Raw genomic sequence first — 72,089 nt, 5'->3', positions numbered from 1 at the left:
TGTTTTCATTAGCAATGGTTGATTACAAAACTCCCAAAATTCGACCCCCTTCTCAGGTGAAGGGAGGTCATATTTATAGGAGAGAAATATTGGCTCAATGTACATGGTGGTCCCGGGGGGCATGGCCCAATATGGGCAGACTACGGATGGTATTTGTGCTGGGAGAGTGGTGGTCGGCTCCAGGACACACCAAAGGTCTGTAAGAGCACCTCAATTTTACTACCCGGTTGTACCTCCACCATCTGTTTAGTACGAATGTCAGAGGTTGGCTAGGAGGGACCACATCAGGTACCTTACTCATACGACCACTACTTCTCTGACGTGGAGATTAGGATCTGATACCTGTGGAATTCAGGCTCCTACCCCTGTATGTACTTCGTACCTATACGATCTCTTGGAGTTGTGTGTTGGTTTTTATCTACATAAGGCACCTTATTCCTATGGCCTTCAGGTATTAAAGCCCTTATGGGTCATCATGGAGGACATGGTCCCAAGAAGTATGGGACGCAATAACCTTGGGAGATGCCCGATGTGGGATGAAGGACCATGCACAAGGCTATGCCTCAGAAGATGTTGACGCGAGGCAGAAGCTCGAGGGCGAGGGCGTGGCTTGTGAGAGGCTGGCGCGAGACGGAGGCCTGTGGGCGAGGCCATGCATTGTCAGCGACACGCGCGAGATGGAGGCTTGTGGGCAAGTTCGTGCCTCGCAAGAGGTTGGCACGAGACGGAGGTTTGTAGGCTTGCAAGGTTTCGCGCATGAGATGGAGGCTCGTGGGTGAGGGCGTGCCTCCCGAGAGGCTGGCGCGAGACGGAGGCTTGTGGACGAGTCCATACCTTGCGGGGCCTTTAGTGCAAGGCGCAAGGTTGAGCTTGGTTGTTTCCATCCCGAGCCTATGTTTTGAGGGACACAAGGTGGGGCCTTGTGTAACTCAAATTTTTGCATCCACAGGTTTAGATTCCTTTGCATTAAATATAGGTAATCGTATCTTGAATAATAGTCAATGAAAGTGATGAAATATTCATAACCTCCTCTAGTTTGGACATTTAGTGGACCAAAAGCGTCCGTATGTACAAGTTGAAGTGGTTCTGCGGCTCTTGAACCTTTAGCAGAGAAAGGTCTTTTGGTCATCTTTCCTTCTAGGCAAGATTCACAGACTGGGAGAGAACAAATAGATAGTTCTCTTAAAGGACCATCCTTTGTTAGTTTGTTAATTCTGTCTAGACCAATCTGTCCCAATCTCAAATGCCACAGATATGCTTCACTATCTGAATCTGTCTTTTGTCTCTTAATAGATCTAGGATTTGCAGTTTTAAATAATTCAGAATTATAAACAAGCTTGACGTTGGACTCTAACTTGTAAAGTCCACCTTCAGACTTTGCAGAACAAATGTCAAAACCATATTTTGAAATAACAATCGAATTATTATTAAAAGAAACATTAAAACCTTGTTCATGCAATTTTGATAAGGAAATTAAATTTCTAGTTAATTCAGGAATAAAATAAACATTGTCCAACACAATAAATTTATTATTATCAAAATCTAGGCGAGCTTTTCCAACTTTAGCTGCCGAGATCTCCTGTCCACTTCCAACTCTCATTGTTACGTCTCCATGAGCTAGCTTCCTTGAAGTATTAAGAATTTGCGAAGAAAAACAAACATGGTTAGTGGCTTCGGAATTAACTATCCAAGATGAAAAACAACCTTCCACTAAACAAGATTCTAAAACAAGTAAATCAAATTTACCCTTCTTTTTGTCTTTCAGTTCGGCCTGGTACTTAGGACAATTCCTTTTCCAATGATCGTCAACTCCACAATGAAAGCATGCTCCTTTCAGTGCCTTCTTTTTGGAATTCTTTGAAGAACTATTCTTCTTGGAAGACTTATTGGTCTTCTCTGGTTTTTTGTCCTTTTTCTTGTCCTTTCCTTGGCCACCCTTCATCTTCTTTGAATTACCATTTGAAGTGGAAGGCTTGGTTTCAGCAACATTTTCCTCCTCAACCTTAGTGGAACTTTTGTTTAGAGACTCGAAAGTTTTCAACTCATTCAATAGTTCGATCATATTGTACTCCAACTTGTTCATAACATACATAACATAGTTGGTAGTGAATGTCGCAAAAGCTGGCGTGAGAGATTCAAGTATCATACTTAGTTGAGTTCTCTCATCAATGGTTACACCATGGATTTCTACATCATGCAATATGTTGATCATGTCTAGGACATGTTCTCTGACAGAAACATTTTTCTTCATTTTCATATTCATGATGCTTCTTGTAGCATCATGTTTGCACTTATCATATTGCTGGCCAAATATGCCTTGTAGAGATTCCCAAATCTCATAGGTTGTTTCAACAGTTCAAACTTCTTTCCGAGCACATCGCTCATACTAGCAAGCATATAACATTCAACCTTATTGTTAGATAAGATCCAATTGTTATACTTCTCTATAGCAGTTTTGGCAGCAGTAAGGGCAAGAACCTCAGGACATTCCTCATTAAGGACAAACATGTGGTTTTCACATATTAAAACAATGTTCATGTTTGATTTCCATTTCATGTAGTTATCACCAGTCAATTTCTCATTAGCAACCAAAGTAGTTACACGGTTTGGATTAGACATATTGCTAAAAATTAAATAAATAAAATATAATGAATTAATGGATATAATAAATATCAGTTTATATTTGGAATAGTAAATATGATGCGTGAATGCAACACATAAAATAACACAAAAAAATTAATTACTAGTCCACGATAGATTAATTTGAAAAATTAATGGACCGCCTTAGGGTAGGTCAGACTAATCACAAATTAACCTTGAGACAAGATCTCAACCCCATAAGTGAAAACTGAAAAAACTCTTTTTCTATTTTGACTTATTAATTACCGTTAGTTTGGTCAAGATTCATTAGTCACGCTCGAAAGCTTAGACACATCTTTGGAGTGTAACACATTATTTTTTGATCAATGACTTAACTCAAGAGTGTGCCTTAGGGTCAGTCAAACTTGAAATACATCACTAATCTTATTCTCATATGAGAAGTCAACCTTGTGATAAAATAAACATATTCAACAAATAATGGAGACCATGAGACTTATTGTCATAATTCCCTTAGGGAGGCCGCAAACGGAGGCGACACGAGGCCTTTCCTATGCCTCTCGGTGTTCAACCAATAATGGAGACCATGAGACTTATTGTCATAATTCCCTCTCCCACTACCTATTTAAAAATTGTGTTGTTCTCAAAATCAATATTTTTTCAATTAGGTTGTAAAATTAATTAAATTAATTTTACCAAATGATATTCTAATAAATACTAATCCAATTATGCAAAATAAATAATCGTGTCGTAGATTTTAATTTTCCTTTTTAAATAGAATACCATTTTATTGAATAAAACAATTTTATTAAATAAGAAAATAGTTCTTTTCACCATCTTAACTAATTAAGACTAAATTAATTATATGAGTTATCAAATAAAAAAATATATAATCAATCCTAAGCATGTTTCTAAAAAAAATGCATGCTTAATATGTACTATGTGGGTAATATGTATGACATGTTATTATGTATGAAAAAGTATTAAACAATTTAATCATGTTCAAGCAAATAAATAAATAAATGTGGGTTGGGTGCTTTGGGTATTTCTAGAAAATTACAACACTTGCAAAAAAGACACAAAAATAATTAAACTAACTAAGCCCTAATAAAGAGAAACTCCTTTGATCTTGGACCTTCTCTTCTAGTCTTTGGGCCATTACTATTTTAATTAACCATTATGAGTTAAATAACCTTTTAATTTTTTTACATAGATTTAAAATAATCAAACTTTGGGTTTTAATACCCAACAATTATTGAGGCCCAATTGGAATTTGGAATCACCACAATTAACTCAAAATTTATAATTAAAACACTTTTAATTTATATTGGGCTTAAACATGCCCAAATGGATAATTACACATCCATTAGGGTTTGCAAGACACAAACCCTAATGGGTGTGTCAATGGTGTTCGGCGGCTGGCAGGGGTGCGGCTGGAGGTGCGTTGGGGCGCTAGGCAGCAGGGGTGTATGCGCGGGGCAGCTGCAGACTTAGGCGCGCAGGGGCGCTGGACGCAGGCGTGGGTGTAGGGCGCTTGGCAGGGGCTCAGGCCCGGGTGCTGGGCGCACAGGGGTGTTCACGGCTGCAGGGGCAGTGGCACGGGCCTTGGGGTTTGTGCTCGAGGCTCGGACCATTATATAATTTTTCCAGAATTTAAAAAAACAAATTACAAAATTCATATGCCCCAAAATGTCTTACAATTTTTTATATCTAGAAAAAATTTAACTTTTCCTAACCCAAAAACACCATGAATACCAACCCTTAAGAACATAAACGATTCACACACAAACATCCATCCATTCATATATTACACATAATATAAAAAATACATATGACACCCACACAGTAATTAACATATGCAGGGATTAAATATGTCTTTGGTACCAATTGTTAGGAACGGTTCCTAGTGCACAACAGAAGTTTGCGGTAATGGTATACAACAAAAATTTTCATATAAACCACTTTATATGAGGATCCTTTAATATGCAGTATGTTAATCAATATATAATATGAATATGAAAAATAATACAAAATGAATTACCTCTTGTAGCCTATCAAGAATCCTTGAATCTTTTCGTATATGTTTTGATCTTCTTATCCTTGCTGGGGTACTCACACCTAGATCTTCCAAGACGCTCTCTACACCTCAAGATGTGGGCGGGCACATAGAGAACAATGATCAATTTTGTGAATCAAAAGTATTCTCAACACATGAGATTTTGATTATAGGTTAGAGAGAAAAGGTTTTTGTTTGGTGAAAAAGATGATAGTTTCTCTTCTCTGTAAAAACTTGTTATCACGTGTTGTTTCTATCATATAGAATATATAGACATTATCACCATAATAATAATAATAATAAAAAGAAAAATCAATCATCTTTTTATAATAATCATAATGATAAAAAACAAAGTCTAGCATTCCATTTTAAAATGTTTTAATAATTAATTAAAAATAAAATAAAAAAACCAACTTCTGATAACATCAGAAGTGCCACACGCATAGAGCAGTCCAAGCCCTATGTGTGTGGCCTATCCCTAAAAAATGAGATTTTTATTTTTTCATGTGTTTTTATTTTAATTAATTAATAATTAGATATCTAAATATGGTATCATCTTTTTAAGGAAAAGATAACAACTTAAATTTCAAAATTCAAAATTTGAATTTCCATTATCATCTTATTATTAATTAAATAAATATAATAATCAAAACCAAATTTTGACTATACATATTTATTTATTCACACTTAAATAAAATAATTGATTAAAATCAATTTATTCTATTTCTACACAATTTTGAAAATTGCACAAATGCAATAATAAACAGTGCAACTTCAATTATCACATAATTGCACATTTATCCCGAAGAATAAATATTCTCTCAAATAGCTCATTCAGAGTTTAACCCTTGCATCAACTCTTACCTTGATAAGTGTTGATAGAGCCGGCCGGGGACCTATAGACCAATAGTTCCAAGCTCCAATAAATAAAAGATTATTAACGAAAACTCTTTGACTCAATAATCATATTTATTAATCTAATGATTATTGCATTATAAATATGAGACTGAACTCTTGAGAATTAAAGACATATAATTATTGAGTGTTTTATTGTAACCATAAAGTGTCCATTGATATAATCATTACATTCAAAATAATCCTCTATTGATGATTCATAATTAAGTGGGAATAAAATTATCATTTTACCCTTTTAATTATATCTTGATTCATAATGTACCATTGACTTTACTAGTGAATTTTAATTCATAATCTAATTATGAATTTGACGTCAATAACCTTTTCAGTTCCAAAAGCCAACCCAATAGGAAATCATCATTCAATCTATGAGAAGGTATAGATTCCATATCTGTTAAGCTATGTCCCCAGCCATATACATCATTGAGTCCCCAAAACAATAGTTCTTATAGCCTGATCATTCTAACAAACTATAACGCATGAATCAAATGATCAAGGGACATATATTGGAGTTCATAGTAACTTCAGGATTAAGATCAATTTGTATATGATCATCAGTTGATGTGTTTTATAATACTACAAAACAATATTTAAACAAGTATTATTAAATCACATCTTACCTAGTTCTACATACTCTCAGCATGTAAAGTACACCCACTAAAGTGTCCTACTACACTAGTAACTTGGATCTAGGTCACATGTATTCATAATACTAGTTGACCGTACTAGCAGTAATTAATCTAAAGATTTCATAACTTTATTTTATTGCGAACTATTTAAGTTCATTATCTCAATCTCGATCCTCTCATACCAATATGAGATTGAGACCACATAGATAAACTTAGGAATTTTATTATATTTACTTAACATTATTAGCAATAATATAGTACATAAGCTACATATATACAATAATTCAATTTATTTATTTATTTCATTATAACCATTGTATACTACAATTGCTTTAAGGGCACAATTCCCAACACTTACCTCCTTGATCACTTGGGAGGTATATAGGGTATACATTATTTGTAACGCCCGGGGTAACAAAGACCGTAACACCGTGTATTTAAAATAGTGCAAGACTTGCTAATCAGGTCGTTTGAACATAAACATGTTTCTAAAGTCAATTGACAGGTTAGGGTTAAAAGATTTTGATCATAAAATGGTTGAATTTCATTAAAATAAGAGTTTCATACACGGGATTCCAAAAAAAATAATGTTTACAAGGCGGTTACAACCCTCAAAAGTAAATACAACTACAGCCAGCCTAAATGGAAAAATACAATTTTGGCTCTATTCCATGTAAATCCCTTGGCCGTGGCGATTGAGCAACTATCGATGTACACACCGCCCCTAAAGCTCTCCAACTCATGGATGGTCCACCTTTCCCTTGCCTTTACCTACACCACGTAGCACCCGTGAGCCAAGGCTCAGCAAGAAAACTAAATTTAACAAGCTTAGATGTCAATAGAGTGTGCATAGTAAATGTAGATCAACCAATTCAATCAATAATAGAGTACAAGCAATAAGATAGGCAACAATAAATAGTTTAATCCAAACATGCAATTCAATCTTAATACAATTAGTTAGGTGTCGATGCCCTTAGGTCAAGCCTTTTTTGTTATTTTGTTAATCCCAGTTCTCTTAGGTCGAGCTGCGTTCAATACACTTAACATGAGCCCCGACTCCCTTAGGTCGGACTTTCACATAAAATATAGCAGATATATAAGTTGCGAAACACACAATCGAAATCTACACGAGCTAACCACCCTATCTAGATATTTCCAATCACAAATACATTTATAATCTCACATATGTTCATTTATAGGGGATCTCAGCCCCATTCACAACTTTGGTGCAATTTTCTTACCTCGGATCCCAAGCTGAAGATGTATAGCGGTCTCAAGCATGATCCTTAATTTTGAGCCTTAATGGTAACCCTAGTCACAAGCGAAGAAGGATAACTATTAAAATCCAACCCAGTTAAATGCTTTGGAATAAAATACTAGCCTCCAGGACCTCGAATTCTACTAAACCAGGTAGTAGAATCCGTCATGAGCACTTAGGTTTAAGTTCCTGAGCCTGAAAACTTATTTTGGCTAAGCCTGCCTAGGCAGGCCGCGACTTGGCCATAAGGGTCACAGCGCGCCCCCAAGTTAGAGGTGCTAGCCCCAAATCTCAGGGTTAGGCGGGTCACAACTTGCCCTTTAGGGTTGCGGCACGCCTGCGAAACAGCAAGCCCCCCCAGGGCTTCTAGGGTCACGCAGGCTGCAGCGCCCAAGAACTGGGTCGCGGGGTGCCCTCGTGAACCCAGAAATCCTTAGGCTTTTCCTTCATTTTCTCCAAACTTAATTCATCAAAATCTAACCCAACATGCACCAGATCAAGAGAGCAACACAACCTCCTAAAATTCTAACCAAAATCATCCTAAGAACCCAAAATTCATCAAAACCCCTTTGAAACTTAAAAGCTTAAAAAAATACTTATACTAATAACAGAATTCCACCAAACAATCAAAGTTTAAACCTTACCCTGATGATGTATTCAATCCATGAGCTGATTCCCAAACACAACAAGCCTTATTTCTTCACTTCCTTATCCTAGGATCCTAAAAAACTCCACAAATCCAATCACCCAAAGAGTGAGAGAGAGAGAGAGCTGAGAAATGTTCAACTGAGTTCTGGTTATTTCCTAAAATCTAATCTTACTATATCCTTTAACCAAAAGACCAAAATTCCCGTAATGATAACTCAGCCCGTTGTTGCCTATAAGGGCAACGCGGTCATTTGCCCCGTTTCCCGCTAATTCCTTGAGTTATCCTACAAATTCCCAATTAATCCTGATATGCCCAACTAACTACCAAATACTTACTCGCTACTCGATAAATCCCAAAATTATGTTAAATTTCCCAAAATACCCTACATATATATCCACATAATAATGTGGTTTCAATCATTTAACGCATATAACAATGTTTATGCCTTCAACGAGCAAAAGTTACTAATATGCCCTTATAAACAAAAATGGGCCCACATGCATATTTAATACTCATAGACATTCATATAAATATATTAATATTATCATATGAATCATGCATGCCACGTAGCCACACATTTAATCAACTAATCATACACACATCCAATTATACCCTCCTAACACGCTAATCAAGGCACTAAACCCTGTTAGCATTTTTGGGACGTTACATTATCACTCATAAGCAAAAGAGTAAAAAGCACAATTGACTAGTACTTATACTTTTTTTTAAAAATTATAAATTTTTGTACTTTGCTTGTTCACACTAGTAGGAAAGTTTGAAAACTTATAGATCAATTAATTGTTATATCTAGTCAAAATTAATGAGAAGCATATTACATGTGATGCATGTAAAATATTACAAAAATATCTAAGATTAAAAGCTGCTCGATTAGCCAATGTTTCTACACCACAAACCTTATTATTCGGATGTTCAAATAGAAATAGAGAAAAATAAACATCCAGCATTAGTGGTCGACCGTACCCTCCTCGACCTGCTCCAACACCTGGTCTCCATCAGAATTGAGAAAGATCTCTGGCTCAGGGGTCTCAGGAGTAGTAGCCTTAATAGCTTCTTCAGCCTTGCAAGCAACACACTTGGCAATATCTTTTTCGAGGTGGAGAGTGTTGGAAAAAGATGAAATAATTTTGAGTTAATAAAAAAAGAGAAGAATGGATTTAGTGAGAAAAAAAGTTATACAGATAACACCCAACCTGCGGCTGAGAGGGTAGTGCATGATCTTACGCACATCGATGTTGAAGAGGATAGGACACCAACAAAATCAAAGTCCCCAAAACCAAAATTACTAGCCAAACAGGTACTTATTGTGAGAAATCCATTCAAGTTTTCTCTAGTTTGGGGAGAAAGGTGGTGGGCTCTTTTCACCTAGATGTGCCAGTCCTACTTGAGGTGATGAAGCTTGTGAAATGGATGTTCAGCCCATACTTGGAGTGGAGGTACGGAATCTTGTATTTGACTGTTGTACCATTTCAATTGATAAAATCAATTTAAATAATATCTAGTGGTGTATTAATAATTTGCTTTTATATTTTCTGTCTCGTTCATCTCAGCTACACTCTGGTGAAGTTTGGCAAGATGGAATTGTTCAAAAGCTCCATGTGGACCTTGATTCCTGAAAGAGACATTTCTGGTGATGTAAGTTGTTACTACATGTCGATTTTATATTTCTGACATCATTACTTTGATTATTAACATTTACATTGTGGTTTATTGATTTTAGATCATTACTTGCTTTTCCCGGGTGTTGACACACGAGGAAAGGCAGCGACAAGAGGATCCTCAAACAGCTACCATTTGGTATATGCCCACTCAAATATCAGTAATTCACCTAAAGACCATAACTGCTAATTCAACCCACATTTTATGTTTACTATTTCGTGTTGTATGGGAAAATTTGACAACGTCGTAAATATAATAGGAGTTATACTTGGGGAAAGGGAGGCTAGTGGAAGATTACGTCGTAAGCCAACAATGAGTTGATTTCCACTTTGGGCACCTTTCCTTCTGTGAACTAGTTTGTATTAAGTCTAACCCTTTAATAAAATTTATTTGTTAAAGTAACAATATTCCCGCTGCTTAAATGATGATGTTGACGGTGGAATCTAGTCAACGAAATTAGATCGGAACACTCAAAGATAAGTATGGTGATGTTTAGATAAGAAATTAGAATGAACTTATAGAAGGATAAACACATATCAACAATGGAGTAAAAAATGTATCTCTTATGACTTCATGTCGAATCATTGTGAGGCCCTTGGTGCGAGGCCAAGGGATGCTTGGCGTAGACCCATGTCACGGGGCCCTTGGTGCGAGGCCAAGGGGTGCTTGGTGCGTTGGCACGAGACGAGGTGCTTGTGGACGAGGCGCGTGGCGAGGCATGCGAGGGCGTGAGGCCCATCGTGGTTCGAGACCCTCAGGTGTGCGAGGTGCAAGGCGCCCTGGTGGAGCTGGTTTGAGGTGTGCAGGACACGAGACACCTTGGTGGTGCGAGGCGTGAGGCGCCCTGGTGGAGCTGGTCCGAAGTGTGTGCGAGGCACCTGATGGTGCAGGTGCGTGAGGTGCCTGGTTGTTGGGGCACGTGAGGTGCGCGAGGCGCCTAGTGGCGCTGGCGTGCGAGGTGCCTGGTTGAGGAGGCGCGCGAGTCGAGGTGCATGGGCGGCTGGAGCACCCATGCGAGGTCCTCTTGGCCAAGACATTGGTGTGCGCGTGAGGCTCTCCTAGCCGAGACACCAGTGCACGTGTGAGGCCCTCCTGGCCGAGACACCAGCATGTGTGCGAGGCCACCAGCGTGCGTGTGAGGCCCTCCTGGCCGAGGCATCCGTGCGCGGGGCTCCTTGGTCGCATGTGAGGCAGGATGGTCCCATTGAGCATGCGGGTCTCGCCAGGCGTAATGGTGCGTGGTTCCTTGGCATAAGGTAACTTAGTCTCCAGAAAGGCAGAGACTTACGGGGTTTTAAGAGTTTTGGCCAGAACGTGGTCTCATGAGACCTATGGGAACGAGCCCAATGACATGACTAAGTGACTGTTATCCCTGTGCTCCAACCAGGGACTAAAGATTTTTTTCTTTGGTGGATTTTTGGCATCCACAGATGATAATCTAATTAACACCTCATTGTCATCTAATTTTTATGTATTCTTAAGTGCTTGTACTCGTGTTGGTCACTGAGATTTTCAATCATTGGTTCTTAGTCGTGGTGAATATAATCAATAGGTGAGCTGATATTTGGGACCTCCTTATTGTTTCTAGAAGAAAAACTGTTAACATGAAAGCCACAAAAGAGATGGTGAGAATAGGCCCCAACACCCTTCTCTTTGTAATCCTTTTAAATGTTTTTTTTGTTAATTTCTCATGACTACTAAAATTTTCCACTTCAGCTAAGCACACTTGATCGCCTTTTCAAGTCCTAGATAAAGCAACATAAACAAAAAAACTTCCAATTCTCTAACTTAAAAGTTTCAATAAAGAGCGGTACACCCCAGCAGGACAATGGGTACGATTGTGGAGTATATGTCATGAAGTTTATGGAGTCCTTCTTCAAACGGGAGGAATCTATTTCTCCGGTATGTAGTTATTAAAATTTATTATTTGTCTATCTGTGTGTTAACTTTGAAATTAATCATTTTAATCAATGGGTCCATCCAGTTTGCTCCAATGGATGAGCGGTTGAAGATAGCATGTCAGCTTGTAACACAGATCGAAACGAGGTGAGGGCGACTGTTTTCGCCGACAAAGAAAAATACTACATGCAACAAAGTCCTCTATCCATAGGTAGCCCTGTCAAGACCCCTTCCAACCCTAGATTTTCAACGAAGAAGCTAAAGTCAAAGAACACCATTCCCACACGTCCAGTACAAACAAGGAATAGTGGTAGACTAAAGAGAATTAAGTGTGAGGAGTAGTTAATCAAACCGTCTATGTTTTTTTATATTAGCCATGCCCACTTTTCTTCTTCCCGGATGTATTATATCAAGTTAGAAGGGTGGAGGAATTGTAAAGGAGAACTAGTTTAAGTTTTTGAATAGGCATTTTTATTTATTATGTCCACATACATTTCTCTACAATCGGCATTGTGGATCATAAACTCTAAATTTGGCTAGTACAAAGTATATACGTTTGTATACTTATTGAATGTGTAATAGTTAGTACTAAATTAATTTTTCTAACAAAATTATATTTTCAAATTAATATTCAAACTTACTATATATCCAATAATGTTTTTCTAGTCAAACTCTTATCTATGGATTTAAATTTAGTAGGAGAAGCCACCACAATTGTGACCCTAAACTAGACCATTCGATTGGTCTTTTGTAAAAAAATAATAAATAAATAAAGTAGATCATTTGATTAGAACAAGTAATGAAAATAAATAAATTATCTTCGAAAGTGGAGAAGAAGTTATTTCACCTTTCATTTTACTTTTGCATAAACTAGATGGATCTAGACGTCAGTCGAATTTACTAGCAGATTGTATTTTTCTGTTGAATTGACATTTAAATTTAAAAATATAATTTTTCTTTTATCCAAACCACACACAAATTCTTAGGGGGTAATTTTTTTGACAATGAGAAATTTTATTTTCCAATTTGATATAAATTTAAGGAGAGATTTCAAACATTATTCTGAAAATTATTTGTTCATACATGATTTCAGTATTTCACTAGATGGAACATGTGTGCCTTCATTTTTCCTTCGTTGCTGTAAGGGCCTTCCAAGTCAACATTAGGGGCATCATCATGATCGTGTTCAGCATGTCCTTTGGCACGAGTCTCACTATTTGTCGTCGCATCATCACCTTCATATGGTCCAAGAATATTGTCACGCATTTTGTCTTCCCTATCCGACCGCTCCCCAATAGATTGTCGCACCAATAAAACTAGATTGTCAATCTTATCCATTGCCTCTTTTTGGCAATTATGCATATCCCTCTGTCCACTTAATATGGTGGCAACTTGAGCCTTTAAGTCCAATTGTGTTGCCCTTACCTCAGCCAAGTCTTTCCCCATTTCCTCTAAGCCATTAAAGTGTGTTCGAGATTCCTGGTTTTGTTCTGTGAAATCATCCTCCATCATTTCATCATCCCAGCAATGTTGTAGCGCCTTGGATTTGTACTTAGTTAGATAGTATTAGCTTACGCTGTAGTATTTTAGTTTTCGTGGTTATTGGTTCAAGCCGAGATTTAGTTGGAAACTCATAAAGATAGTTATGAATTATATAAGTTTAGTCTATAGTTTAGAAAAATTAATTTTAACATAAGGTTTGATCAATATAGCTAGTCCTAGAAATTATATTTGGAATAACCTAAGGTTTAAATAGAATAATTAAGAATGTGACACTTGTCACATGGATGTTTATTACAGATTTAAGGATTTTAGATAAATAAATTAATCAAGGATAAACCTAGGAAGTGTAGAACCTTCCCTCAGCTGTTAGGATCACATTTTACTCAGTCAAAGTGGTTTAAACAAATTATAGTGTGCTAAAAGTGTTCAAAAACGTGTCTGATATATCAGCGTATGCCGATATATCACAGCTATGGGGGTCGATATATCGCCTATGATTGATACGAAAAATACGTCGATTTCACACGAACGAAACCATGAAAGCTCGGGATTATGGAGCAGGTGATATATCGCCTATAAGGGGCGATATATTGGCTCCCTTATGCATTTTTTAATTTCCGTGGAATCCGAAGCTAGAAACAACCCTCAACATCTATGACTTGTTCCTGAACATTTTTGATCGAGTTCTGTGCATCTGTTTAGTGAAAAATATTATTTTTAATCTTTTATATATTCATTGAAATGGGAGTTAGTTGCACTCCTTTAACTCTATAAATAGGACCCTTCACTCAGTCATTTTCATCATCTTTCAAGCACTTTTCAGAGCCTTCAAGCTGCTATTTTTGTTCTGGAGAGAAACACTAGGGTTTTGGGGATTAAAGTTTTCAAATCTAAAGTTTTTCTAAACACTTGAGAAGTAAGCTTTTGAGTGATTCCGGTGTTTGAGGTATAGAATGAAGCCCTAAGCTGTCTAAGGTACTTTTAATCTTCAGGTTTAGTCCATTTCCATTCTTCTTATTCTTTCCTTTTATTTCAAAACCTAACTCGTTATAATTACTTTGTGTAGCGTCTCAGAATTTTACTTAGCTAGATAGTAGTAGTAGTAGCTTAGTATTTTAGTTTTCGTGGTTATTGGTTCAAGCCGGGATTTAGTCGGAAACTTATAAAGATAGTTATGGATTTTATAAGTTTAGCCTATAGTTTAGAAATATTAATTTTAACATAAGGTTTAATTAATATAGTTGGCCCTAGAAATGATATTTATTATAACCTAAGGTTTAGATAGAATAATTAAGAGCGTGACACTTGTCACATGTATGTTTATTAAGGATTTTAGATGAATAAATTAATTAAGGATAATCTAGGAAGTCTAGAACCTTTCCTTAGCTGTGAGGATCACATTTTACTCAGTCAAAGTGGTTTAAACAAATTCAAGAGCATTGAAAGTGTTCAAAAATGTGTTTGATATGTATCAGCGTATGCCGATATAATGCAGCTATATGGGCTGATATATCGCCTATGATTGATACAGAAAACATGTTGACTTCTCACGAATGAAACTACAAAGGCTCGAGAATATGGGGGGGGGGGGGGGGGCGATAATCTACTAATCACTAACAGTTAAAAAGAACACTCAACATTAGTGTCATACCAATGGGAAGTGACTCATTAATTAGGTGTTAAATACCTCTCATTTATCAACAGCTAATGTGAGACTAATAAATATGAGATAAGATAAATGATGGTAGAATTTTCCATATTGATTTTTTTTGTATACTCGTATTGATATTTTTAGAATAGCTCGGTATACATAACAGGGTGTTAGCATTGGTTAAGGAAACTTTTCCCCTTTACATGTCTTATCGTTACTGAATTATTACCCGATACATATTATATGTAATTGACATAAAAGTCCTCTTTAAATATTAATAATTAATACAAATTTAATTATAGCTGAACTCCAAAACAACTAATACACCACATTAATTGAACATTGTCATTTTACTAAGGAACAACATTGAATTAAGCTATCCCATTTTTATTAATAAATAATATAAATATTTATTTTCGCTACGTATCCACATATTTTTCTATTTTTTTCTTCTTTTTCATGTTCTTAAAAATACATATAATTTATTAAAATTGTAAATATTAAGATATATAAAAATTCAACAAAAAAATATATAGAAAATCTTATTAAAAAAACGTTTTATTCTAAGTAACAAAACATTATTGTTAATACATTATAAAGAAAAGATCAAATTTAATTTATTGCCGTTGTCGAATTTATTACCTCACGATGAAATCGGCTAGCATCCTGTAAAACGTCGTAGAGTAATACTTTGTAAAACATCTCCATGCTCATAAAATTATAGAAGAAAACCTATTTTTATATTAAAATTCCAGTGGGGCCTTCTTAAAACATGCAAGTTGAGCCCAATAGTTTAAAATAAAATAAAAGTTCTCATGCAACGTTTTTAAAAATAAATATAGTTCAAGTCCCACTGATAAGTTCTGAAACAAAAATAAAACATATCATCATTCTTTAAAATTGGTGTTTAAGCTGATCGTTTACTCTCCCATAAGATACCCCCATGCTGTAATGCCCTAGATAACCAAGATCGTTACACTGTGCATTTGAAATATTGCAAGACTTGCTAATCAAGTAATATGAATAAAAATATGCTCTTAAAGTCATAATCAGGTTAGGGTTAAAAGATTGATCATAAATGATTATTTTTCATTAATATAGATGTTTGGTACATGGGAACCCAAAAAAAAGGGTTTAAAAGACAATTTACAAACTCCCCAAAAGTTATATACAATCAGTGGCCACTCTAATGGAAAAATACAAGTTTTACGCTTCTATCCCTGTACTTTCCCTCGGCCGTGGTGGATGAGCAGCTGACAATGTACACCTTGCCCCCAGAGCTCTCCAACTCATGGTTGGTCCATCTTACCCTTGCCTTTACCTGCACCACGTAGCACCCATGAGCCAAGGCCCAGCAAGAAAACCTCAGCAATAATACATAATCAATGATAATAATCAATTAATTCACAAGACAGTTAACCAGATATTCAACAAGCCATAGCATCAAGCTAACAACATTAAACATTTATATTCAACAATTCATCTCAATCACACATGCAATACTAAGGGTCGATGCCCATATGTCGTACCCTTTGTTTAATCCACTGACTCCGGCTCGCTTTGGTCGAGTCTAGTGTTTATCTAGCTGACCCTAGCTCATAGTGGCTGAGTCGCGTCCTGGGCGCAAATTATCAGCCCCCGACTCTCTTAGCTCTTTCATTTTCATATGCCAAATCATTCATTTAGACATACAATAAACATGTTCAAGTATTGGGAAACTCAGTCTCGTTACAACCACTCAAGGGTGTAGTTTTCTTACCTTTAATTCCGAACGGAGAAAATGAGACGATCCTTAGACCCGAGCCTTGGAGATAAACCTAGTCACAGTGGCCAATGGGTAATGATCAACTTCCCATCAAAATAAATACTTATGAGACAAAAAACTAGCCTCAGGGACCTTAATTCCTACTAAACCGGGTAGTAAAAATTGTCCCGAGCGCCTAGGTTCGAACCCCAGAGCCTTACCAATCTTAGAAACCATTCTAAGGCTAAAATCCCTAGGCGGTTTGCGACTTGGCTTAGTGGGTCGCGACTTGCTCCCAAGACAGAGACCGAGAACCCAAGCTATAGGGGAGGCGGGTCGCGACTTGGCTTAGTATCTCGTAGCGCACCCCCAAGTCAGAGGCCAACCTAGGCCCTTCTAGGCACACGCGGCGTGGTGCCCCAGAGCTGGGTCACGATGCGCTCTCTTCGAACCCAGAAATTCTGGGTTGTTCTCATGTTTCTCCCAGCCAATTTTTCAAAACTTCACCTTAACAAACCTTCCCAATCAGACCAAACCCAACATAAAATTCCTAACAATTATACTTGAATCAATACCCCAACTCATTAGCAATTCAAACTCTCACTAGCACCAAAATTCAACTCAAAACCAACTAACAAAACCTGACCTTAAGCAAGCTTAATCCTCAACATAGTTTCAGCATAATTCAGAGATTCTAACTAGAATCCTTACCTTAAGTTGCCACCAAATTTCTTCACAATTTCTCTGAGTATTACCAACTTGATCACCCAAATTTCCTTATGTTTTCCCTTAGCTTCAAGCCCTAAATTCCAGAGGTTGGTTCCCCAAAGTTTCTTAGCTAAAACTCAGCAAAACACCTAGCTTGACATCTCTTCAATCTTCAAGCTTCACTAGGTTTCACAAGGGAGAGTGAAAGAGAGAAATCGTGAGAGAGAGATGAGTGAAAGAGCTTAACCTTCCTTTAGTTTCATATTACCTCTACTTCCCAAGTTTCTAAGTGTATCCCTTAGTTTCTAAGCAAAAGACCTTGTTACCCTCCTAAACTTACTAATCTTCCAAGGGTACTTAAAGGGTAAGATAGTAATTTTCCCCCAGTTCCTGCTAATTCCTCAAATGTTCCTACCATTAACCAATTAATCCCATTGTAATAAAGTAATCACCAAATACTTATTCAGTATCCATAATTCCAAAAATATCCATTAATTTCCTTCCGAATACCCCCAGGCTCCCCCGAGCCGAGTATTAAACCCCGCTGTGACTATTTCGCAAATCCGCCCACTAGGACCGTCTCGAGCCATATGCTGCAAATATATCCACATAATAATGTGGTCTCCACAATTTATCACATATAATCACATTTATGCCCTCATTGGGTCAAAATTACAAATATGCCCTTATAAGCTAAAAAGGGCTCACATGCATATCTAATACTCACAAGCATGCATGTTACATAGTCATATAATCATATTAATCATGCATGCCACATAATCATGCATTAAACCATTAAATCACACATATACCAATTATGCCCTCCCGGCACGCTATCAAGGCTCTTATGCCTTATTAGTTATTTTGGGTCGTTACAACTATCCCCTCCTACTTAAAATTTCGTCCTCGAAATTTACGTGAATAACTCGGGATACTGATCCCGCATCATTGACTCAAGCTCCTAGGTTGCTTCCTTGACCCTACTATTCCACCATAACACTTTGATTGGAGGAATCGTCTTGTTCCATAGAACCTTGTCTTTCCTATCTAAGACCTGAACTGGTCGTTCTTCATAAGAAAATTTTGTCTGCAATTCCAAGTCCTCATACTTCAACACATGAGTTGTATCTGAGACATACTTCCAAAGCATAGAAATGTGGAATACGTCATGATCTCCTAAGAATGACACTAGCAGTGCCAATCTATAGGCCACCTGCTCGATCCTCTCCAGGATCTCAAAAGGTCCAATAAATCTAGGACTCAACTTGCCCTTTTTCCCTAACCTTCTCACCCCTCGTAGTGGTGAGACTCGCAGAAACACATGGTCCCCCACCTGGAACTCCACGTTCCTACACTTAGGATAAGTGTAGCTTTTCTGTCAGCTCTACGAAGCGAGCATTCGAACTCGAATCTTCTCGATAGCCTCATTAGTCTTCTGAACCATGTCCGTTCCCAAATACTTCCTATCACCCATCTCATCCCAATGAATGGGTGATCTACACCTCCTCCCATAGAACATCTCGTATGGAGCTACTCCAATCATTGATTGATAAGTGTTGTTGTACGAAAACTCAATCAACGGGAGATACTTAATCCAAGACCCCTCAAAGTCTAATACATACGCCCTGAGCATGTCCTCCAATACCTGAATCGTCCTCTCAGACTGTCCATCAGTCTGAGGAGGAAAGGTTGTACTGAGCTTCAACTGAGTCCCCATAGCCTTCTGCAATCCACCCAAAGACTTAGAGGTAAAGATAGGATCCCAGTCTGATACTATAGACATGGGAACCCCATGGAGATGTACAATCTCCCTCACGTACAGCTCCACATACTGATCCACAGTATAGGTTGCCTTCAGTGGCAGAAAGTGAGTTAACTTGGTGTATCTTTCTACTATCCCCCACACCGAGTCATGCAGCCCCATTTTCCTAGGTAAACCTCCCACAAAATCCATCATAATGTCCTCCCATTTCCATTTGGGAATACCCATAGGATGTAGCAACCCCACAGGCCGCTGATGCTCAGCCTTCACCTGTTGATAGGTCAAACGCCTGACCACATACTCCACCACATCCTTCTTCATCCCAAGCCACCAATACAACGTCTGTAAATCCTGATACATCTTCATGGTGCCTGGATGGAGTGAGTACGGCGTAGTATGTGATTCATCTAATATCTCACATCTAATCCCCATATCAGTCGGAACACAGATCTGATCCTTTTATAGTAGCAAACCAATCTCATAAATGGAATAGTCCTTAGCCACTCCCGCTAAGACATCCCATCTAACTTTCTGCAACTATGCATCAACAATCTGGCCCTCTTTAATCCACTCTAACAGGGTCGACTGTAAGGTAATATTGCCCAACTGACCCACAACTAGTTCCATCCTCGCTCTGGACATCTCCTCTACCGATTCTCTCGACATCCGAGTAGAGATAAATAACTATCCCGAGCCCCTCTGGCTCAGTGCATCCGCCACTACATTGGCTTTCTCTAGGTGGTAAAGAATGTCACATAATAGTCCTTTACCAACTACAGCCAACGCCTCTGCCTCATGTTTAGGTCCTTCTGGGTGAAGAAATACTTCAAACTCTTGTGATCAGTGTATATCTCGCACTTCTTTCCATACAAGTAATGTCGCCACACCTTTAGTGCGTATACCACCGCTGCTAATTCCAGATGATGGGTAGGGTACCGCTGCTCATATTCCTTCAGTTGCCGTGATGCATAAGCTATAACCTTCTCATTCTGCATTAACACACGTCCCAAAACCAACCTCGATGCGTCACATTATACCACAAAATTCCCTCCATCTGAATGGAGACTCAACACTGGTGTTGTAATAAGCCATCGTTTCAATTCCTGGAAGCTACTCTCACAGTTGACTGACTAGACGAACTTCAGATTCTTCTATGTCAATTCTGTCATCAGTGCAGCAATCTCCGAGAACCATTACACAAACCGTCTGTAATAACATGCTAACCCAAGGAAGCTCCTAACCTCAGAGGCATTCCTTGGTCTCGACCAATCTCTCACTGCCTCCACCTTAGATGGATCCACCTTAATCCCATCCTCACCAACAATATGTCCAAGGAATGTCACTTCTGGTAGCCAAAACTCACACTTCTTAAACTGGCATATAACCGGTGCTCTCTCAATCTCTGTAAGACCATTCGAAGATGTTGCTCGTGTTTTTCCTCTGAACTAGAGTACACTAGGATGTCGTTGATGAAGACAATCACAAACTGATCCAAGAAGTCCTTGAATACCTTGTTCATTAGGTCCATGAATTTTGCTGGGGCATTGGTCAAACCAAACAACATGACCAGAAACTCATTATGCCCATGCCTCGTTCGGAAGGCCATCTTCGGTATATCCTCATCCTTGATCCTCAACTAGTGATAATCAGATCAAAGATCAATCTTCGAGAACACTGTCTTTCCCTACAGCTGATCAAATAGGTCATCGATCCTTGGTAAGGGGTATTTATTCTTGATGGTCAACTTGTTCAACTCCCTGTAGTCTATACACATCCTCAAAGTCTAGTCCTTCTTCTTCACAAACAAAACTAAAGCACCCCATGGCGAGTAGCTAGGCCTGATAAACCACAAATCAATAAGTTCTTGCAACTGTATCTTCAATTCTTTCAGTTCCGCCTGAGCCATCCTATATGGTGCCCTTGGCACTGGCTCTATCCTCGATGCTAACTCGAGACGAACTAAATCTCCTTGTGCGGTGACGACCCTGGTAAATCCTCAGGGAACACATCCAAGAACTCACGAACTAATCTGGTCTCTCCCGGCCCTGCTGGCAAAACTCTAGTAGTATCCACCACACTAGCTAGAAAACCTATACAACCTCTCTGTAATAGGTCTCTAGCTCTTAATGCTGATATCATGGGTATGCAGGGTCCATGTACCGCACCCATGAAAACAAAGGGATCCTTTCCCTCAGGCTCTAAAGTCACCATCTTCTTCCTGCAATCAATGGTAGCCCCATATCTGACCAACCAATCCATCCCTAGAATCATGTCAAAATCCTCCATACCTAACTCAATCAAGTCTACTGACAGCACCCTACCATCAACCATCACTGGCAGTGCTCTAATCCATCTCCTAGACACCACCAGTTCCCCTATAAACAGTATAGTCCCAAACCCCCCAGTATAATACTCACTAGGTTTACACAATCTATCAATCACCTTACTAGAAACAAATGAATGTGTAGCACCAGAGTCAATCAATATAGTAAAAGGAGAGCCAGTGCTAGAATGCTGACCTGTCACCACCGAGGGACTAGCCTCTGCCTCTGCCTGCGTCAAGGTGAACACTCGAGTTGGAGTCAAGCTGTCCACCTTCCTTGCTTCCTCTTTCTTCACTGTTGGGCAGTCCTTCTTGAGTTGTCCCACCACCCCGCACACATAACAAGACTTTGTCTAACATTTGCTTGGATGGCATCTTCTGCACCTCGTGCACTACGGGTTACTTCTCCATATCTCATGGCCTTCCTGGCGGCCACCCTGAGCACCCCGACCCCTCCTATCAGGACCAACAGTGGTCGAAGTGTTAGGGGCCTTCCTCTTCAGATCACTGGGGCCTCCGCCCCTACTAGACCATAAATATTGAGGCACCGCCCTGCGAACCTCTCATCTTGCAGCGTTCTCTCTCCAAATCTAATTCTCTGCCTCCTCAGCGGTAAGAGCCTTCTCAACAGCCTTGGGGTAAGTCGTTCCCCCAGGTACTGTTGTAATTCTCACATCCCGGGCTATCATAGCGTTAAGCCCTCTAATAAATCTGTCATGTCTGGATTCATCAATAGGCACTAGATCTGGTGCAAAATTTGCAAGTCTATCAAACTTCAGGGCATACTCTGTCACTGCCATATTGTCCTGCACTAACCCCACGAACTCATTCACCTTCGTTGCCCTGACAGCAACGTTATAGTATTTCTGGCTTAACAAGACTCTGAACCCATTCCAACTTAGAGTAGAAACATCTCTGGTCTGTGATGCCACCTCCCACCAAATACGGGCATTCTCTCTCAACATATAGGTGGCACAGGCCACCCTGTCATTACCTTCCACCCTCATGAAATCTAAGATAGAAATAATCATACTCGTCTGCTGCTCAGCTTTCAGTGGATCTGTTCCTCCCTCAAAGGTTGGAGGATGCTGTCTCCTGAACCGCTCATACAAGGGCTCCCACCTGTTCCCAATCTCAGGTGCCTGAACAATTGGTGCCACAACAGGTGTCATAATAGGTGCAGCACTCTCTGACAGAGCCTGCTGTTTTAGAAGACGAATTTGCTCTTCCTGGCTATGTAGCTGGGCTTGCATGTCCGTAAGTATCTGCTGCCAGTTCTCAAGGACTGGTGGAGGGTTCTGGCCCGGGTCATCATCTCCAGCCTCAGAACTTGTGCTGGCTAGTTGTATTGATCTCCTTGGACGCATAGCTATCCAAGTTTATTTGCAATCAACAACTCGGCGATCAGACAATGATGTTAGGGTAACAATCTTTCCATGATCCACCGTTGGAACCCAACCTACCACAAGCAATCAAGATGCAAATAATCATTCAAACATTCACTCACACGCAACTGCAATGCTAATAAGAACGCCTCATTATCATCACACAATAGTCAAGGGCCAGGCCCTATCAGTATCTCATGCTCAATATTAATCATGTAGTAAAGCATTAATATTTCATTGAAGCACTTAAGCATATAATCACATGTATACAATTACCAAACCCTGAATCGAGCTTGTCTTTAGCAGCGAGTGTACATGTCCAGCCAGTCTTCACGAACCCTTAAATGTAGACCACTTTGATACCAAGTTGTAACGCCCTGGATAACCAAGACTGTTACACTGTGGATTTGAAATAGTGCAAGACTTTCTAATCAAGTCATATGAATAAAAATGTGTTCTTAAAGTCATAATCAGATTAGGGTTAAAAGATTGATCATAAATGATTATTTTTCATTAATATAGATGTTTGGTACATGGGAACCCAAAAAAAGGGTTTAAAAGACAATTTATAAACTCCCCAAAAGTTATATACAATCAGTGGCCACTCTAATGGAAAAATACAAGTTTTATGCTTCTATCCCTGTACTTTCCCTCAGCCATTGTGGACGAGCAGCTGACAATGTACACCTTTCCCCCAGAGCTCTCCAACTCATGGTTGGTCTAGCTTACCCTTGCCTTTACCTGCACCACGTAGCACCCATGAGCCAAGGCCCAGCAAGAAAACCACAGCAATAATACATAATCAATTAATTCATAAAACAGTTAACCAGATATTCAGAAAGCCATAGCATCAAGCTAACAACAGTAAATATTTATATTCAACAATTCATCTCAATCAACATGCAATACTAAGGGTCGGCGCCCTTAGGCCACATCCTCTATTTAATCTACTGACTCCGGCTCGCTTAGGTTGAGTTCAATGTTTTTCTAGCTCACTTCGGCTCACAGTGGCCGAGCCGCGTCCTGTGCGCAAATTATTATCCCCCGACTCTCTTAGGTCGTTCATTTTCATATGCCAAATCATTCATTTAGCCATACAATAAACATGTTCAAGTATTGGGAAACTCATTCCCATTATAACCACTCAAGGGTGTAGTTTTCTTACCTTTAATTCTGAACAAAGAAAATTAAATGGTTCCAAGCACGATCCTTAGTCCCGAGCCTTGGAAATAAACCTAGTCAGAGTGGCCAATGGGTAATCATCAACTTCCCATCCAAATAAATACTTATGAGACAAAAAATAGCCACCAGGACCTCAATTCCTACTAAATCGGGTAGTAGAAATTGTCCCAAGCGCCTAGATTTGAACCCTCGAGCCTTACCAATCCTAAAAACCATTCTAAGGCAAAAATCCCTAGGCGGGTCACGACCTGGCTTAGTGGGTCGCGACTTTCCCCTAAGAGAGAGACCAAGAAACCAAGCTATAGGGGAGGCTGGTCGCGACTTGGCTTAGTGGATCGTGGCGCGCCCCCAAGTTAGAGGCCAACCTACGCCATTCTGGGCACACACGCCTCAGCGCCCCAGAGCTGGGTCGCGGCACGCCCTCTTTGAACCCAGAAATTCTAGGTTTTTCCCATGTTTCTCCCAGCCAATTTTCCAGACCTTCACCTTAACAAACCTTCCCAATTAGACCAAACCCAACATAAAATTCCTATCAATTATACTTGAATCAATACCCCAACTCAGTAGCAATTCACACTCTCACTAGCACCCAAATTCAACTCAAAACTAACTAACAAAACCTGACCTTAAGCAAGCTTAATCCTCAACATAGTTTCAACATAATTCAGAGATTCTAACCAGAATCCTTACCTTATGTGGCCCCCAAATTTCTTCACAATTTCTCTGAGTATTCCCAGCTTGATCACCCAAATTTCCTTCTCTTTTTCCCTTAGCTTCAAGCCCTCAATTCCAGAGTTTGGTTCCCCAAAGTTTCTTAGCTAAAACTCAGCAAAACAACCAGCTTGACATCTCCTCAATCTTCAAGCTTCACTAGGTTTCACAAGGGAGAGTGAAAGAGAGAAATCGTGAGTGAGAGATGAGTGAAAGAGCTTAACCTTCCTTCAAATTCATATTACCTCTACTTCCCAAGTTTCTGAGTATATCCCTTAGTTTCTAAGCAAAAGACCTTGTTACCCTCCTAAACTTACTAATCTTCCAAGGGTACTTAAAGGGTAAGATAGTCATTTTCCCCCAGCTCCCGCTAATTCCTCAAATATTTCTACCATTAACCAATTAATCCCATTGTAACAAATTAATCACCAAATACTTATTTAGTATCCATAATTCCCAAAATATCCCTTAAATTTCCTTCCGAATACCCCGAGGCTCCCCCGAGCCGAGTATTAAACCCCGCTGTGACTATTTCGCCAATCCGCCCACTAGGACCGTCTCGAGACATATGCTGCAAATATATCCACATAATAATGTGGTCTCAATAATTTACAATATATAATCACATTTATGTCGTCAACGAGACAAAAATACAAATATGCCCTTATAAGCTATAACGGGCCCACGTGCATATCTAATACTCACAAACATGCATGTCACATAGTCATATAATCATATTAATCATGCATGCCACATAATCATGCATTAAACCATTAAATCACACGTATACCAATTATGCCCTCCCGGCACGTTAATCAATGCCCTTAAGCCTTGTTAGATATTTTGGGTTGTTACACGTGCCGTTAGAACTCCCCACATCACCATGCATGCCAAAGAGAAATCCTATTTATTACCTGAAAGGGGAAAGTAAGGGGGTGAGCTAAAAGCCCAGTAAGGAAGTACAAACAACAAACAAAAAAAAAACACAACAAAACATAATCATATTATAAGACTCCTACAACATCATATACATACATTGTCATACATCGTACTTAACATCATCATCATACATCATACATAAACGTTATCATCATACATCATACATCATTATCATGCATAGGTTTTGTGGCTAGTGTGGTGGACACTACCAAGATTTTTCCAGTAGGGCCGGGAGAGACCAGGTTGGTGTGTGAGTTTTTGGATGTATTTGCTGAGGATCTTCCAGGATTGCCGCCACACAGGGAGATTCAGTTTGTTATTGAGTTAGCACCGGGGATAGAACTAGTATCAAGAGCACCATATAGGATGGCACCAGCAGAGTTGAAGGAATTGAAGATACAGCTACAGGAACTTCTGGATTTGGGATTCATCAGGACTAGCTACTCTCCATGGGGCGCTCCAGTTCTGTTTGTGAAGAAGAAGGATGGAACTCTGAGGATGTGTATAGACTACATGGAATTGAACAAGTTGACCATCAAGAATAAGTACCCTCTACCAAGGATCGATGACTTATTTGATCAATTGTAGGGAAAGACAGTGTTCTCAAAGATTGATCTTCGATCTGGTTATCACCAGCTAAGGCGGATGAGGACATATCGAAGACGACCTTCCGAATGAGGTATGGGCACTATGAGTTTTTGGTCATGTCTTTTGGTGTGACCAATGCCCCGGCAGCTTTCATGGATCTAATGAACAGGGTGTTCAAAGATTTCTTGGATCAGTTCTTCATTTTCTTCATCGATGACATCTTGGTGTACTCTAGTTTAGAGGCAGAGCACGAAAAACATCTTCGACAGGTCTTGCAGAAGTAAGGGAGCATCAGCTATATGCCAAGTTTAAGAAGTGTGAATTTTGGTTACCAGAGGTGACTTTTCTTAGGCATATAGTTGGAGCAGAAGGGATTAAGGTGGATCCGTCCAAGGTGGAGGTAGTGATAGATTGGCCGAGGCCAAGGAACGCCTCAGATGTTCGGAGTTTCCTCGGGTTAGCAGGTTATTACAGGCAGTTTGTAGAAGGATTCTCGAAGATTGCTACACCGATGATAGAATTGACACGAAAGAATCAGAAGTTTGCTTGGTCAGAGAAGTGTGAGAAGAGTTTCCAAGAATTGAAGCGACGACTTATTACTGCACCTGTGCTGAGTCTTCCTTCGGAGAAAGGAAAGTTTGTGGTATACTGTGATGCATCAAGGATGGGTTTAGGCTGTGTGCTGATGCAGAATGAGAAAGTTATAGCTTATGCATCGTGACAGTTGAAGGAATATGAGCAGCGATATCCTACCCATGATCTGGAATTGGTGGCAGTGGTATTCGCACTGAAGGTGTGGCGACATTACCTGAACGGGGAGAAATGCGAGATATACACTGACCACAAGAGTCTGAAGTATTTCTTCACCCAAAAAGATTTGAACATGAGGTAGAGGCGTTGGTTGGAGTTGGTAAAGGACTATGATTGTGACATTCTTTACCACTCGAGTTACATCGTTATATCCTTAGTGACCCCTTTATCGTGTTGCGTTCAACACGCTAACAACCATTTGGTTTTCATACAACATACAAAATACATGCATTCCAGTCATATCAATACAAAGGAAATAATCAATTCATCAAATTTATCATATAATTTTCAAAATAGGATTTCATACGCCATATCACATGGTACATCATCATACGTAACATTTAACCTCAAACAAACCCATCTTATTGTTTATGACATAAGTAAATAGAATTCTATCTAACTTCCTTACCGCAGGTCCGAGCAAAGCAAAAATTGAACAAACTTCACAATGAGCCTATAACCATAATCAAATAGCATTCTTTAGGATTACATAAGATTTTCTTGTGCCCAACTCACATATCCCATGTGTGCATGAGTCATGTACACATGGTGCAATTTACACATAATTTCCAAACATGCACATTTTTCACATAAAATCACAAAAGAATAATGTCAATTCTACCTATTATCCATGCATGGTTTTTAAGTAAAAATTATATGGTTGAATAATAGACATATTTTTTAACGTAAAAGTTCATTTGCATGCGACATACATACGTGGGAGCGTTGTTAAAAAGTGACGTTAAAAACGATAATTTCTGCATGCTTATTTCTAACATTTTCAAAATAAAGATTTAGTAACATCATTTCCTCACCATTATTTATTTCCTTTAAATTCCTAAGTTGATTAAATCTCTTAAGACATTATTTTTATTTCATAAAAATAATTTATCTAGCCATAAAAACAAATTATAATTCCACTTTTTATTTTAAAATTGCTAAAAAAAATAACAAAAGCTTGAAATTATCTAAAAGTACTTATAAATATCATGTTTCCTTTAGAAAATAACAATTTATTTAAATTAATACAAGATTTGATGTGAGAAAAATATAAAATAATTTTAAAGGTGAGAAAAATATATTTTTTCTTGTATTATTTAAGGCTTAATTTATGTAGTGTAAACTCATATGTGATAACCAAAATAATTATTTTTAATTTTTTAAACTAAACTTTCAGCCACCATTTATTTTGTTTAAAATCACAACTAAATCTAAACTCAATATTTTTCTTAATTAAAATAAAGAAAACCATACTTATTAACATGTGAACATTCAAGGTTACATTTAAAATATCATTTTAATTTATATATAGTTTAGGGTATTAATTTATTTCAATACACACACAAACTTCTTTTCATTTAAAAGACATTTCATAATTTTTACCAAAACTTCCAGCAACAAATTAAACCCTAAAAAATAACCATCTTAGAATTAAAACTCATATTTTCTTTATAAAATATATAAAAAAAAACGGTAGGTATTTATTTGAGTAAAAATATTCATTTTAATTTAAATTAAAATACCCTTTTAATTTCAAAAAATCATCACAGCACTTGCAAAAATATTTATGCATGCAAATCATTATTTCATCAAATTTCTCATCATTTAAACACAAAAATTAGCAAGCATATTAAGTCATGAAATTCATCCTTTTACATCATGCTTCATAAAACTCATACAATAATCATACATGTTTAATCAACACAATTTAAACACAAACCCTAGCATGTTTCTACACATCTTTTAAGCATTTAATATTACCTTTAGCATGCAATAATTAATCAAACTACCTTAAACATACTCACAAGGCAAAAACATCCATAGTACTATTTTCAAAATATATCACCAAATTTTTGTGCCCTTCTTCAGAAAATAAATCATTAGGTCTACACAAGAACATACAACAAGATTCCTCATTTAAACCCATCATGCTGTCAAAAATATCATAATCATCTCTCAAATCCAAAGCTGGTTTCAAAGCTCAAGAGAAAACAAGAACCCCAGAACATGAATCGAACATAGCAACATAAAAAAAATGATAAGAATTCCCTACATTATGCTTGGTCGAAACCCCCATGAACATGAACATAAAATACCAAAATCATCATAAATCATATTCAAGTATCCCAATGACCACCTAAATCAACACATAGCAAAATTCTAATAGGAACCAAAACATCAACAATCCATTAGATATAAACACAAAACCAAAACATAGCTAGTGATCAACTACCTCCTTTGATAGAGTTCAAAAACTCAATTCGGCCGCCACCCTTGATCACTTCCCTAGGGATTTCGAACATCACAAGAACAAGAAAGAAAAACCACAAATTATTTCTTATATTTTCAAGAAGAAGAAGATTCATGACTAAGGATTTAAAAACACCAAAACATAAGCACATACTGTAAAACGCCCTACTCTAGTACTTTGTAAAACATTCACATTTTCAATGGTTTATAAAAGAAAGCCACTTATTATAAAGGTTTCAGTGGGGTCTTGCTTAAAACATGCAAGTTGTGCCCAATAGTTTTAAAAGAAAATATCAGTTTTTATGCAAAGTTCAAAAACAACCAATAATTCAAGTCCCACTGATAAGTTTAAAAAGTCTCATAAAACATAACATTATTAAAAATGGCGTTTTTAATTGATCGTTTTCCGTCCATAGAATTCCCCCACGCCATACACACAACGACAATAGAACTCCCCACATCACCATGCGTGCCATAGAGAAACCTATTTGCTACCTAGAAGGGAAAGTAAGGGGAGTAAGCTAAAAGCCCAGTAAGGAAGTACAAACAACAAGCAAGTAAGATACAACAAATTACAAACACTATCATTCATCTTTATACATCATAGCATCATCATAAAATTGGCATCAATATCAGAAACATAAACATATTCACGTGAAGATAATGCGACCATCATATCATAAACATCATAACAAAATCATAAGCAATTCCTTGTGAACATGGCCCGCTAACTTGTCCATGCCACCCTTTGAGGTAAACAAGAGTCTCTGGTCCTTGAATAACCTCGGCGCGTTCGCCCATGGAGTTACGTCTTCATATCCTTAGTAACTCGGGTTACGTCTTCTTATCCTTAGCAACCCATTTCGATGTGTCGCGTTCATCACGCTAACATCCATTCATATCATACAACGTTCATACAAGCCAACATATCATCACATTATGGCATTCATAATTCATAACATTTCATTCACACAACAGTCTTACCATTCATAATATAACAATCATAAATTCCATCTAACTTCCTTACCTCAGGTCCAAGCTAAGTAAAACAACAACTTCTCAACGAGCCTATACCATAATCAAAACGACATTCCTTAGCTTAACATAATTACTATTTTTCCCTCTCATATAACTCATGTGTGCATGGGCCATGCACACATGGTAGGAGTTACACACAACATACAAATATGCTTAATTACACATAAGGTCATAAAAGAATAATGCTCATTCTACCTATATTGCATGCATGATCTTTCTATAAAAACTACATGGTTGCATAATAGCATAATTTTGGACGTAAACGTGAATTTGCATGTAACATGCATACGTGGGAACATTGCGCAAATGCAGCGTTTTAAAACGATAATTCTATGTGTCTTACTTCTATCGTTTTAAAAAAAATAGACTTGTAACATACTTTGTTTACTATTCATTATCTTCTTAAAAATTACTAGGTTGATTAAATCTCTCAAGACATTATTTTTATTTCAAAAAAAAATTATTTAGCCATTTAAAATATATGTGATAAATCCATTTATTATATTCAAATTACAAAGAAATATCAAGGCTAGAAATTTATTTAAAATACCTATGATTATCATGTTTCCTTAGAAAATATTAATTTAATTTAATTAATTGTGTTACATAATTGATGTGAGAAAAATATATATTTTAAGTGTAGGAAAAATAAATTTTTGCTTGAATTACTTTAAGACTTAACTCTATGTAACATAAATCCATATGTAACAATTAAATGATTATTTTAAACTTATTAAGCTAAACTTTCAACCTCCATTTAAATTCTTTAAAAATCACAAATAAATTAAGGTCAATATTTTTCATAATCAAAATAAAGAAAATTTTTTACTATTAAAATAAACACCCATACTATATTAAAAATACCATTTTTAATATTACCATAGTTTAGGGTTTTAATTTATTTAAAAAACTAATCAAATTCCTCTTATTAAAACACACTACACATTTTTTTACAAAAATTCCAGCAATCATATTTATCATTAAAAATCACCATTTTCATTTTTTTAAAACTCATATTTCATCAAAATATAAAAAAATACATGGGTAATTATTTGTGCAAAAACATCATTTTAAGTGTGAATTAAAACACAATTTTATTTTCACAAATACCACATATCTTTAGAGCCATTCTTATGCATACATTTCCTTATTTCATCAATCTTTTAACCATTTAATCATAAAATCAGCAAGCATAGATCACCATGAATTTTATCTTTTACCTCATGCCTCATAAAAATTCATACAAAATCATTCATGTTTAATTAACACAATAAATCACAAATCCTAACATGCTCTTAGTATACAAATAATTCAAAGGAAATAACTAACACATATTCATTTACAACCTTACAAAACCTTATTCTATTTCTAATGAGTTCATACATGCAACCCAACAAAATAATAATACAACATGCATGAATAACATAACACAAATCTTTATATATGCCTTTATATTAAACCTATCACGTTCCTATTATTTTTCATGCATACCATAACTTATTTATACATAATCTCATATACACCCTATCATGTTTCTAGATTCACAATTGATTTTAAAACATACAAGAAAAACAATCATGCTTGAACATCACCCCTAGGCCGAAACACCTAGGATACCCAACAAGAATTTACACAACATCCTCATCTATAAACACATGAAACCTAGCATGTTTCTAACATGTATGAAACATAAGAAAATCAAACAACCCAATATGCCCAAACCCCAGGCCGAAACATACATATATAAAATCATAAAATATCATCAACACCATATTTCAATAATCATCTCATTACACACATTATGAACATACAACAATAAAAATCAAACCAACACCATAACCCCCACGCCTAGATCAATCTCCCATGCATCAACATATGGAAAATATCCACAAATCCAAGAACTCAAGAGAACACCATAGCATTAGGGGTAGAAATTCAATACCTCTCTTGATTGTAAAATCAAGAACACAACTTGATCAACACCCAAGTGATAATCACTCTTGAATACCGTAGGGTTTTTTTTTAAACCCATGAAGAAGAAGAACATAGAAAAAGACTTAAGATAATGAAGAAGATAAACCTAAATCTTAAAACAACAAGGAATCATAAGAAAAACCATACCTAAGACCTCCTCCTTCTTCTTCCTTTCTTCTCCTCCTTCTCTCTCTTTCACGCCTCTCTCTCTCTCTCTCCTTCTCTCTCTAATTTCGGCAGCCACAAGCAAAAGAATGCCAAGGCTTCCATACCCTCCTATTTATAGCCTCTAGTGACCTAACCTTAAGACAAGGACTCAAGTGTGAAAAGCCAAATTCCGATCCCATAAATTAAGCTAAATCCCATCATTTCCTCTCCTTACACCTCACCTAAACCCTTATCCTAATGTGAACCAAATCAAAAATAAACCTTGTCTTCTTTTCCTACAAGATGACAACTTATATTTATTTTCTTTTTCTATTTTCTTTTCTTTTCATAATAAAAGGAAAAATGTTCAAGACTCACATTAGGCCTAGATTCATATTACCCTTTCCTTTTCTATAATGGGAAAAATAAATAAAAGAAAATAAAACACATTCACACACACACACACATTTCGGCACACACTCAAAAATAAGCAAAGTAGCCTATTTTAATCACATAAATTATCACACTTAATAAAATGTAACACTAATAGTAAAACAAACAAGTTACACAATTATTCATATATTAAAATAAATAATCAAACAAACAATTAACAAATTTAAATTCAAAAATATTATACCAAACAATTCTAGCAATTTTTTTAGATTAACAAACAACTAAATAAAGCAACCAAACAATTAAATAAATTAAACAAACATTTAAATAAAATAAATCACTACACTTAACTAAAATAAAACACAAAATTTTAATAACTAAAAAAAAAATTAGTGCACTACACATACCTAGGGGTTTTCAAAACACTACCCTTCTTCCTCTTATCTTCTCCTTCTTTCTCTTCTCTCTCTCTCTCTCTAGAATTTGTGCCTCTCCTCTCTCTCTCTCTCTCTCTCTCTCTCTCTCTCCTTCTCTTGAATTCGGCATCCCAAGAAAAAATAGCTCCTCTATTTTCTTTATTCCCCCTTTATCTAACCTAAGGCATTTACTAGTCCAAATAGAAAAAGGGTAAGTTTCCTATTTGTCCATATTTTCATTTATTTTTATTCCTATTTGATTTTTCTCTTGATGGTAGGAAAATAAAAAGTGCATAAAGGATGGTAACTCTTTTCCTATTTTAACTAATAGTCATCCACTCATATTGTGCTAAGACCAAACCAAATAGGAAAGGGAAATCCCCCCATTCCCATTATAGTCCACAGGCCACCTTCTATTTCCCTTTCCTTTATTTTTGTTTCTAATTAAATAAAATAAATCTAATAAAAGGAAACAATAAAATGTGTAGAAAATTCTATACAAGTGCATCATGCAACCATACACGTGGACACAAATAATTACTAGGGTACATCACTACCTACCATGCACCTTGGTGCATTCAACAAAAACGCATATATTCACAAAAATAAATTAAATAATAAACAAAACAATTAACAATTAAATAAACCCAAAATTTCTACCAAACAATTCTAACAAATAAAATAAAAATTCACAACACTTAACAATTAAATAAAACAAAGCACAAAATTAATAATATAAAAAAAATTTGGTGCGCTACACATCTCTTGTGGTCGCAACTTTTGGACGACTAACAGTCAACTCTAACAATCTTTTTGTTGTGCCATTCATGATCTTCGAAGACAGCTGTTGGTAATCAGTTCATCAATTAGGTTCGAAAAACCTAATGATTAGCGAACTTGTCCGAAACTACTATGTTGGGTTGTTTTGCAATGATAGACACTAATGGTAGCCTTTTCACAAATAAAAATCAAGAAAAGTGATCTTCATTAATTCCATTATTACAATTGCAACAACACTTGTGGCAGTAAGATTATTGTCATTGTTGACCTTCGAACTCCACTATTTCCAATGAGTCATTAAGTAGGTCTTAAACACCCCCACCATTGAAGGTTGTGTAAATTAGTATTTTATGGTAAGATCATTAATTATAGCTGTTTCGATGTAAGTACGTCATTTTCTACTTGTAGTTATATTTCTTCCATGGATCGGTATAAATAATAGGGTTTTGTCATTGGCACCTCTCATTTTGGTCATTAATTAAATATTACGAAATATTTAATATTGGTAAATTTATGTACTTACTTTTCTTTTAAAATGAACCCTTAGTACAAAGTTAATTGTGGGACAACTCCAGAAGAACTAATATATAACTTTAATACTTTTTAGAGCAATTATTAAGTAATCAAATATAATTTTTTCTACTTTTTATGTAGGAGATTGTAATTTTGATAATGTTTATTTTTAAATTTTCTTCTTCTTAATTAAAAATTATAATTGCTTATTTATTTGAAAACATACATTGTATTAAAATGAGAGTCCCACATATTTTATAATTTTACGTCGATAATTAATTATGAAATGTGAAACAAATTAGATAATAATATTATCTAGTAATGAGTAATTTTCTACCAAATTTGATTGACATGTTTCATTCTTATTAATAATTAATATGAATATATATTTTTCAACTTTGGGACATATTTTTTTTCTTGTGTCTCCAATGACAGAGCTAGACATTATTTTCAATAAGGGCTTCGTAATTGATTTTTTTTAATAATTGGTTTTATATTATTCTATTATATTTTATAATGTGTAAATATATTTATATATGTTTTTTATGTTAATAAAATTTAGAAATTAGTTAACAAAATAAAATAAAACATTAGAAACTTTAACATACATTAAAAGTTACAATGAAACAAACCAAACATCGAAATGCATTAATTGAACACCCGAAGGACGAATATACTAACTTGGAGAATTAATATAATTTCATTAATCTTTTCAAGTGTGTGTTATGTTTTCGATTTAATTGACCAAAGTTTTTTCTCTAGTAATATAATGTTTATGTTACCACATGTAATATGATATTTTAATTTATCGAGTTTTCATAATCTATAGTATTATTGTCATGTAATTAATGAATAGTTTTGATTTTATTAAAATAATTAATTGTTTATAAAAATTATGATGATTTTAGTAAAATTATATAATAATTAAAAGAATATTAAATATTATTAAAAAACTAATATAAAAACAAATAATATTTTTTGGTGATATGGTTGGAGGTGGAAACTTAATATTACTTTTGCCTTGTTTTTATTTTTTTGGATAAACTTTTTCCTTTAAATCTACATAATTTTAACAAAAATTAAAAATGTAGGGCTCGAATATGTGAGTTGGTACAGGAGTCAAACTGATAATTACCACTACACCAACTATAATTAATTTTAAAGTAAACAAAAAAATATATTTATTGAATTTCACTTTAGGCTAGAGCCTACATACATCACCATGTGGCTCCTCCCTATTTGTATCAGGTACTAAAAAATAAAAAATAAATTATTAATATGGAAAATATTACCTAATTCACAAATAAAATTAATATTTTACTTTTACACTTTTATGTTTCGTTTTATAACACTTAATAAAATAGTTTTGTCACTTAACAACAAGTTATGTACCCTTTATTTAGTTGACTACAATGGTTGGGTTACCTCTGGACATCCTCTTTTTTATATCACTTAAACTATTTTAGACACTTCAGAACATATATTGTTTGTTATTTTTTATTAACACTTTTTTAAATAAGGCAAAGTTTGTATGACATGTGTATCATAGAACTCAGTTGAATTGTCGTATAAGAATATTTCATATTTTGTCTTGTAGCTATCACACTTCCCAATTTGGTAATTACCAATTGGGTAATAATATTTTAAAACTTCACCACAGTCATTTGGTGAACGAAAAAGCATTGCATCTTTATATTTATGACAACTTTTTTTTAAATTATTAAAATAAATTAAAATCATTTTGATTGAATCTTTTATTTTTTTCAAAATAGGATATAAGAAGTAACAATAATTACCTAAACACAACTCCAGTATAAAGTTTCAACTTTTGAGAATAACCAAGTACTAGAGAAAACTCTGAATTGCGCAATATGAACTGCCACAACGGAAAGGAAATCGTGGGAGAGTCTAGCGCAGCTTCCACTGATGGAACCGATCAGCAAAGTGGTAGGGACGAGCATATTCATCCGATGGTGAGTACTCGTTGTGATGCTTACATAAGATTGTATGGAAATATAGTTGTTTAGTCCACTCTTCGGGAGCAGATTGAGCATGTTTCCAGACAAATAATGGCGAAATATGCAGCGGCAGAGAAGGAGATGGCAGATCTGAAGACTACTATATCGAAACAAGAGTTAAAACATCAGAGACTTGGGTGTAGCGTCAACACTCTGAACAACGTCCTAGGAAAGTGATGGCAAAGGGGAGATATATATCATACTATGATTATGTTCTTCACGAGCATTTTTAGATTTTATTTTCTGAGGTTTGTAGACTTTTGGTATTTTAAGTTTGAACTTTTATTATTATGTATGTAATCTCTTATGGTGACACTCTCTATCATTTTAAGTATTTTGTTTTTCGATTTTAGGTAATAATTCGAGTGCCAAATATATATATATATTACTTTACATGCATAACTAATCATCTCAAAATCTAAAAGACATTATTTCAGAATAATGTTGTAGTATCTCCAAACTATATCCTCCGAAGACAACCTTACACTACGTTTAATTTTTGTGGGTGCATGAGGTTTATGTTATTATTAAATGTGCATGACTTGACAAGACCATGGCAAGTTGTTGAGAATATGGTAAGGAATTTTCCTATAAATACACATGTTGAATTCATTTTCAAGCACAATCATCCATCTATACATTCAACCATTCACATCCAAATTTTGGTAGTTTTGTCCTAACATCATCTATGGCCGCCAACACCCAATGCAACGAGAACTGCCTCGATGTTCCCCATTGCCATGGGTACATTGATGATGGAAGATGAGCTTGTGGTGCCGCCGAAGAAGTAGAGTTTGCATTTGACCAACTTCAATTGAAGCATTGAGAAATTGAAGTTGTTGTTAAACAATTTAACGACCATTTCAATGAGATTAAATGGCATTTTGGCTGGTTAAAAGGTCGTGCAAATCATCTAGAGAAGATGATCGATGATATGGGGCAAGATGTTGTCACCCTAAACCAATTGATAAGCCAACTTTAGTGGCTGATCTTGTAATTTCAAATAATGTTTGTTTTTTGTGGTATGAAAAATGAGCTCTATATTTAAAAATGTATTTCAATTGTTTTTGTTTGTTTTGAATATTATTGTGATTTGTTAATCAATGTTTTTTCTAATAGAATCTTTGTTCTCTATTTTTTGTTTGTTATGTTGTAGTAATATGAAATTATTGGCCTAGATTAATAATCAATGTGTGTTGTTCAAAATAATTAAATAAGTTATTAAAAACAATTAAGAAAACAACATGATTTCGGTAAGCTTACCTGTCAAATATAGAAGAACATCTGTTATTCAATAATTTTATTTTTGGCACCTCCCTAAATCACTATTTTACTATCATATTAAGTCTTATAGCTCTACAAATTGAAGTTTTAGTATAATATTAATGCAAATGTTCCCTACGCAAAGGTTAAATTGACATCTATGTTTTATTAAATTTCCTCCTAATTAATATTATGTTTTATGGTTTTCGAATGTTGTAAACAAAATTTATTTAATGTTAAATTGATTTACTAAAATTTGTAATTTTTTAACATATTATAAATGTGGACAAAGTTTTTGTGCTAGTTTTTCACTCATTTCTAACTTTATTCCCAACGACATTGCCAACAAAAAAATGAATATAATTCTTTTATGCATTGCACAAAATTGACTCATGGGTAATAGTTTTTTAGCTTGTTATTATGTGGATGATTTTGACAATTCACAACTCACATGGGTAAGTAGTAGAATCTTACCTACTCGGCATGGTGAGAACGATACCATTGTACAAGTTAAATAGTATAGAATCATCGTGATATTGATGAGATAGAAGAGGACAAAGACCACTTACCTAATCAGCATGGTGAGAATGACACCATTGTACATGTTAAATAGTATAGAATCTTACTAATATTGATGATAGAAGAGGACAAACACTTCTATCCTACTCAGCATCAAGACAAAGAGAGGATATCACAATAATAGTAGAAAATATGGGGAATGATATGTTGGGAAACTTATACAGGATCTTTATTTATTTTCATGTATATCTAATATTAAACAAATTAATACGAGATAGCCTAAAACATGTTTATAAAATTGAATTTAAAGAGAAACAATGAATAAAATACTTACAGTATACGAGCAGAATGAAAGAGTCATTCATTCAGTTTCTCTAATTCTTGTATCCTCTATGTCGCAGAGTATTATCAAGAAACTGAACCGTTCTTCTAATTTCTTCACAATCTTCCAATGTAACCTTAGAATTACCTAGACTAGTGTGGGAAATTCTCAACAGATGAAATAGATATAGAGAGAAGAAGAGAAAATAACAAAGAGGCTTAGAAAAAAGGACTTGTGTTTAGAGAGAATCTAAAACTATCAAAAAATCTGACTTGTGACTTATCAAACTTATGTTTTGACTTCTCTCTAAGCACTCTTTTTATAGACTCAATTAGGCCATTTAATTTAATTAAAAAATTAATAAAATAATAGCCATTTTAAAGCCCTAGGTCGAAATTATCATGGGCTTTAGGCCCGTGAAATTTCCCATTTGATTATAAGCCCATTGGACTTAAAAACAAGACCTATATTATTTTCTATTGATTTAATTAATTATTTGTTATATTATTTTATAATATAATGTAAAATTATATTATATTATAATATAATGTTTTAAATTAAATAAATGTGACAAAGTGTGTCACATATTGTAACATATAATAGAGAGTTACAATATTTAGATATATGAGATATATCCAAATAATGTAACATATTTGGTGTTACAAATTTGTAACTTCCAAATATTACCCTTTATTGTGTAAAATTGTTGTTACACAATATTGAGATGAATTTCATAAAGCCATATGTGATATGGCTGTTAGAGATATGATTTTAACCCCAATAATGTGTTTTGGGAGTTACAAAATCATTTGGGAGGGTTTGGAACCGTTTTGAAAAACAGCACAATTTTTTGTGCTGATATTGGTCAGTGGCCGCGGCCACCAACATTCAGTGGCCGCGGCCCGTGGGACAGAGACCAGTGGCCGCAGCCACCAATGTCTCTGGCCGCGGCCACTCTCACCATGCTGATTAGGTAAGTGGTCTTTGTCCTCTTCTATCTCATCAATATCACGATGATTCTATACTATTTAACTTGTACAATGGTGTCGTTCTCACCATGCCGAGTAGGTAAGATTCTACTACTTACCCATGTGAGTTGTGAATTGTCAAAATCATCCACATAATAACAAGCTAAAAAACTATTACCCGTGAGTCAATTTTGTGCAATGCATAAAAGAATTATATTCATTTTTTTGTTGGCAATGTCGTTGGGAATAAAGTTAGAAATGAGTGAAAAACTAGCACAAAAACTTTGTCCACATTTATAATATGTTAAAAAATTACAAATTTTAGTAAATCAATTTAACATTAAATAAATTTTGTTTACAACATTCGAAAACCATAAAACATAATATTAATTAGGAGGAAATTTAATAAAACATAGATGTCAATTTAACCTTTGCGTAGGGAACATTTGCATTAATATTATACTAAAACTTCAATTTGTAGAGCTATAAGACTTAATATGATAGTGAAATAGTGATTTAGGGAGGTGCCAAAAATAAAATTACTGAATAACAGATGTTCTTCTATATTTGACAGGTAAGCTTACCGAAATCATGTTGTTTTCGTAATTGTTTTTAATAACTTATTTAATTATTTTGAACAACACACATTAATTATTAATCTAGGCCAATAATTTCATATTACTACAACATAACAAACAAAAAATAGAGAACAAAGATTCTATTAGAAAAAACATTGATTAACAAATCACAATAATATTCAAAACAAACAAAAATAATTGAAATACATTTTTAAATATAGAGCTCATTTTTCATACCACAAAAAACAAACATTATTTGAAATTACAAGATCAGCCACTAAAGTTGGCTTATCAATTGGTTTAGGGTGACAACATCTTGCCCCATATCATCGATCATCTTCTCTAGATGATTTGCACGACCTTTTAACCAGCCAAAATGCCATTTCATCTCATTGAAATGGTCGTTAAGTTGTTTAACAACAACTTCAATTTCTCAATGCTTCAATTGAAGTTGGTCAAATGCAAACTCTACTTCTTCGGCGGCACCACAAACTCATCTTCCATCATCAACGTACCCATGGCAATGGGGAACATCAAGGCAGTTCTCATTGCATTGGGTGTTGGTGGACATAGATGATGTCAGGCCAAAAAACTGACCAATTTTCAGTTTTTTCAATATTTGTTGAACCGCTCAAAAAACCCAAATAACTCCCAAATCTCTTTTTAATTCCATATTAATCCAATTAAACATTGGTAACAGCCATGGGGGTTGGTGGAATTTGAAATTCAAAGGGTGTCTCTAAACTCTATAAATAGGAGCCTATAGCTCACTTGAAAGACACAACTTTTCTATCCACTAGAGCACTTGGCTAGAAACACCTTGAGGCTTGATAATTCCATAAAGCTTTTCCAATATCTGAGAGAGATCCCTTAGTGCTTGAGTTAGGGGGAAATAAGCTTTTGGACAATGGTTTTAAACCTTGTTCAAGTTGGTGATCCCCAATCCTCTTCACTTAGGTTGTGTAAGTGAGAGTTTGATTGTGTTTCTGTTCTTCTTTTTATTCTATTGTTTTTCTTCTTATTCTCTTGTTCTATTTACTTGTAAAGTTTGTCTAAGAGTTGTAATCTTTTTATTTGGTCTAAACACTTTATTTTACTTGTAATCTTTTTCTTAGAGTTGTATTCTCACTATTCTCTTCTTCATCATCATCTTCTTCCTTTCTTTAGTTTATTTGTATTTTCAGTTATAGAGTTGTAACCTTATTTAATCAATCTATATTTACTTGTAATATTATTGCATAGAGTTGTAATATTATAATCATTTCCATTGAGGCAAAACAATATTTTCCTAACATTATTTATAATTCGAACCTTGATTTAAACTTATTTATTAATTTATATACTAATTTATCTTAATTAATAAATCTGCCATAATTTCTCTTTTCTTCTCAAAATTACACAACTCTGTGAAACTATTAAAATTGACCTGGTCAACTTTGATAATTCTAATTGATAATTAAATGAATTAATTGAGACTATCTAGATGATTTTATCCAAGGTACAATGGGGACCATGGGCCTATGAAATCAAGCTCCAATAGGTTATCATAAATCTAACAAATAAATTTACTAACTTATTAATTCCTCGTGACTCCACAATAGACTCGGAATTGCACTCTTGAGTTCATAGAACGCTCTATAAGCAATATACATACGTTATTAATTATCCATTGTTACAACCATAATTTCACTCAATCCTATATAGACGGTCTACAATGAGATGGGACTAAAATACTGTTTTACCCCTCATTGTATTTTATCCTTAAAAAACTTAGTTCCTTGTAAATGATATTTCAGTAAACTAATATTAATTACTGAAATGAGATCTCTATCATTTAGCACCTTGAACCAAACTAAAAGGAAACCATCGTTTCACTTCTTCATCAGAAGCTATAGATGTTCATATCTATGATTAACACTCCCACTCAATTATACTACCGAGTTCCCAAGATGTAAGTATGGGCTAGTTCGTAGGGTAAGCTGGTAACGAACAAGTCAAAGAACTCAAATAATACAATCAGTTAGAACACTAACCACTCAGAATTGAGATTGAATTGACCTATGGTCAACTATATGATATGACTATAATAGATAATAACGGTATGTTTACTTATCCTATCTACTGTCAATATCGGTCAAGTCCCATGTAACATATACAGCCGATCTTATCTACTTTGCTAATGTTCTGGAAAGAACATAACACTGCAATGTGTAAGTAGATCATATCGTAGATTGGAAAGTCAGTGTAAATCTTGTGCACTGACTAATCTTAGGACTAACTTATTTTTAACATATAATCATATTTATATTCCACTGTGATTATGTCACTATAAATAAGATTAGCTATATGCTCGGGATTTAATAAAAGTTTATATTAAACAAATAATCATGAAAATAAAACAAGTGAGCAAAGTGATTGACCAAGTAAAAAAATGATTTCTATTCTTTTATTGATAATAAATGAGATTACAGAGAATTTGGGTTTTAATTAGGGCATAAAACACCAACAAACTCCCACTTTCACTAATTGAAACTAATGCCTTAATTCTACTAATCCCATCTCCTTGATATGCTTATCAAATGTAGCTTCTAGTAGTGTCATTGTAAACGGATCCGCAAGATTGTCTTCAGTTGTAATCTTCATAACCTTCACATCTCCCCTGCCCAAATATTCTCGAATAATGTGATACTTCCTTTCTATATGCTTACTCCTCTTGTGACTTCGAGGTTCTTTCGAGTTGGCTATCGCTCCTGTATTGTCACAAAACAACACAAGTGGTTTATCCATTTCTAGAATAACACCAATATCCTAATAGAACTTCTTTAGCCAGACTATTTCCTTAGCTGCTTCTGACACGACTATGTACTCAGCCTCCATGGTGGAATCTGAGATTGCAAACTGCTTTACGCTTCTCCAAATCACAGCTCCACCCCCAAGAGTAAACACCATTCCAGAAGTAGACTTCCTGTCATCGACATCAGTCTAAAAATCTGAAAAGGTGTAGCCTACAGGGTTCAGAACACCACCCTTGTAGACTAACATATAATCCCTAGTCCGTCTCAAATACTTCAGGATATGCTTAACTACTATCCAATGTTCCAGTCCTGGGTTTGACTGATACCTGCTCACTACTCCCACTACATAGCATATATCTAGTCTAGTACACAACATGGCATACATCAGACTTCCAACTGCAGATGCGTAAGGAACTTTTCTCATTGAATCTTCCTCTTCAAGAGTCTGGGGAGACTGCTTCTTTGAAAGATGAATTCCATGGCCGGATGGTAGACACCCTTTCTTGGAATTTGTCATTGAGAAACATTCAAGCACTTTATCTATGTAAGCTGCTTGAGACAGAGCTAAGAGTCTGGTCTTTCTATCCTTGATGATCTGGATACCTAGAACATAACTTGCTTCATCCAAATCCTTCATCTGGAATTGAGTGCTCAGCCAATTCTTCACATCTGATAATTTCTTAACATTGTTTCCAATGAGTAAGATATCATCTACATAAAGAACCAGGAATACAACTATTTGATTTGCCTTCAGTTGGTAAACACAAGGCTCATCAATATTTTCTTCAAAGCCATAGGTCTTGATTATTTCATCAAACCTAAGATTCCAGGAACGAGAAACTTTCTTAAGTCCATAGATGGACCTATTCAACTTGCAAACTTTTCCTTCTTGTCCAGATACTTTAAATCCTTCTGGCTGATCCATATCAATAACTTCATCAAGCTTTCCATTAAGAAAAGTTGTCTTGACGTCCATTTGCCAGATCTCATAGTCGAGAGCGGCTGCTATGGATAGGAGGATGTGAATGGATTTGAGCATGGCTACCGAACTAAAAGTTTCCTCATAGTCCACACCTTCTCTTTGGGTATAACCCTTTGCCACTAATCGAGCTTTATAAGTCTCAATATTTCCATCAACACCTCGTTTCTTCTTGTAGATCCACTTGTACCCAATGGCCCTAAAGTCACTAGGTGCTTCCACAAGATCCCAGACGGAATTTGAGTACATGGACTCCATTTCCTGTTCCATGGCTTTGAGCCATAGTTCCTTTTTAGGGCTAGCCAATGCATGTTTGAAAGACAATGGATCATCATCACTAGTGTCACCAACAACCATATTGGTTTCACCATCCAAACCATAGCAAACTGGGTTCCTAGAAACCCTCCCACTACAATGAGGCTCCGTGACTATTTGCTCAGGAACAATGGTACTTTCTTCATTTAAATCGACTTGCGTCAGTTAGACGTGAAGAGTGGGAATTTCATCATCAACTCGCATTGATGACGATGGAACATTGGTTGGAGTCAATTATTTATACATCTCCTCTAAAACTACTTTGCTGGGAGGTTTAAAGTTCTGGACATAGTCATTTTTCAGAAAAGTAGGATTTGTAGAAGTAAACACTTTCTTTTCTGAATGACTATAGAAAAGTCCACCCCGAGTACCTTTAGGATAGCCAACAAACATGCAAACTTCAGTTCGCGGTTCTAGCTTTCCCTCCTTTTTCCTCAGGACGTGAGTGGGACACCCCCAGATTCTATAATGGCATAAACTAGGTTCACAACCATTCCAGCATTCTAAAGGTGTTTTGGGGATTGATTTTGATGGCATGACATTGAGAATGTCGTTCGCGGTTTCAATTGCATGTCCCCAGAACGAAGTTGGTAGAGTTGAGTTACTAAGCATGCATCTAACCATTTCCAATAAAGTTCTGTTCCGGCATTCCCCTACACCATTTTGTTGAGGAGTACCTGGGGCAGTAAGTTGTGATAAAATACCAAGTTCAGTTAAATGATCTTGGAACTGCATATCCAAATATTCTCCACCCCTATCAGATCGCAAGATCTTTAACATTTTACCTAATTGGTTCTAAGCCATTACTAGGAATTCCTGAAACTTTGAAAATGTTTCTGATTTCCTATGCATTAGGTAAAGACATGAGTATCTAGAGTAATTTTCAATGTAAGTGACGAAATACTCAAAACCACCCCTGGCTTGTACATTCAAAGGTCCACAAACATCTGAATGCACAAGACCAAGTGGTTCTTTGGCCCTATAACCCTTTGCAGAGAATGGACGCTTGGTCAGTTTGCCTTCTAGACAAGATTCACAGACAGGTAATTCACCTAAGGTGAGTTCCCTCAAAGGTCCGTCCTTTGTAAGTCTTTGAATCCTATCATAGCCAATGTGACCTAGTCTCAAGTGCCATAAATACGTCATATTATCATTCTCAGTATTTTGACGTTTATTGGTCCTAGGTTTAGCTACTTTGAATAAATCATTGTTAAGAGCGAGGGGTTCGTTAGGTCGCAGAATATAAAGCCCGTTTTCCAAACATGCAATACACAATTGTGATCCATTGAAGGAAATAGATATATTAGAACTTGTGAAAGTCATAACAAATTGTTCTAATTGCAACATGGAAACTGAAATTAAATTTCTACTAAAATCCGGAATAAAAAATACATCTTTTAAAATTTAGTATTTATTTCCGAACATTAGACGAGCTATTCCTCTAGCTTGGACCTTAACGAACACTCCCTTCCCAACTCTAAGCTTTAAGCCGCCTTCGTTCACTTTCTCCCACGATTCAAGAAACTTTGTTTTTCGCTGCTAGAAAATTTGGGCAATCTCATTTCCAATGCCCCTTCTCTTTGCAGTGAAAGCACTTATCTTTACCTTCCTTGTTTTTCTTGTTCTTCCCCTTAGGCATCTGTGCACTTGGTTGTGCACTCGTCTTTGCAGCCTTTGCAGGCTTGGGGTTTTTGTTTTGTCCACCTTTCCTCTTGTTTCCAGCTTTCGAAGACGAAGCTTGGTTAGCTTCAGCCTTATCTAGATCAGCAGCAACAGCAGTAGTTTTATTTTCTCCTCCTTCACTAGGTCCACCCATGATAGGCTAAAAATCTGAAGCTCGTTTATGAGCTGTGTCAGACCATAGTTGAGTTGATCACGAACGTCCAGACACAGTGCCATCCGAGAATTCACGGCGTCATCACGTATGTGCGGAGACGGTGTTATCCAAGCATTTATGGTGCTATCAAGAACGTGCAGAGACGATGCTCATTCTGGGGACGCCTCAATCATGACGAACTCGGAGTTGTCACCAATCAACTCTATGTTGATATTCTGCTTCCAATTAAAGAAGTTTTCTCCGGTGAGTTTCGCCATCGAAAGTTGAGAAAGGATGGGAGTAGACACAGACACTACTTAACTTACAACTACAAATTACCAATAAAATAGAAATCAATCACATTTTCTCAATAAAACTTCTATTCACTCAAATTTCAAGAAATAGCACAACATATACCAAAAATATGTAAGATATGAGAAAAAATACAAAAAACAATCATATCTCTATTTCTTTTGAGATCTAACCTTGTCAAAATAACTAATGAACACCTTCCGTAGGGAGACGAATCAAAGCGCCTCGAGGCCCCATTAAGCTATTGACTATGTTAAACCAACGGTGGAGATTGAATAAAATTCTTAAAATAAGCTCATTATAAAATTAAAAATAGTATTTTTATTATTTATTTTTAGAAAATTAATGACTATGATTTTCCCACAAAAATTGAAAGATTAAATTTTTTAAAACCAAAGTCCTATAATTTCCTATTAATTCTAAAGTGTCCATTGAAACAAATTCAATTAATTTAGAATTAATTTGTTGCTAATCAATATTTAGGTTTAACTAATATAATGAACCTATACAATTAAGTCCAACTTAGGTAAATGGGCCTTAACAATTAGGCTTGTATGGAGGAGGGCTGGGTCCAGTATGTCGTTCCCACTACAAAGGCCCTCTATCTTCCATACAAGGTCCAAAAGACAGGAATTTAAACATTCGTTTTATTCATTGTTATTAATTGATCAGGCCCACTATAGTCATGCAAAGCAAATGGGCATTCACAAGTGGAATCACCCATAAGAGAGGAATTTAAACTTTACATTTTCTAATACGCCCAAATAAAACCTATCATTTTATGAATATTATATTTGGCAAAATACCATATATCTAACAAACATACGCGCCACTATATGCATCTAAGCCCAATTACAAAAATACCACATATAGTGCAAACAAACAAGTTATAATTAGACGGACCTAATCATGTTACTATATGAGCAATTCTATGAATTTATGCAAAAATACCACAATTTATTTCATTTGCAAAAATACCACAATTAATTATCTAGAATTTTTCAAAAAAATTCAAATTAATTAAATTTTTACAAAAATAAGTCAATTTAAATGAAATTTATCAACAATTAACAATAGTTAATTTAAATTTAATTTATCAACAATCAACTTGGTTTTATGTTAATTTGAAAAAAAAAATTAATTTAATTTAAATAGGATTTATCAACAATTAACCAAAGTTAATTTAAATCTCATTTATTAAAAATATATTTTATTAATTGGCTGGAAAAAAATGATATTTTTAAAAATTTAACCAATTTTAAATTTTAAAATCAATATCTTAACTATTTTCCAAAATATTTTGTGTTGTTATAACTATTAGCTAATATTTTAACCATTAAAAATAAAATATAAATAGTTATAACAATCCTAAAATATCTTAAAATAGTCAAACAAATTCAAATATCCATAAAAATATCTAACTAACAATATTCAAATTTCAAATAATTTAAATATTAAAAACTATAGAATAAAAAGATATTTATATTTTCAAATAAATATTTAATAAAAAAATAAGAATTTAAATGAAAATAACTTAAATATCTGATATCATAATTATAATATTTTAATATATTAAAATATTTAAAATTAAGTTGTTAGTCTGTTTTTAAATTTGAATTTGAATCTTTGTAGAAAATATCTAATTATTTAAATATCAACCAACAAAAATATCTTATTTTTTAAAACACAATTTTAAATACATAACAAATCTGATATTTTTGGGGTTTATTATAAATAATAAATATTCACAATTTTAATTTTCTTTAATTTAAAAAAAAAAAATTGGATGAATAGTACATGTGGGTACTGTTCATCGTGGCTGGTGCGCACGTGTGGCGCACGTGGGCGTGCACTCGAGTGGCGCGCGGGTGGCATGCGGGCGTGCGCGCACGCATGGGGAGCCAAGCAAAATTTTGTCCAAAATTTTTTTTTGATCAATTTTTCAAACCAAAACTATTTTCTAATTAATTTTTAACATGTTTTATACAAAATAAAGCATATATAAAAATTAATAGCATAGAAAACACAACAAAATAACCTAAAAATTGCTAATAATCACATAAAATCATTATGCTTCATAAAAACATGAAAAACATCCAATTATTCAAACATATCAAATAATCTAATTTTAAACATGTTCATGCATGAAAATAAAGATTACTGAAGGCTCTGCGGCCAGTTGTTGGGAAACTTATACAAGATCTTTATTTATTTTCATGTATATCTAACATTAAACAAATTAATACGAGATAGCCTAAAACATGTTTCTAAAATTGAATTCAAAGAGAAACAATGAATATAATACTTATAGTATACGCAGCGGAATGAAAGAGTCATTTCTTCAGTTTCTCTAACTCTTGTATCCTCTCTGTCGCAGAGTATTGTCAAGAAGCTGAACCGTTCTTCTAATTTCTTCACAGTCTTCCAATGTAACCTTAGAATCACCTACACTAGTGTGGGAAATTCTCAACACATGAGATAGATATAGAAAGAAGAAGAGAAAATAAGAAAGAGGCTTAGAAAAAAGGACTTGTGTTTAGAGAGAATCTAAAACTATCAAAAAATCTGACTTGTGACTTATCAAACTTATGTTTTGACTTCTCTCTAAGCACTCTTTTTATAGACTCAATTAGGCCATTTAATTTAATTAAAAAATTAATAAAATAATAGCCATTTTAAAGCCCTAGGTCGAAATTATCATGGGCTTTAGGCCCGTGAAATTTCTCATTTGATTATAATCCCATTGGACTTAAAAACAAGGTCTGTATTATTTTCTATTGATTTAATTAATTAAATAATTATTTAAATCCTTCATCAAATTAATTATTTATAATTTGAACCTTGATTTAAAATTATTTATTAATTTAGATACCAATTATCTTAATTAATAAATCTGCCATTGTTGACTGTGTTTTTAGCCAACGACGTGAGAACGTCAATAACGACAAGCCTTCAAGAGAATGTAAACGACAACAGACAATTTTTTCAATAAAAGTAAATAACACGAGATTTTATAGTGGTTCAGCCCCGATAGTCGGTAATAGCCTAATCCACTTAGAGATTTTATTACTGTATTCACACTCAAGATCAGATGAACCAGTGTCAACTGAGTTTCTTAGTGTAAATATTCTAGAATACAAAAAAAGGGTTCTCTCAAGAAAAACACACTTTCTCTCTCTAGAACACAGATTAATTCTCAATTCGCCAAAAGTCCTTTTACGATCCCACCAACCCTTTATTTATAGGCCTGGGATCCTCAACTGATATCCCCTTTAGATAGGGATATTTTATTATTCATCTTATATTTAAATTACAAGAAATATTTAAAATACAACTGATTCCTCAATTTGAGTGAGGAATGAGAGATTCCCAGGTCCCCAGTCTGATTCTTGCTGAAGTCGTTCCGGGGATTTTGAAGTAGTCTCCTGGTCAAACACATGCATGTTGATTACATGCAAGTATTGGTCAGAAATACTCCTCCAAGCTTTCATTGGCCCAAGGTGATATATGCATGCTTGGCTCTCCTCGGACAAAGGTGGTCCGAGCCAACTTCCTTGGCCTCTCACCTCGGATAACTTCGAACCAACCTCCTCCAACTAAGGTCCGATCGGACCTTGGGTGGCCTTCTCCTCGGACCAAGGTGGTCCGAGCCAATCTCGTCTTGCCTTCTCCTCGGACCAAGGTGGTCTGAGCCACTCTCCTTGACATCTCACCTCGGACAAGTCCGAGGCAACTTCCTTTGGCATCTCACCTCGGATAGGTCCGAGGCAATTTCCTTTGGCATCTCACCTCGGATAGGTCCGAGGCAAGCCCTAGGCTCCTCCAACTATGTCCGATCGGACCTTGTGTAGCCTTTCTTTGGCCAAAATCTAAGTCCATCTTTTGGCTTGTATGGGACTCCTTCTCCTTAGCTTCTTACCTCGGATAGGTCCGAGGCAATCACCTAGGAAACCTACCTCAGACACGTCCCAGCCAAAACTTGGGAGACTTACCTCGGACACGTCCGAGCCAAACACTTGGGAGACTCTCCTCGGATAGGTCCGAGCCAAACACTTGGGAGACTCTCCTCGGATAGGTCCGAGCCAAGTACTCAAGGGCTCCTCAAGCTAAGGTCCGATCGGACCTGCTGCTTTTGTCCCTTGAGCCAAAGTCCAAACCCATCCTTTAAGCTCCTTAGGCTTGAGTTTGAACCTAACACTTGGGCCTCTCGGACAAGGGTCTGAGCCAAGCACCTTTCAGGGTGTATTTGGCTTGACCATGGCATCTCTCAAGCAGTCCAAATTTTTCTTTGATGCATTGGGCTACTGCTAAGCCAGATCACCCAACTAATCCATGCCACGTGTCAAGTTTACTGCCACATCATCCTTTTCAAATTTTGGGATAACATTTGCCCCCCAAGTTTATTATATGATACATTCACATAATAAACTTTTTCTCCAGCTGACGTCATTATAAAAATAATAACTGTTCATCTCCATGCAGCAGACCCACGATCACTGCAAAAAACTACCCATGATCGTGGAGAGAAAAAATAGTCCCAGAATGCCAAAGGTCCAAAAATAAACAATAAACCCACTTTTTTCCCTTTAAATAACCCAACTTTACACATTTTTCTTCACACAAGCAAAAATCACATTTTTCAAAAACCTCTCATCTTCTTCTTTCTTTTTTGGCCGAAACCCCCAAGACTTCTTCCTTTTGCCGAATCTCAAGAACTCCAAGGGAAGCTCTCCATCTTCAAGCAATCTTCAAGCAAGCCAAAGGTTCTCCAACCTTGAGTAAGTCTTCTTTTCCATGCCCTTTCATTGTTGTAATTTTTCAAAATATTTCTAGGGAAACCATGCCATGGCCGAAACTTCTTATAGCTTTGCTTGTTCTTGAAGTTCTTATGAATTCTTGTACAATGTGTTAGCTTGTTGTTTTGATGATGTTTGTGGTATGGGTAATCCGAAATTACCTTTAATTTCATAGGAATTTCAAGACAAATGGGCTAATTTGACATGAATATGAGTATGGGTTTTGGGATTTTTTATAGTATAATGGGTTTTCAAGAACATGAAAAAAAAACTTTTCATTTCCATGCTTTGATCTTGTTTTTGTATGTGTGAATGAAGAAATGTGTTTAAAATAGAGACTTTAAGACTTTACTTACACGGTTTGGGTTTGAGGTATGAAAAGTGTATAGTTAGGGGCTTTGCTCATACGGTTTGCCAAGAAAATTCTGGGCATGTATGTGGTCCGATCGGACCACATTTTAACCTCCTTGGGAGCCCATGTCCGATCAGACATAGTGGGTTGCTGATGGATAGGACCCTTGGAGGCATAAGATGTGCTAGGCGTTCAGACACCACTCGTTTGGACCATGAAGCGCGCATCTCCTCGGACGAGCCAAGTAAGTACATCCGATCGGGCCATTGAAAATTCTGGGCAAGTATGTGGTCTGATCGGACCACACTTACCATTCTTTGACTGCCCATGTCCGATCGGACATGTTGGGCTCGGACGCTCGAATGCCACCGCTCGGACTGCGCGGCACGCCTCTCCTCGGGTGTGCTACGTCCGATCGTGTCTCTTGGGGGGACTTGGCGCTGGGCTCGCACGGAGGCAGTTTCCTTGGTTTCCCACGGCTCCTGAATGTCTCTTTGGTCATGCGCATTAGCGTGGCTAGGCATCCGATCAGATGCATTAGGCAAGGCCACTTCCTAGGATCAATAATGTGGTCCGATCGGACCACAACCACCCTCCTAGGCTTCGGCCTTCTTTCTTTTCTTTCAAATGTATACCCAACCCTTTTACGTGCACACACGTACACATAGGGAATCTAGCCTCATAGGAAAACCCCAAAATTTTCCATTTATATAAACTTTAGTAACCTTCAATACCTCAAATACTTTTTTGGCACTCTTGGGCAAAAAGATTATTTTTTCCCTTGTGTGCTATATTTTTATAACTTAGACAAACTTTTCTAAGTACAAAAATAAATTTTATTCTTGGTGAATTTTTTCTGTATGGTTACTCACCTCCCCATTTTTATTCATTTTTGTAGATGAATCGCTCCGACTATAGGGGAGGTGACAATCATACGGACTCCGATACATCCATCCCGTAATCAATTGAGACTCCTCTAAATAGCGATTCCTCACCAAACTCGTCCACCGGTTGTACTCCAGAGGACTGCCTCCGTCGCTTCAAGCAGATCCTCCCTCGCTCAGCCTTGTTTCTCCTCCACGAGGAACAGTTCCTTCAACAAGTTTCTCAGTCGACGAGGAGGGTGAAACAATCCAACAGACTTCCTCAGGAACATGATCCACAGGTTGCCCGCAGGGAGGTGCAGAAGGTGGTAAAGCGCAGTCACGCTCGCACTGCCACAACTTCAAAAAAACCTTCTCAGAAATTTGCTACCGCGATCCAGGACTTGGCTGTTCAGAGGCCACGCAAGGAGGGAGAAGAAGAACCTTCCTGGTTCATTGCCAAATCTTCAAAGCTTAATCCCGCATTGTTCCAAAAACACATTGAAGCTTTAGGCTTGAGCGAGGCAAACATGATATGTCCGGGGTCTCATCAAAGAGCCAATAGGCCTGGTGGAATATATTGCGCCTGGACCAGGCACCATGTGCACGCCGGAGCGACACTTCCGCTACACCCCTATTTCCGGTCTGTAGCGGATTACTTCAATGTCTCCCCATTCCAGATCGCACCGAATGGGATCCAGGCACTCTCTGCGCTGTACATCCTCTACTTCCTGCATGGTTGGGACGAGCCCACCCCTCATGAGGTGCACTACCTATTTGACCTTAGGACCAATCCCTCCCACAACAACACGGGCTTCTTCCACTTCTACCATAGGCATAGGGGTATTACATATCTCAATGGTATCTCTCACAAATCGAACCCCGGGAAGTATCACAAAGAATACTTCCTTACATCGGACATTGAGGCCAACAACTTGGCCTTTACACGTGCGGGTCCATTCGAGCGACCATTGCCTACTAAGGGGATGTTTGGGCGGGCCGAGAAGTTGGCTAGAATGAGTCTTAGGGAGAAGGATGTGAAAAAATTGGTCACTTTGGACCTCCTCCAGTTGGTGGGACTGGTGCCGTGTGACCAAGATATGGCGGTGGAAAGTACCACCGAGGAGAACAACACGACTGATCAGTCCAACGCGGGCACGGAGCTAGTGACTGATCAGCTTTCTCCTGGACCTTCTCCGCTCTCTCGTAGACCTGGTGACCTTGTCATTAGGGAGCCCGAACCTTAGCGCAGATCTGCCATTCCTGCTCAGCCCGGGAAAGGAAAGGCTATCCAGGTTGAGGGGGAACTCAGCTCATCCTCGGACGACGAGGATGAGTTCCTCGATCAGATCCTCAATGCAGGTAACATATGTCTAGTGATAATAGGAATATTTTTGATAATTTGGTGATTCGAGAGTAACAACATTGTAGTATATACTCATGCACATTTTATTATGTTACATCTCTAACAACTTTGTGTTTTCCTCTTTTGCAGATCCAGACATGTTCAGACACTGCGTTGCTTCTACTCCAAAGAGGAAAGTTAGTGAGGAAGATTCCGAAGGTAGTACCGTCCAGTCAAGGGAGACAACCTGAGGGACCAACTACACTCCCGCCACTGACTCCCTCTTCGCTTCCTCCCTCTGCGAGCTTAACTCCTACCTGCCTGGGTAGCTCGAGTGAGGTCCTTCGCGCCGCCAGTGACTTAGGAAAAGGACTGCTTGAGGAGATCGATCATGACGCTTCAATGTTCCAAAGCTTTGAATCCTACCCTCAGCTTAGTGTTGAAGTCATCCTAAGAAGAGGACTTGCTCAACTGATGAAGGTAGGTATTTTGTCCTAAGACAATTTGTTATTAATATTTTTGCTTGTAATAACCTTTTGTCTCTCATGCAGTCACTTGTCACCATCAGTCACGCTCAACTCCGAGCGGTAGATTACAAGGAGTTGATCAAGGTGCTAAACGATCAACTGGTGGAGGCCCAGGCTACGATAGAGACTTTAACGGCTTCAGAAAAAGACTCCAAATCTAAGTTGGAGCAGGCAGAGAAAACCGTAGTCGAACGGGATGAGTCTCTCAGGTAACTTTCTGATGAGAATCAACAGCAGGTTCAAAACAACAATTCCTTGACAGCCCAACTGGAGAAGTTGTCCCTCGAGAACAAGGAGTTAGCTCGGGATAATGAGAGACTGATCAACGAAAATGAAGAGTTGAAACAAGAAAAGGAGCTTGATTTAATTCGCTTTGAGGAGGCCAGCTTCGATTGCTTTTATCAGGTCTGGAAGCTGAACAAACCTCTCAATCTCGATTTTTTCACCAAGGAGGTTCAGGCAGAGGAGCTTGCCAGATGCAAAGCAAGGGCTGCTGAAGAAGCTGCCAATCCTCCTGCACCTGCTCCCGCCTCCTCTGCCTTATCATTCCGAGCAAGAGGAGCAGCTGAAGCCGAGGAAGGGGTTGATCAACCCACAAGAGAAGCACGCCAGTGACTCCTTAGCATAGTTTATCATAGTTTGCTTTACTTTGTATATTGTTGCTCAGATTAGTGAGCTATTTTGACACTTAGCACTTTACTTTTTTCTTTTTTGACTAACTCTAAACTTTTAAGTCTTTATTGTGAATAGTAAAGTTCCTGGATGCCTTAAATTTCACATGAGTATTTAGTTTTCTAACTTAGAAATTCTAACCATTCCATAAGTCCATACTAAATATACTTCCTCATGCTCTTATTGCTCTAACTTTTTATGAGCATAAATTTTATCATTACACGAATATCTGTTTTTAACTTAAAATTTTTAAAATTCTAAGTTACTTAAGCTTTGTTGAACAAGTTAGCTTAATGGCCTTTTTAGACTTCCAATCTTACAAGTCAGCCCAAAACAGATATATTTGTTCGTGCTCTTATTGCATGTGTTGAAGTAAACCCAGTATAACCTATGTGCCCCCCAAGTGATTGAGGGTTGATAAATCCTTGATCACTTGCTACTTGACCGAATTTGTCCGAGTAGTTACTACTCGTGAAACACATAAAATATACGAAGATATTTCAGTAGTTGACAACTACAAAAACATTATTTAAACGTTGGTCCTTCATATCATGATACCGACCAGTTGAACACTGTCCGATATATATTTACACTTAGTTTTTAGAAGACCTGTTTTGTTTAAATCATTATGATAGTTGAACACTACCAAGCAAGAATAATCAACAAATATGCAAAATTTGTAGGAAGATTCGACCACGCTGCGCGTGGTCTCTTTTATTACTCGTAATAATAAGTGACAAAACGTGTCTAACAACGAGTTCTAAACAAAATAACATCGTTCAAAATAACGTGACTGGGTATCAAATAACCAGTTCACAAACAAAAAACTTAAATAACAAGTTAAGCACTTGATACAAAGCTACTACTCTGCAAGCAGTATTTATTGATAATATTTTCTCAAGTACTCGCCATTCCAGTAGTTCCTGATCAGCTCTCCATTCAACCGAGAAAGCTTGTAGGTGCCGGGCGGCAAGACTTGCTCAATTTAATACGACCCTTCCCAGTTTGGTCCTAGCACACCAGCTGCTGGGTCTCTTACAAACACCTTGCTAAGGACCAAATCTTCGACCTGGAACTTTCGATCTCGCACTCTGGAGTTGAAGTAGCGTGCTACTTTTTGCTGATGAGCAGCAACTCTTAGGCTTGCCTCCTCTCTTCTCTCTTCGAGGAAGTCCAATGATTCTGCTAACAACTGATGGTTCTCCTCTTGGTTGTACATGGTCCTTCTATGAGATGGTGGATCTATCTCCACAGGTAGCATGGCCTCATACCCATATGCCAAAGAGAATGGGGTATAACCAGTTGCCGTCCGAGCAGTAGTCCTATATGACCAAAGGACCTCTGGTAACTCTTCTGCCCAAGTACCCTTAGCTTGCTCCAGGCGCTTTTTTAGAGTGTCCTTCAATGTTTTGTTTACCGCTTCAACCTGCCCATTGGCTTGAGGATGGGCTACCGAGGAGAAACTTTTGGTGATGCCATGCTGAGAGCAAAAATCGGTAAATATGTCGCTGTCAAATTAGGTGCCATTGTCAGACACTATCTTCTTAGGCAGACCATAGCGACATATTATGTTCTTAACCACAAAGCCCAATACTTTCTTCGATGTTATTGTGGCCAATGGCTCGGCTTCATTCCACTTAGTAAAATAATCTATCGCGACCACTGCAAACTGCACTCCTCCTTTTCCTTTGGGAAACTTCCCGATCAGATCAATACCCCACACTGCAAAAGGCCACGGACTTTGCATTTGCTTCAAGACATTTGGGGGCGCTCTGGGTATTTAGAAAATCTTTGGCATTTGTCACACCTCCTCACGTATTCCATAGAGTCCTCGTTCATGGTAGGCCAGAAAAATCCTTGCCTCAAGATCTTTTTAGATAGACTCTGCCCCCCAGCATGATCTTCACAAAACCCCTCATGCACCTCAGCTAGTATGCTCTTTGACTGGTCGGGTGTTATGCACCTGAGTAGAGGTAGGGAATACCCTCTCCTATACAACACTCCATCTACCATGGTGTATCTAGCAGCTTGCCTCATAACCTTCCTTGCTTCATTACGACCATCTGGGAGGGTCCCTTGCTCAAGGTAAGCAATGATGGGAGTCATCCAGGTATCGGTTATCATGATCGGCATGGCTTCTTGTTTATCAATGCTCGGCTCCGCCAAGTATTCTACCGGTACTATATTCAGAGTTTCGACATTTTTTGCACTAGCAAGCTTTGCTAGAGCATCGGCATTGGAATTCTGCACTCGTGGTACTAGCTTGATGGTATACTCCTCGAACTGGGATAACAAATCTTTGGTTTTGTTTAAGTATGCCACCATGCGTAGGCCCCTTGCCTGGTATTCCCCCAATACTTGATAGACCACCAATTGGGAATCACTGTTTATTTCCACCGATCAGGCACGTACATCTCTAGCCAGTCGCAAGCCTGCTAAAAGGGCCTCATACTCCGCCTCATTGTTAGAAGCATTAAATCCGAATCTTAGTGCACAATGAATTCGGTGTTTCTCTGGTGTGACTAATATTATCTTAGCTCCTGAATGGTGCTCATTCGACGAGCCATCAACAAAAAGTTGCCAAGTAGGAATTTCTTCTTTCTGCCTAGTAACACCTTCTTGCTGGTCGGAGACCTCAATGATTCCGGTACATTCAGCGATGAAATCTACCAAAGCTTGACCTTTAATAGCAGTCCTTGGTTGGTACTTGATTTCAAATTGGCCTAGCTCAACCGTCCATTTAAGTAGCCGACCAGACGACTCCGGCTTCTGTAAAACTTGGCGAAGAGGCTGGTCAGTAAGGACCTTGATGGGGTGTGCCTGGAAGTATGGTCGCAATTTTCGTGACGCATGTACTAAGCAGTAAGCCAACTTCTCGATCATGGGGTACCGGGACTCCGCTCCTATCAATCGCTTGCTAACATAATATACTGGATGCTGCACCTTATCCTCCTCACGTACTAAGGCAGCACTAACAGTGTGCTCCGTGACTGCTAGGTACACAAATAGGTCTTCTCCATCAACTGGCTTGGAAATAACAGGAGGTTGGGCCAAATGCTCCTTTATCGCCTAGAAAGCTTGTTCACACTCTGCGGTCCACTCAAACTTCTTGCCTCCTTTAAGCAGGATAAAAAACGAGACGCACTTGTCCGTTGATTTCGAAACGAACCTGCTTAGAGCCGCAATCCGCCCAGTCAAGCTTTGCACATCCTTTATTCTTGTTGGAGACTTCATCTCTATGAGAGCCTTGATCTTCTCTGGGTTTGCCTCTATTCCTCGGGAGTTAACAATAAACCCAAGGAATTTTCTAAACCCCACTCCAAATGAACACTTGAGGGGGTTCAACTTCATGTCATACTTCCTCAATATTGCAAAGCACTCCTCTAAGTCTCCCACGTGCCCCTCAGCTTCCTTTGACTTCACCAGCATATCGTCTACGTATACTTCCATACTCTTGCCGATTAAGTCACGAAACATACCATTCACCAAGCGCTGGTAGGTAGCTCCTGCATTCTTTAATCCGAAGGGCATGACCTTATAGCAGTATAGCCCTATATCTGTTCAGAAGCTGGTATTCTCTTCATCAGGAGGATGCATGCTGATCTGGTTGTACCCCGAATACGCATCCATGAAGGACAAGGTCTCGTGACCAGAGGTTGCATCTACCAACTGGTCTATTCTCGGTAAAGGAAAGCAATCCTTCGGGCACGCTTTGTTTAGATCAATAAAATCTACACAAGTCCTCCATTTTCCATTGGGTTTGGGCACCAAGACTGGGTTTGAAACCCAAGCTGGGTAGTATGCCTCTCTAATAAACCCGTTCTCCTTCAATCGCTCTACCTCCTCCTTAAGAACCTTTGCTCGATCCTTGTCTAGCAATCTCCTCTTCTGATGTACTGCTGGATATCTTTCATCCACGTTGAGCACGTGGCTGATCACAGTTGGTGAGATACCCACCATATCCTTGTGAGACCAGGCGAAGACATCTTGATTCCTTCGCAAGAATTCTATCAGCTGTACTCTCACCTCAGCTTTCAACTTCTTTCCAATCTTGACCCCTCTCGTCGGGTCCTTCTCATCTATAGGGACCTCCTCCAACTCCTCGGACGGTCCCACATCACTTTCATAATCCCCAAAGCGAGGATCAAAATCTCTTCCCTCGCTTTGGGCAACGCCCTATTTGGTGACTTCATCACCGGATGGGGTCTTCTGCTCTTTCAAATTAGGAGTGCTCTCCTGGCCACACTCCTCTAACATCTCTTCATCGTTCACTACTACAAGACTCTCGTCTACATCCATCTCATCCACCTCCTCTCTTTCAACACATACAATCATGTTGTTCTCCCTGGCACCTTTTTTCGCCTTAGCTACCGAGGCATTATAGCACTCCTGAGCCTCCCTTTGGTCTCCTTGGACACAGCCTATGCCAGCGCTAGTCGGGAACTTCATAGATAGGTGCCAAATTGAAACTATCGCAAGCAAGTTGGTGAGTAGTGGTCAGCCAATAACCACATTATAGGCGGACGGGCAGTCAACAATCAAAAACTCAGTCATCACGGTTTCATGCTTGGGAGCTTCCTCCATCGTGACTCGTAACTTGATTATCCCAGCTGGTGACAGTCCTTCTCCAGTAAACCCATAAATGATGTGAGAGCATGGCTTCAAGTCATTGATAGATAGCTTCATTTTCTCAAAGGAGGACTTATAAATGATGTTTACTGAGCTCCCTATATCGACCAAACATCTCTTCACCTTCATATTAGCTATTTGGACTGTCACAACAAGAGGGTCATTGTGAGGATACCTCACATGTTTAGCATCTTCTTTAGTGAAAGTGAGGGACTCACTTTCATACCTTGGGTTCTTGGATGGTCGCTCCTCCTCCGTCATAACCTCGGAGGTGGATGCCGCACCCAACTCATGACGAAGGGTGGGAGCATACCTCTCTCTCGCCTTGTTGCTATCCCCAGCAAGATGTGGTCCTCCACATATAGTATCTAATGTGAAGTCCATAGGTTCAGGTTGCAAAGGTGGGGACCGTTGCCGCTTGAAACCAGGATTCTTGTTGCTCCCCTCTCCCTGGGTCTTCTCTGCTTTGTACTTTTTTAGTTTCCCCGACCGGAGGAGAAACTCTATCTCATCCTTAAGGTGATTACACTCATTCGTGTCGTGACCATAGTCTCCATGGGAACGATAGAACTTGTTCTTATCCCTCTTACTCATCTCCTTCTTGATTGGTGGGGGTCTCTGGTAAGGGACCTCCTGATGACTGGCTAGATAGATCTCCGCTCGGGTCGCCGAAAGAGTGGTGTAGTTGGTGAATTGAGGTTCATACTTCGTTGTCTTGTCATTTGATCCCGACTTTGCCTTTTTCTCACTGCGGCGGTCAGACCCGTTATTCCCACGTTTCTTACTACCACCTTGATCATTTCCGCTATCCTTCGTAGTATCATCTGATCCACTTGGATTGTTCAACCCATTCTCTCCTTTCTCAATAGCATCATCCAACTTCATGTACTTATCTGCCCGATCCAAAAACTGTTGTAAAGTTGAAATTGGATGCGGTGGATGCTGTCCCATAAAGGACTTTGATAAATAATACCGGAGGAGATTGCCACCATTTTCCCATAAAGGATGCTATCCCATAAAGGACTTCATATTGCTTCAGGGACTGTCTGTTCTTCTCTTCAGGCTCTCAATGAAAGCACCAAAATGTTGACTGTAATTTTAGCCAACGACGTGAGAACGTCAAATACGACAAGCCTTCAAGAGAATATAAACGACAATAGACAGTTTTAATCAACAAAAGTAAATAACACGAGATTTTTATAGTGGTTCAGCCTCGATTGTCGGTAACAGCCTAATCCACTTAGAGATTTTATTACTGTATTCACACTCAAGATCAGATGAACCAGTGTCAGCTGAGTTTCTTCAGTGCAAATATTCCAGAATACAAAAAAGGGTTTCTCTCAGGAAGCACACACTTTCTCTCTCTAGAACACAGATTCACTCTTAATTTGCCAAAAAAAATCCCTTTACGTTCCTCCCAACCCTTTATTTATAGGCCTGGGATTCTCAACTGATAACCCCTTTAGATAGGGATATTTTATTATTCACCTTATATTTATATTACAATAAATGTTTAAAATACAACTGATCCCTCAATTTGAGTGAGGAGTGAGAGATTCCTGGGTGCCTAGACCAATTCGCACTGAAGTTGTTTTGGGGATTTTGACGTAGTCTCACATGCATGTTGATTACTCCTTCGAACTTTCCGTGGGCCAAAGGTGGTATATACATGGCTCTCCTCGGACTAAGGTGGTCCTAACCATCCTCTTTGGCATCCCACCTCGGTAAAGTCCGAGCCTATTTCCTTCAATCAAGGTCCGATCGGACCTTATAGTCTTCTCCTCGGACCAAGGTGGTCCGAGCCATCCTTTTCATGCCTTCTCCTCGGACCAGAGTGGTCCGAGGCACCCTACCTTGCACTTCACCTCGGACAAGTCTGAGGCATCTCTCCCATGGCATGTCCGATCGGACATGATGTCCGATCGGACATGATGTCCTTCTCCTCGGACCAAAGTGGTCTGAGCCACCCTGACTGGCACTTCACCTCGGACAAGTCTGAGGCATCTCTCCCCTTGCCATCTTCAACTATGTCCGATCGGACGTGATGTGGCCTTCCCTTGACTGAAACCTAAGTCCCAATCCTTAGCTTGCATGGGACCTCTTTCCCTTAGCCTCTTACCTCGGATGGATCCGAGCCAAATACTTGAGAGACTCCCAAGCTAAGGTCCGATAGGACCTCTTGCCTTTATCCCTTGAGTCAAAATCCAAACCCCTCCTTTGAGCTCCTTGGACTTGGATTTAAACAAATCAATTGGGTCTTCAAACTGGGGTCTGAGCCAAGCAACCCTTAGACCAAAAATTCTCCTCGGTCGGGTGTATTTGCCTTGACTATGCATCCCTCAAGCAGTCCAACCTCTTAACTGACGTATTGGGCTATTACTAGGCCAGATCACCCAACTAACTCATGCCATGTGTTAATTTTATTGCCAAATTATTCTTTTCAAATTTTTTGGGATAACATTTGCCCCCCAAGTTTATTATATGATACATTCACATAATAAACTTTTTCTCGAGCTGAGGTCATTATAAAAAATAATAACTGTTCATCTCCATGCAGTAGACCCACGATCACTGCAAAAAAAAACCACCCATGATCGTGGAGAGAAAAATAGTCCCAGAATGCCAAAGGTCCAAAAGTAAATAAAAAACCCACTTGTTTTTTCTTTAAATAACCCAACTCTATACACTTTCTTCACACAAGCAAAAAATCACATCTTTAAAAACCTCTCATCTTCCTCCTTCCCTTTTGGCCAAAACCTAAAGACTCTTCTTCTCCATGCCGATTTCCAAAAGCTTCAAGGGGAACTCTTCATCTTCAAGCAATCTTCAAGCAAACCAAAGGCCCTTCAACCTTGAGTAAGTCTTCTTTCCCATGCCTTCTACATTGTTATAATTTTTCAAAATTTTCCTAAGAAAAACATGCCATGGCCGAATCCCCATAGGTTTGCTTGCTCTTGAAGTTCTTATGAATGCTTTGTATAATGTGCTAGCTTGTTGTCTTGATGATGTTTGTGGCATGGGTAACCTGAAATTACCTCTAATTTCATATGAATTTCAAGACAAATGGGCTAATTTGACATGAATATGAATATGGGTTATGGGGTTTTTGATAGTATAATGGGTTTTCAAGAACATAAGAAAAACCTTTCATTTCTATGCTTTGATCTTGTTTTTGTATGTGTGAATGAAGAAATGTGTTTAAAATAGGGATTTTAGGGCTTTGCCCATTTGATTTGGGTTTGGGGTAGGCAAAGTGTATAATTAGAGGCTTTGCTTACACGGTTTTGCCAAAAATTCTGGGCATGCGTGTGGTCCGATCGGACCACATTTTATCCTCCTCGGGAGCCCATGTCCGATCGGACATGGTGGGCTGTGGCTAAGACTTGAGGCGTGCATTTCCTTGAACGAGCCGAGTGAGCACATCCGATCGGGGCATTGAAAACCTTAGGCAAGTGTGTAGTCCGATCGAACCACACTTACCTTTCTTTGCCTTGAAGTGCCCAACTCACTTGGCACCACATTCTGAACCCCCTTGGACGCCCATGTCCGATCGGACATAACAGGTTGCTGCTGGCTAGGAGCCTCGGAGGCATAAGGTGCACCAGGCGCCTGGACACTTGGACCGTGGGGTGTGCATCCTCTCGGTCGCGCCATGTCCGATCGGGCGTTCCGCGGACAACTTGGTGCTGGGCTCGCGCGGATGCAAGGCTGGACGTCTCCTCGGAGTCCCACGGCTGTTGAACGCCTCTTGGGCCATGCGTATCCAGCGTGTCTTTGCATTTGATCGAATGCAGTAGGCTAGGCCACCTCCTAGAGTAAGCAACATGGTCCGATCGGACCATCCTCAAAGTCCTAGGGTAAACAACTTGGTCCGATCGGACATCTCCAAACTCTCATGGCTCGCACGCCACGGCTCCTATCTTGCAAATGCATACCCAATCTTTTGGCATGCATACATACACACATAGGGAGAGGGAATTTAACCTCATAAGAAAACCCCAAAAATTTCCATTTACATAATCTTTAATAACTTCCAACACCTCAAGTACTTTTTAGGCACTCTTGGGCACTAAGATTGTTTTTTCCCTATGTGTTATATTTTTATAACTTAGACAAATTTTTCTAAGTATAAAAATAACTTTTATTCTTGATGAAAATTTTTCTGTATGGTTACTCACCTCCCCATGTTTTATTCATTTTTGTAGATGAATCGCTCTGACTATAGGGGAGGTGACAATCATACGGACTCCGATACATCCGTCCCGCAAACAATCGAGACTCCTCTAAATAGTGATTCCTCACCAGACTCGTCTACCGGTTGCACTCCAGAGGACCGTCTTCGCCGCTTCAAGTAGATCCTCCCTCGCTCAGCTTTGTATCTTCTCCACGAGGAACAGTTCCTTCAAGAAGTTTCTCAGTCGACGATGAGGGTGAAGCAATCCAACAGACTTCCTCAGGAACATGATCCACAGGTTGCCCGCAGAGCGGTGCAAAAGGTAGTGAAGCGCAATCATACTCGTACTGCCACAGCTCCAGAAAAACCTTCTCAGTAATTTGCTACTGCGATCCAGAACCTGGCTGTCCAGAAGCCACGCAAGGAGGGAGAAGAAGAACCTTCCTGGTTCATTGCCGATGCTTCAAAACTTAATCCCGCACTGTTCCAAAAACACATTGAAGCTTTAGGCTTGAGCGGGGTCAACGTGATATGTCCGAGTTCTCACCAAAGAGCCAATAGGCCTAGTGGAGCATACTGTGCCTGGTCCAGGCACCATGTGCACGCCGGAGCAACACTTCCGCTACACCCATATTTCCGGTCTGTAGCGGATTATTTCAATGTTTCCCCATTCCAGATTGCACCGAATGGGATCCAGGTACTCTCTGCACTGTACATCCTCTACTTCCTGCACGGTTGGGATGAGCCCACCCCACATGAGGTGCACTACTTATTTGACCTCAGGACCAATCCTTCCCACAACAACACATGCTTCTTCCACTTCTACCATAGGCATAGGGGGATTACATATCTTAACGGTATCTCTCACAAATCAAACCCCGGGAAGTATCACAAAGAATACTTCCTTACATCGGACATTGAAGCCAACAATTTGGCTTTTACACGTGCGGGTCCATTCGAGCGACCGTTGCCTACTAAGGGATTGTTTAAGCGGGCCGAGAAGTTGGCCAAGATGAGTCTTAGGGAAAAGGATGTGAAAAAATTGGTCACTCTGGACCTTCTTCAGATGGTGGGTTTGGTGCCATGTGACCAAGATATGGCGGCGAAAAGTACCACCGGGGAGAACAACACGACTGATCAGTCCAACGAGGGCATGGAGCTAGTGACTGATCAGCTTTCTCCTGGACCTTCTCCGCTCTCTTGTAGACCTGGCGACTTAGTCATTAGAGAGCCCAAACCTCAGCGCAGATCTACTATTCCCGCTCAGCCTGGGAAAGGAAAAGCTACCCAGGTTGAGGGGGAACTTAGCTCATCCTCGGATGATGAGGATGAGTTCCTTGATCAGATCCTCAATGCAGGTAACACATGTCTAGTGAACATAGGAAATTTTTTGATAGCTTGGTGATTCGAGAGTAACAAAATTGTAGTATACACTTGTACACATTTCATTATGTTTATATCTCTAACAACCTTGTGTTTTCCTCCTTTGCAGACGCAGACATGTTCAGAGAGTGTGTTGCTTCATAGAGGAAAATTGGTGATGGAAGTGGCTCTATGCCCCCACAGAAGATTCAGAAGGTAGTACCGCCCAGTCAAGGGAGGCAAACTGAGGGACCGACTACACTTCCGCCACTGACTCCCTCTTCGCTTCCTCCTTCTGCGAGCCTAACTCCTACTCACCAGGGTAGCTCGAGTGAGGTCTTTCGTGCTGTTAGTGACCTAGGCAAGGGACTTCTTGAGGAGATCGGCCATGACGCTTCAACGCTCCAAAGCTTAGAATCTTACCCTTGGCTTAGCGTTGAAGTCTTCTTGAAAAGAGGGCTCGCTCAACTGATGAAGGTAAGTATTTTCCCTTAAGACAATTTATTATTAATATTTTTGCTTGCAATAACCTTTTGTCTTCCATGCAGTCACTCGTCACCATCGGTCACGCTCAGCTCCGAGCGGTAGACTACAAGGAGTTGATCAAGGTGCTAAACGATCAACTGGTGGAGGCCAAATCCAAGCTGGAGCAAGCAGAGAGAACCGTAGTTGAACGGGATGAGTCTCTCAGGAAGCTTTATGATGAGAAACAACAGCAGGTTCAAAACAACAACTCCTTGACAGCCCAACTGGAGAAGCTGTCCCTCGAGAACAAGGGGTTAGCTCGGGATAATGAGAGACTGATCAACGAAAACAAAGAATTGAAACAAGAAAATGAGCTTGATTTGATTCGCTTTGAGGAGGTCAGTTTCGACTGCTTTTATAAGGTCTGGAAGCCGAACAAACCTCTCAATCTTGATTGTTTCTCCAAGGAGGCTCAGGCAGAAGAGCTTGCCAGATGCGAAGCAAGGGCCACTGAAGAAGCTGCCAATCCTCCTGCACTCACTCCCGCCTCCTCTGCTTTATCATTCCGAGTGAGAGGGGCAGCTGATGCCGAGGAGGGGGTCGATCAACCCACTAAAGGAGCATGCCAGTGACTCCCTCTCCTAGTTCATCATAATTTGCTTTACTTTGTATTTTGTTGCTCGAACTAGTGAGCTATTTTGACACTTAGCACTTTACTCTTTCTTTGTCGACAACTTTAAACTTTTAAGTTTTTATTGTACATAGCAAAGTTCTTAGATGTCTTTAATTTCACATGAGTTTTTAGTTTTCTAACTTAGAAATTTTAACCATTCCATAATTCCATACTAAATATACTTCCTCATGCTCTTATTGCTCTAACTTTTTCTGAGCATAAATTTTATCATTACACAAATACCTGTTTCTAACTTAAATTTTTTTTTTAAATTCTAAGTTACTTAAGCTTTGTAAAACAAGTTAGCTTAATGGCCATTTTAGACTTCCAAACTTACAAGTCAGCCCAAAAACAAATATATTTGCTCGTGCTCTTATTGCCTGTGTTGAAATACAGACCAGTATACCCTATGTGCCCCCCAAGTGATTGAGGGTTGATAAATCCTTGATCACTTGCTACTTGACCGAATTTGTCCGAGTAGTTACTACTCGTGAAACACATAAAATATACTAACATATTTCAATAGTTGAGCACTACAAAAACATTATTTAAACGTTGGTCCTTCATACCATGATACCAACCAGTTGAACACTGTCTGGTATACATTTATACTTAGTTTTTAGAAGACCTGTTTTGTTTAAATTAATGTGACAGTTGAACACTGCCAAGCAAAAATAATCAACACATATTCAAAATTTGTAGCAAGATTCGACCACGCTGTGCGTGGTCTCTTTTATTACTCGTAATAATAAGTGACAAAACGTGTCTAACAACGAGTTCCAAACAAAATAACATTGTTCAAAATAATGTGACTGGGTAGCAAATAACGAGTCCACAAACAAAAAACTTAAATAACAAGTTAAGCACTTGATACAAAGCTACTACTCTGCAAGCAGAATTTATTGATAATATTTTCTCAAGTGCTCGCCGTTCCAGTAGTTCATGATCAGCTCTCCATTTAACCGAGCAAGCTTGTAGGTGCCGGGTGGTAAGACTTGCTCAATTTGATACGGTCTTTCCCAGTTTGGTCCTAGCACACCAGCTGCTGGGTCTCTAACAAACACCTTTCTTAGGACTAAATCTCCGACCTGGAACTTTCGATCTCGCACTCTGGAGTTGAAGTAACGTGCCACTTTTTGCTGATGAGCAGCTACTCTGAGGTTTGCCTCCTCTCTTCTTTCCTCGAGGAAGTCCAATGATTCTGCTAACAACTGATGGTTCTCCTCTTGGTTGTACACGGTCCTTCTATGAGAGGGTGGGTCTATCTCAACAGGTAACATGGCTTCATACCCATATGCTAAAGAGAATGGGGTATGACCAGTTGCCGTCCGAGTAGTAGTCCTATATGACCAAAGGACCTCTGGTAACTCTTCTGCCCAAGTACCCTTAGCTTGCTCCAGGCGCTTTTTTAGAGTGTCCTTCAATGTTTTGTTCACCGCTTCAACCTGCCCATTGGCTTAAGGATGGGCTACCGAGGAGAAACTTTTGGTTATGCCATGCCGAGTGCAAAAAATGGTAAATATGTCGCTGTCAAACTGGGTGCCATTGTCAGACACAATCTTCTTAGGTAGACCATAGCGACATATTATGTTTTTAACCACAAAGTCTAATACTTTCTTCGATGTGATCGTGGCTAATGGCTCAGCCTCAGTCCACTTAGTAAAATAATCTACCGTGACCACCGCAAACTGCACTCCTCCTTTTCCCTTGGGAAACTTCCCAATCAGATCAATACCCCACACTGCAAAAGGCCACGGACTTTGCATTTTCTTCAAAACATTTGGGGGCGCTCTGGGCACTTTAGAAAATCTTTGGCATTTGTCACACTTTTTCACATATTCCATAGAGTCCTCGTTCATAGTAGGCCAGAAAAATCCTTGCCTCAAGATCTTTTTAGATAGACTCTGCCCCCCAGCATGATCTCCACAAAACCCCTCATGCACCTCAGCTAATAAGTTCTTTGACTGGTCGGGCGTTATGCACCTGAGTAGAGGTAAGGAGTATCCTCTCCTATACAACACTCCATCCACCATGGTGTATCTAGCAGTTTTCCTCATAACCTTCCTTGCTTCATTACGACCATCTGGGAGGGTCCCTTGCTCAAGGTAAGCAATGATGGGAGTCATTCAGGTGTCGGCTATCGTAATCGGCATGGCCTCTTGTCTATCAATGCTTGGCTCCGCCAAGTACTCTACCGGAACTATATTCAGAGTTTCGGCATCTTTCGCACTAGCAAACTTTGCTAGAGCATCGGCATTGGAATTCTGCTCCCTTGGTACTAACTTGATGGTATACTCCTCGAACTGGGTTAGCAAATCTTTAGTCTTGTTTAAGTATGCCACCATGCGTAGGCCCCTTGCTTGGTATTCCCCCAATACTTGATAGACCACCAATTGGGAATCACTATTTATCTCTACCGACCGGGCACGTACATCTCTAGCCAGTTGCAAGCCTGCTAAGAGGGCCTCATATTCCGCCTCATTGTTAGAAGCATTAAATCTGAATCTTAGTGCATAATGAATTCGGTGCTTCTCTGGTGTGACTAGTATAATCCCAGCTCCTGAATGGTGCTCATTCGACGATCCATCAACAAAAAGTTGCCAAGTAGGAATTTCTTCTTTTTGTCCAGTAACACTCTCCTGCTGGTCGGGGACCTCAATGATTCCGGTACATTCAGCGATGAAATCTGCCAAAGCTTGACCTTTAATAGCAGTCCTCGGTTGGTACTTGATTTCAAATTGGCCTAGCTCAACCGCCCATTTAAGTAGCTGACCAGATGACTCCGAATTCTGTAAAACTTGGCGAAGAGGCTGGTTAGTAAGGACCTTGATGGGGGGTGCCTGGAAGTACGGCCGCAATTTTCGTGACGCAAGTACCAAGCAGTAAGCCAACTTCTCGATCATGGGGTATCGGGACTCCGCTCCTATCAATTGCTTGCTAACATAATATACCGGGTGCTGCACCTTATCCTCCTCACGTACTAAGGCAGCACTAACAGCGTGTTCCGTGACTGCTAGATACATGAATAGGTCTTCTCCATCAATTGGCTTGGAAAGAACAGGAGGTTGGGCCAAATGATCCTTTATCGCCTGGAAGGCTTGTTCACACTCTGCGGTCCACTCAAACTTCTTGCTTCCTTTAAGCAGGTTAAAGAACGGGACGCACTTGTCCGTCAACTTCGAAACGAACCTGCTTAAAGCTGCAATCCGCCCAGTCAAGCTTTGTACATCCTTTATTTTTGTTCGAGACTTCATCTCTATGAGAGCCTTGATCTTCTCTGGGTTTGCCTCTATTCCTCGGGAGTTAACAATAAACCCAAGGAATTTTCCAGAACCCACTCCAAATGAACACTTGAGGGGGTTTAACTTCATGTTATACTTCCTCAATATTGCAAAGCACTCCTCTAAGTCTCCCACGTGCCCCTCAGCTTCCTTTGACTTCACCAGCATATCGTCTACGTATACCTCCATGCTCTTACCGATTAATTCACGAAACATACCATTCACCAAGCGCTGGTAGGTAGCTCCTGCATTCTTCAATCCGAAAGGCATCACTCTATAGCAATATAGCCCTATATCCTCGGAAGCTGGTATGCTCTTCATCAGGAGGATGCATGCTGATCTGATTGTACCCCGAATACGCATCCATGAAGGACAAGGTCTCGTGACCAGAGGTTGCATCTACCAACTGGTCTATTCTCGGTAAAGGAAAGCCATCCTTCGGGCACGCTTTGTTTAGATCAGTAAAATCTACACAAGTCCTCCACTTTCCATTGGGTTTGGGCACCAAGACTGGGTTTGAAACCCAAGCTGGGTAGTATGCCTCTCTAATAAACCTGTTCTCCTTCAATCGCTCTACCTCCTCCTTAAGAGCCTTTGCTCGATCCTTGTCAAGCAGCCTCCTCTTCTGCTGTACCGCTGGATATCTTTTGTCCACGTTGAGCACGTGGCTGACCACAGTTGGTGAGATACCCACCATATCCTTGTGAGACCAGGCGAAGACATCTTGATTCCTTCGCAAGAATTCTATCAGCTGTACTCTCACCTCATCTTTCAACTTCTTTTCAATTTTGACCCCTCTTGTCGGGTCATTCTCATCTATAGGGACCTCCTCTAACTCCTCGGACGGTCCCACATCACTCTCATAATCCCCAAAGCGAGGATCAAAATCTCTTCCCTCGCTTTGGGCAATGCCCTATTTGGTGACTTCATCACCTGATAGGGTCTTCTGCTCTTTTAAACTAGGAGTGCTCTCCTGGACACACTCCTCTAACATCTCTTCATCGTTCACCACTAAAAAACTCTGGTCTACATTCATCTCATCCACCTCCTCTTTTTCAACACACACAATCATGTTGTTCTCCTTGGCACCTTTCTTCGCCTTAGCTATCGAGGCATTATAGCACTCTCTAGCTTCCCTTTAGTCTCCTTGGACACAGCCTATGCTAGCGCTGGTCGGGAACTTCATAGATAGGTGCCTAATTGAAACTACCGCATGCAAGTTGGTGAGTAGTGGTCGACCAATAACCACATTGTAGGCGGACGAGCAGTCAACAATCAAAAACTCAGTTATCACGGTTTCATGCTTGGGGGCCTCTCCCGTCTTGACGGGTAACTTGATTGTCCCAGCTGGTGACAGCCCTTCTCCAGTAAACCCATAAATGACATGAGAGCAAGGCTTCAAGTCATTGATGGATAGCTTCATCTTTTCAAAAGAGGACTTATAAATAATGTTTACGGAGCTTCCTGTATTAACCAGACATCTTTTCACCTTCATATTAGCTATTTGGACTGTCACAACAAGAGGGTCATTGTGAGGATACCTCACGTGTTTAGCATCTTCTTCTGTGAAAGTGAGGGACTCACTTTCATACCTTGGGCTCTTTGATGGTCGTTCCTCCACCGTCATAACCTCGGAGGTGGATGCCGCACCCAACTCATGACGAAGGGTGCGAGCATACCTCTCCCTCGCCTTGTTGCTATCTCCAGCAAGATGTGGCCCTCCACATATAGTATCCAATGTGAAGTCCACAGGTTCAGGTTGCAAAGGTGGGGACCGTTGCCGCTTGAAACCAGGATTCTTGTTGCTCCCCTCTCCCTGGGTCTTCTTTGCCTTATACTTTTTTAATTTCCTCGACCGGAGGAGAAACTCTATCTCATCCTTAAGGTGATTACACTCATTCGTGTCGTGACCATAGTCTCCATGGAAACGACAGAACTTGTTCTTATCCCTCTTACTCATCTCCTTCTTGATTGGTGGGGGTCTCCGGTAAGGGACCTCCTGATGACTGGCTAGATAGATCTCCGCTCGGGTCACCGAAAGAGTGGTGTAGTTGGTGAATCGAGGTTCATACTTCGTTGGCTTATCATTCGATCCCGACTTAGCCTTTTTCTCATTGCGGCGGTCAGACCCGTTATTCCCATGTTTCTTACTACCGCCTTGATCATTTCTGCTATCCTTCAGAGTATCATCTGATTTACTCGGAATGTTCAACCCATTCTCTCCTTTCTCAATGGCATCATGCAACTTCATATACTTATCTGCCCGGTCCAAAAACTGTTGTAAAGTTGAAATTGGATGGCGGTGGATGCTGTCCCATAAAGGACATCGATAAATAATACCAGAGGAGATTGCCACCATTTTCCCTTCATCTCCAACCGCGGTAGCCTGATTGGCTTCTCTCATAAACCTTTGGATGTAGTTCTTAAGAGACTCATCTTTACCCTGCCTAATATCCACCAAGTGGTTGGCATAGACAGGAGGGGTTCGGGCAGTACTGAACTGCCTGTAGAACTCCTTCCTAAAGCTCTCCCAAGAGGTGATGGAGTCTGGTTTGAACTTCCAGTAC

General features: G+C 38.4%; 1 long non-coding RNA gene across 2 annotated transcripts; it reads right to left on the bottom strand.

The window, feature by feature from the left end:
- Positions 1-23,174: 23,174 nt before the first annotated feature.
- Positions 23,175-32,573, bottom strand: LOC133784158 (uncharacterized). 2 transcript variants are annotated; one of them, XR_009871167.1, is made up of 4 exons: positions 32,397-32,573; positions 29,221-29,273; positions 25,441-25,564; positions 23,175-23,498 (listed from the first exon to the last, which is right to left on the bottom strand). It is a non-coding gene; the product is annotated as an uncharacterized LOC133784158 (long non-coding RNA). The 2 variants fall into 2 exon arrangements; XR_009871166.1 differs by lacking the exon at positions 32,397-32,573 and having other exon boundaries at positions 29,221-30,658.
- Positions 32,574-72,089: the final 39,516 nt, after the last annotated feature.

The sequence above is a fragment of the Humulus lupulus genome, chromosome 6 (assembly GCF_963169125.1).
Source record: "Humulus lupulus chromosome 6, drHumLupu1.1, whole genome shotgun sequence".
Classification (NCBI taxonomy): Eukaryota; Viridiplantae; Streptophyta; class Magnoliopsida; order Rosales; family Cannabaceae; genus Humulus; species Humulus lupulus.
Note: the sequence above shows the minus strand (reverse complement) of the source record. Positions and strands in the feature narration are given on the sequence as shown.